General features: G+C 36.2%; 1 protein-coding gene across 1 annotated transcript; it reads right to left on the minus strand.

Moving 5' to 3' along the window:
• Positions 1–3,768: 3,768 nt before the first annotated feature.
• On the minus strand, positions 3,769–60,331 carry LOC140143514 (uncharacterized). The gene is given in 9 exon segments (XM_072165347.1): positions 3,769–4,013; positions 5,100–5,361; positions 6,095–6,219; positions 51,112–51,369; positions 53,988–54,249; positions 56,036–56,169; positions 57,109–57,225; positions 58,077–58,113; positions 60,251–60,331. Coding segments are annotated over 9 exon segments (1,521 nt in total).
• Positions 60,332–72,089: the final 11,758 nt, after the last annotated feature.

Consider the following 72,089-nt stretch of genomic DNA (forward strand, 5'->3'; position numbering starts at 1 on the left):
CAATTTAAGCATCCCGCTAGATTCTAAGACGTATAAGATGCGATCTTACACGCATAAGATGCAATCTTACACGTGTAAGATGCCATCTTACACGTGTAAGGTTACACGTATAATCTTGACACGTTTTTTGGTCCACTTGGCCATTCATAGAATAGTGTCGAGGTGCGTATATTAGTAGAGCGTAATACGCGATCGCTATCGCAGTACGTGTAACTAAACGTGATATTTTGAAACCATACCCCAAAATACACCAAATGGGACAAAAATATCAAAAAATATACTAGTTATCTTTTTTGTTCAAAATTACCGTAAATTTGTCCAATTCCGGAAAAAAAACGTTAACTGAAGAATATTGGTTTATTTGAATGAAAAAAAATTCCATCTCAAACCATTACAAAATTGCAACTCAAAGATATAAAAAAAGGCTGAGAATGCACCATAAATCTGCGGCAAACAGTCGTACCAACCTTTCTACGGGATATATAAAAGTTCACATTTGCAATTCTCTGGTGCTCCCGACTCCTTCGGGAAATTTCATGAGATTTCAAAGCCGCTGGATATAATTCACCCTTTCAGTAAATCCAAAAAAAAATATCGCTCTGATGAGGTATCATCGAAACGCGCAACTTTACTACACAATTTATTGATGCGTTCATCTTCATTATGCACATTGAACATTGTTGACTTGCACAGTATCTGCGCATCGATGATACGTCAGCAGAGGTACAATCGTACAGGCAAGTTTACACTTATCTATAATCTGAGACAGAATTAAAAATACCAGCTTGCGTCTGACGTCACTGTCAATCCAACTCCTTACTTAGTTAGTAGTAGGCATATCACCTCAAAAATAATCGCAGCAGAAACACGTTATTTAATGTTCCTACATTATTGAGCTTTATTAAAGCATCAAAAATCAAAAAACAGAATTGAAATCGGTCAATGCATTGTGATGTAGTGTCGATTTAAAGATGCTCGTAGATGGAATGAAATCCTGCCACAAATGGCTGTAATGACAAAATTGGCTTATTTCGAGATTTTGAAGGTATATTTGGACGCTTGCTTGAAAAAGCAGCGTTAATTTAAATATCACATGTTAAATGCCTATCTTTCCTGACTTCGTTACAGAAAACAAAATTAAAAAATCTATCATTGAATAATCATAATAAATTAACCAAATATACTATTTTAGCAATTTCGGCCAATCTGCAGACAAATTAAATCTCAAAAAATGACTAAGTTCAGCTAATTAATATGCAAAATTGATGCCAATAGAAAACCGTTCATGATATAAAGGTGCGGGTTTTTTTGCACACATATGTATACAACGTTCTTTCAATTGATAACAAAAAATACACAAAAAGTAATTAATTATGCAAATTAGGTAATTACAGCTAACTATATATTTATGATATTATTATGCAAATTAGGCATGAGTAATTTTAGGTTTTTTTCAATATTTAATGAACGTCTGTTCATTCATCATAATTTGTTTAAGTATGATCCTGTTATGAGGTTGAATAAATGAACTGCAGTTAATTATTTAAAAACAATACAAAAAAAATAAAAAGTTTGACATTTTGACGGTGTCTAGAATATAATTTTCATTTTTACTGTAAACATGGTATGTGTCACCATTACTCAAAGCCAAGTCCGAAAAGTAAAAATTAAAATTCAGTTGCAATGAGACTTTAAATTAACATTTTGTCATCTGGATTAACATGGGGGGACAATCGGTAAAGTGAACAGCAATTTTACTGTACCGCGTATACAAAAATAGTATGGCCTTGGACACACACAATGGCTTAGAGCTATTGTGGTTTGGAAAATTACTCCTAAAAAAACATTGATTAATGTTTTGCTTCAACTGGTTTTAGGGAAGTGTTTCATTTGTTGTCGACGGAATTAATTTACATGCTAAGAAAGATTAGTATTTCAGCTAAATGGTGGTAGTTCCTTTACTTCAATAGGCCTATATTTACTGATTTATGAGCGATCTTCAAAATCCTTAAAACAGGCAGTAGCTCTTAAACAAAACAATTTTTAATTTTTGAGGACCCGATGTTAGCCTCGGAAAGGCTTCACACATCACATATTAAACATTTAAACAATTTGGATAAATGAAGCATATAAAGAAATTCATTTATCGACATGGATGTTTTCTAAAATTGGCCAAATTTGAAGCGCGCCCTTTTCAATTCACTGTTATGCTTGCATGCACAGTGTAGCAGAATTATTGTGCAGCCACTGTGACATACCTATTAGTAGCGTATACAAGGAAAAAGGCAATTTTTCTAGGCATTGTTGACACGGTGCCTTCAGGAAGGAAACTTTTGTAATACCAAAACCGAAGGTTGAGACGGTTTGTATACTTGAAGGTGCAAAATTAACGATAATGTACGTTGTTCCTCGTTTCTAGGTGTGATTGCCTGGAGAAGTCACACGCAAACTTGTCTTTTTAATTCTTTCGATTACAAGAATCTAATCGCCAGCAACTCATGTCATTTCTTCCAAAAGTCTGGAGCACCAGATAATTAAAGCCCCAAAATAGCTCAAATTTCAATGCAATTAAAAACCTCTTCCTTATTTCTAATTTTGAGAACCAAAAATAGTGATGAACTTTTAAAACTTTGATAGATTTCGAAACTAATTTTCATGTAATGCTTTTATTATATACTTGTAAGGTGTATGTATGGAGAATTAAAGATTTAAGTGTAATTGTTTTCGTTCTAGAAGTGCAAGCGCAAAAAACTAACTTCCTTATTTTCATTTTTTAAAATAAAAAGTGCTTAATTATATTAAAGGTGCTTTAAGTGTTTTAATTAAATGACTTACGAACGTATGCGATGACTCAATATTAAAGCCGGGTCGAGATTTTTACTATTCGATGTCTAACATCTTCAACAAGTATTCGGTTTTAATCTCCTTTTAAGTCATTTTTATCTAGTTCTAACGAATGTTTTTGACGGCAAATGTACGAACGAATATGTGATAGCGAACACCATTCGCCAATAAATAGTATATGTGGCGAATAGATTATTCGTCAACAAAGTAAAAATCACTTGAAACAGATCGAATAAAAATACTTGTTTAAAGTTTATCGACTAGTTGACGTCGAATATGACTATGAATATGAGTCGACTGATTAACCAGCCCTTATTAAGGGATCTAAAATGAGCGTTTATTGCGTTTCGACAGTACTTTTTGTGGGACATGAGAGCACCTCAGACCTATCGAATTTCTTTCTGAATACGAAGCATGTCTTTCTGATATCAAATAATTTTCATTTTTTGAAAATCACAATATAATACAAATTTTATGACAAATTATAAAATATTTTGATATATAACAGTACTCGAAGTAAATTATATAAATCTAATGACATATTCTTAAAGTGTATGTAGCAGGGAGGAAAAGCCGACGGTCAATTGAAAATTTTGACCTTTCATATTGAAGATATGGATTTTTTTCAATAAGAAAGAAAGGTCAAAATTTTCAATTGATCGTCGGCTTTTCATCCCACTTACATACACTTTAAGTATAAATCATCAGATTTATAAAGTTTACTTCAAGTACTGTTAAATATCAAAATATCAATTTTAATGATTTGCCATAAAATGTGTATTAAATTGCAATTTCAAAAACCAAAATTATTTGATATCAGAATGACATTCTTCGTATTCAGAATGCAATTCGATATGTCTGATGTGCTCTAATGTCACACAATAAATACTGTCCAAACGTTCATACCCCAGCCCTTAAGCTATTTTACTGTATTGGGCGAATCTTCATTTCCGTGCGTTTCAGGGAGTAGGTGTATCCTTTCCATCTCTGCCAATTTACACCCTGAGCATTTTCAACGGATCCGTACACTCCGTTGAGGTTGGAGTGATGGCAAGCGTTATACCACCAAGCACCAATATAAAATTGAGCACAATGATAATGCGCGGATACATCATTATCCTGGTCCTTTGTTGAAAATGGTAGTTGATTATGATAATCCAAGTCATCACCTGAAGGTACAATATATAGAGTATTGATAATTAGTAAATATAAACGTAGAACCCAGAAATAGCGACACCGCCATGTTTGCGTGTCGCTCATAGTGTGCCTCTGGATTCGTTTCACTATGTGTCGCTATGCTATATTTCGCTATGCAACTGCATGCGCAAATCTTGGATGCGTTAAAACTGGAAGAAGCCAATTATAGTTCTCTTTCTGGATTTAGCCGAAAAACTCCAAAGATACACTATTTGCCTTCCATAAGCGTCAAACCGAAATGGCAGATTTATCATAAACTTACACAAGGTGTCTTATTATTTTATTAAACTCCAGATAGGAGAGTCTTCTGAATTCGACAGTAGAGTGTTCGAAGCTGGCGAGTTGCAGCTTTCCCTGGCCTCAAGGAAGAACATTATGATTAATTGATTAACTGATTGTGTGTCCCAGGTTAAAGAAGAAATAACACAAACAAACAACAAACAAGCGGGCATTATCCTAATCTCGAGGGACGTACATACCTGCGTATAAGTGCGATTTGTCCGTAGGCTTGAGACACAACTGCGTAAACCCACGGACGGTATTCTCAACTTGAGACAAGACATAGCATATCTTCCTTTTGTGTACGCTCGCGCTATTTTGCGCTATTTTCGGTGTGGTAGCGCATCCCGCACTTTAGACTCCCAGGGGGAGGGGGAGGAGGTGAGCCATTTAACACAACAACTCACTGTTAACAACGGACTCTTTAAAATAGCTTTAAACTGTAAATACTAGTACTTGTGCGCAATCAGCACAGTCAAGTTATTATGGAGGAATTTAGCGGAACTACTTTCCATGTCATGATGTGCCCTTTATATGGCTTGGTAATTATACGCCATTAAATTATTAAAATTTTCCCTCAATATTCTAATGTTTTTTTCGGTCAAAATCAATCTAATAAGTGTAATTGTCAGATTGATTGAGCAATTGTTTCACTAATTTATAGTGTGACCCGGATTGAATAATTGATAGTTTTATTAACTGCTCGATTAATTGATTAGTTGATTGATCTAGTGATCGATTGGTTAATATATTGATTGATTGATGATTAATTGATTTACCTGCGGTTCCATTATACCCAGTAACAGTCAACTTGTATTTGGCGTTTTCGTCTCCGATAAAGAACTGGTCGTAGTGAGCAAAGCGGATCTCTCCCTCGAAGTCTTCCATATCTACACGCAGCTCGTAGGAGCATTGGTTAGTTATTGTAAATAGGTTATCATTTCCGAGCCAAAACTCCGAGTCAGGGTTTCCAAATCCCTGCTTGTATGATACCCAGTCTCGGTAAAAGTCAACAGAACCGTCCTCCCGACGTTGAAAAACCTACGACGAAAACAAGCAGGTTTTAATAAGCTCCATACCAAGCAAGCACAAAATGTTCTATTCAAATGTCGGAACATATAAATGGGGTATAAGTATAAATCGTTTAAATAACATTCAAAACCATTTTTGCTGAAAACTTGCTGAAAAACATTCGAACATAATGTTATTTAAGGGATTTGTAATGGGCAGGAGCCTGGTTTGGATTCCAGAGGGAGTGTCCCTGCAAGAGACATAGCCATCAGAAAAGGAAAAGCTCAGATCGCGCGCCAAATAAGTTAGCAGTTCAGAAATTGATATATATATATTTCCCAGCCAAGCAACGAGTTACCACATCACTGTACTTCCATACCCCACGCCGTAAGTGTTGACAAAAAGCTAAAACCATTTTCATAATATGTTGTTGTAGTGGTTTTTGTTTCATATTAGAGATATAATAATGCTTTCATGACTTGTATATTACCCGACATTTAAATGTAACTAAAAAGTTTTAATAAAAACCAAAACGCATTTATAACACATTTTTTGCATTTGCTGGGTATTATTTTAATCTGATTGATACATTGGTTCGCCTCAAGTTTGTTATTAATTGATTAATTAAGTAATTAATTAATTAATTAATTTAAAAAATCATTAATTAATATATTATTAAATAATTAATTAATTGAATAATTAATTATTTAATTAATTAATTATGTATTGTTTTATAGCAATTTATTTATTTATCTTATCTTACTGTCCATCCCCCGTCTGCAGTATCCATGTCACAGTAAACTTGGATTGGCCCTTGGGATGCTGGGTAAATGTCGTATACACCACTCGCCGCGTTACCGGCTTGTTGAATGTCGAAGCAGTCTTGAGGTTGTACACCTGTTTGGATACGTACAAAAGTAACATATTAGAATCTACTGAAAAGTTTCATCTGTAGGATTGTTCGTAATAATTGTTTTATTATCTTTTGGATGCACTAGAAGGCTCTTTAACGTGTTGTGGGGTTTCATGGCAGTAGCGATCCGGTGTTTCCAGAAAATGCGTTGAAGCTTTTCTGAAAGTCCTTCAATGTATGGAATGACGACCATTCCTTTAGATGGCTCGTTGTCTGATTTTTTGGTTTTTGTGTCTTTCTTAGCTTTGTTTTTCATTTGTTGTTTGACCTTTTCAATTGTCCATTTTGGGTAGCCGCAGTTTGCAAGGGCTATTCTTATTCTTTCCTCCTCTTCCTTTTTGTCTTCGTCTTCAGTCACTATGTTGGGCGTTCTATCTAAGAGTGTTCTTATTACGCCGAGTTTTTTGTGTAGAGGATGTTGTGAGGTAAAGTTCAAATATTGGTCTGTGTGGGTCTTTTTACGGTAGACCAATAACTTGACTGTTCCATCTTGTTTTCGAACGATCAGGGTGTCAAGAAATGGTATCTTTCTATGGTCCTCCTCTTCATGGGTGAATTGTATGTTTCCGGTGGGGTCTATGGAATTGAGGTGTTCGGTTAGCTGCTCGGTTGTGCCCTTTTGGATGATTTCGAGGACATCGTCGACATAACGCCGCCATAATTTTGGTTTGCAATCTAGTGGTGCGCTGGCAATGGCCTTCTAATGCATCCAAACGATAAGCCTTCTAGTGCATCCAAAAGATAAGCGGGATCCCAACGAGACTTGTGAAATGGTATACAGAGTGGATTGCAAAGGATGTGACAAAATGTACGTGGGCGAAACAGGTAGAGCGTTTGCAACAAGACTTAAAGAACATCAAAAGGACGCCGAGAAGATAACAAGCAACAGAAATTACACAAGAGCAAAAAGAAAAGAATCATTGACAGAACAAAACAAGTCCGCCATTACTGACCACATTTCTCAAGAAAACCATGTTATCAACTGGGAGGGGGCGAAAATCATAGACAAGGACTCAAATCAGCACACCAGAAAGATCCGTGAAGCAATATGGATTCGCAGAGGGGGCGACAAAACCATTAGACTATGGGACATGGGAATTTATCTTTCACTTCCGTAGTCCACTCTTGGGCAGAACATAAAAACATAACAAATCAAGAGTAAATATATGTCTGAATTAATATCCAAAAAGTTCCCACGTTTTACTTTACTCATTTAGAGTTATTTGGGGTTAAAATGTGTTTTCGTGATTTTTTCCATTTTGCCCAAAATGTCAAATATTAAAATAGCTGTAACTTTAAAAATAAATTGAGTAGAAATTTCATTTCTATTGTAGATATTACATGTCATATGGATTTCCAACACTGGTGAATAAAAATGTCATAGCACAACTCTAAAATATAAAAAAATGGCAAAAACCATATTTTTGTGCTATTTTGGCCATTTTTGGCCTAAAAATGTAATTTTGCATGGGAAAAAAAAATATATATTTTTCTTGATTTAAAAATATATGTCATTATATCAACCTAGTTATTCTGAACAAAAAGTTCATGGTGAATGTCAGACCTATAGTTTTTTTTGATCTATGGCCTTTCAAATTCACATATGGACTAAAATAGCATGTTTTTGTCAATTTTTCCAATATTAGGCTGAAAATGGTACTTTTTGTAATTTTAACAAAATGTTCAGTGTTTGGAAAGGGGGAACTTCACATATATTATGGATATATTATAGTACTTTCATTTTAAGCTAGTTGTAGATCCACTGGTAGCTCGGTTTCCATGGCAGAAGCAGTTATATCGTCAATTTTACTACTTTCAATGCAGCAAAATCATTTTAGTCATCATTTTACTGCATTGAAAGTAGATAAAATTGCTGCTACCATACTAGTGGATCTTGAAATAGCTTAACATTAAAGTACAATTACATGTTCATATTATTAAGTGAAGTTCCCACTTTCCAAAAACTAACAAGTTGGTTAAAATGGCCATAAAGGACCATTTTTGGCGTAATATTGGAAATATTGAACAAAAACATGCTATTTTAGTCCATATATGAATTTGAAAGGTCCATAGATCAAAAACTATAGGTCACAGACATTCACCATCATTAACTGTTTTGTTCAGAATAACTAGGTTGACATAATGACATATTTTTAAATCAATAAAATTTATATTTATTTTTTCCCCATGCAAAAATTACATTTTTAGCTCAAAAATGGCCGAAATTTAGAGTTGTGCTGTGACATTTTTATTCACCAGTGTTAGACATCCATGTAATATGTAACATCTACAATAGAAATGAAATTTCTACTCAATTTATTTTGAAAGTTACAGCTATTTTAATATTTGACATTTTTGGGCAAAATGGAAAAAAATCACGAAAAACAAATTTTTAACCCCAAATAACTCCTAAATTACACAGTAACGTGCAACCTTTGAAAGTGGGAAATGTTATATTATTGATCAGTGATATAATAGCTATATTTTCATGTATAAACCATCCTCTACCCAGAAAGGGAGAACGAAAACTACTTTCTGAAGCACTTAGCAAGCCTTGTCACATGGTCTACATGAACAGAGACATTGGAATGTATTCTCTTGACCACGTATATGACTCACTGATTAAGCATACATCACATCGTAGGAACGAGACTACCAGTTCCCGCGGGAGATGCAGTGAGCCTGGAAAGCACCTGTGATCAAGATGGCATACCGGTACCCTGCTATCGAAAGCTAAAAAACGTGAGTTTTATTCTCTGGATTTGTCTATCAAAAATAAAATAAATATTAGAATCTAGATTTACAAATTCAATCCTAAATAATTTTATGACCAACACAATTTAAAAAAAATGTAGAAACTAAAAAAGCAGCCAATTTTGACCTATTTTCTTCTACTCCTTCCAAATATTACATGACACAACACTGTCGATTGCACAGATGCATTGCCTATAGGCAATGTTTAAAATATGTACATATAATCGGGGTCAATGGTCATTTAGGGGTCATTTCTGGTATGTAACCAAATACCTTTCGCAAGTTACAAAGTACAATGATGTCGCTTGCGCATATGCAAGTGTCTATAATAATTATAACAACTAAATTTCAAAAATGTCTCCTTTGGCCTCCATGGACCAGATCGTGTCACATACGAAACCGGGGTCAAATTTGCATTGCCTATATCCAGTGCCTAGCGTGTATACATAATCGGGGTTAAACATCAAATGTCAAAGGTCAAAGATCATTACAAAGCACGATGTCACCACAAATGCATCGGCTTTAGGCAGGGTCTATTATGTTCCAAACACAATTGGGGTCAAGAAAAGTTGAGGCTTCTTTCATAATATCGGGTAAAATACCTTTAAATTCTACTTCTGCCACTGATTTAATAGTACAATGATGTTACATTTTGGCTTTAACTTGTGTATACATACATGGATCAAAGATAGGCTTAATGGCTATATATAGCTGGGCTATTGGCTATGGCTAAGCCAGGGTCGCGCACTGTGTGCACAAAATAAGCTCTAGTTCTTTCGGACAAAATTTGCCATCTTAGCCATATAGATGACTCCATATATTTGGTGTGCCCTTTACGTTTGGAACATTTTGCGCGAATTATTTAACAATGAAGATCTGTGTACAAGATGTATAAAAATGTTGAAGTGCAACATGCATTGGTAGCTCTTTAATAATAGAATGGCGTGGTTTTGTTTTTGATATAAATGAAATAAACACAAAGAATATGGTATATGGTTTTATTTGATTATGAAGCTAACACAATATTGTTTTTACATGAATTACACAAATTACATGACGTCGCTTTGGCACATACATTGGGTTATTAATTGATGAGCATGCCGAAGATGGGAGGACGGTAGGCATACGTCGTGGTGTGGGAAGGAATGAAAACGAGGGGGGGCTCTATACTGAATCGTTCGTCGTCTACCAACTGCGTATGTTTATTGTGTGATGACTTGTCATCATCATAGACTAACTTATAAACCCTAATGAAAAGACGTAAAAATACCAAGAAATATATATTCTATGTCTTACAGGTTTCACCACAGGTGTCTCCACAGTAGCCATCAGCACATGTACAGGTAAAAGAATCTATTCCATCTTGACAACAGCCTCCATTTTGACATGGGTTAGGATTGCAATCGTTTATATCTGAAAATCAAGTATGGTTGACAATTAGTATCTAATTAAAAACTTTGAATGCATTCTTGTACATGTTTTTACATTTGTCTCCAGAGCAGCTAACAGTATAGATGCATTGTATGTTAGGGGGGGGGGGCACTCTCCCACAAATGGGCTTCCCTCCCGCGTCCGACAACGTCTAAAATGCACCCCAAATGACGTATCGCGGAAAATCAATTTGTACCCCTGTGTAGCCAGTAGTACAGGTGCCTTGCATGTTGGGGGAGGGGGTACTCGCCCAAATAGTGTTTCTCTCTAATGCCCAAAAACCTCTAAAATGCACCCTAAATGGCGTATCGCAGGCAAACAATTTTGTACCCCAAAATAGCGTAAAATCTAGCACCAAGACCTTAATACAGTCTATGTAATAAACTGCTGCATTAGGATCAACATAAATATAGTGCACGCCTGGATGCACGTTTGATATTTTCTGGAGAATAAATATTATGAACTGGTGTATATGGTACAGAAGTTAGATGCTTCTATTGAACAGAGTTGAAATTAGGCCATGTTGGGGCTAACTACGCCACATACAGGTCCTCTATGTACAACCAAGTATTTAGTTTTTTTGGGGTTTTGAGTTTTATTGTCCATTGGTTTTGATATGAGTAGCAAAAGCGTGTATGATAATCAAAATGCCCTAACTGATGATACATACCTCTGGTGGTAGTTCTCACGTTTTACCACATTTTTGTTCACATCGTCTAAACGAAACTTTCCCCAGTCATTGCGGTAATGGGGAAAATATGTGGCTTTCTTCTGATACCAAAATCTCAGTTTTGATATGAAATCTCGAGAATGAGGCTGTCGATATGGTCACACGCTTTAATATTGCCCCAGAGGATGACTTTAGTACTATCTAACAACCCACTGGGTTAAACATGCTCCTAGCCTAGCAGTGTGAGGAAACATGACACCGCTGCTCTATAACTGCATAGAAGTGCATGCTTATTAAATATGTGAATTATCCTTTATGCACACATCACTTTTGTTCTGAAATCGACCTAGTAATAATGACACGCACACAGTTTTAAAACAACATCTTTTGCACAGAACTCAATGGGATTTTAAAGCAAAGTGGCAGTTGAAACTCTGGTAATAACACTTTTACAGTGCATGATGGGAAGTCCATAATTCATCCTTTAATACATGTATTAAACTAGTCATTTTAGAGACAGATAAAGAAGTCTGTTAGGCAACAATTTTAGCTGTCAAAAAGATAAAGAAATCGGTTAGGCAATAATTTTAGCTGTCAAAAAGAATTGGAGACTGAAATGGTCCGTATGATAGACAATAACAACATTGACAAAGCATGACGTACGCACCTTGAACTCGGCATTCACATATGAGACCATCTACAATCTGTGTAAAAGAAACAAATCATAAAACATTAAGTTAAACTTTATCAGCGTTTGTTTCACTCTATGTCTTCAAACAAAAGTAGCATTTATTGCATTTAATTGTAAATTATTGTTTATACAACAGAAAACAAGCCCATTTTAGTAAAATAAAGCGAAGAACAATGCAATTTGCGATTTTTTTGTCAACATTTTTACCAAGGATTGTCTCCATGGAGGCGTTTAATAGTCAGTGCTGGAACTCGTGTACGGTCTATTATCGTTGCTGTTTTACGTGACACAGATATCAAAAATGTATTTGTTGTCATAGATTAAAAAGAACTTGATACATTTTGAGTTACATTGCTATGTTTTACTGCTCTAGGATGTACAGTTTTGGCAGGTTTGGATTTTTTGAAGTCATGCGTCCAATGCAGAAAATATATTTGTTTTGTGTGTCTGATTTTGACCATTCAACGATATTTCACTTTCTTCAATCGCAACAGTATCTTTTGAAAAATACATTTACATTTTTATTTCTCTAAACGTGATCAAAATAAGTTTATATGTCATACATCGTGGAATGCGGATATTTAGGCAAGCGAAGTTCACGTATATAACATGCTACTCTCTTTGATTTAAAGCCCTGAGGCAGACAAAATATACCCAAAAAGCTTTAGGAGGTGTAGCGCGGCTAAACATTAACCGTTATTGTGCAATTGGAGCACAGAGTTTCTAGATACTTTTTAAGTAGATACTTTATATACCAACCTGTTCGTTCGCTTTTTCAAACCCATATTTGGCACAGTTGGTTCGCGATAGCGATTGTTTTCCCTAAACTGCTAACCGCTTGCCAAATATAATGCTAAATTTAGACAAGCTATGATATGAGAGCTTTTATAAGCACGATAGTGATGTTTGGTATTGTTTAGAAATTGTGGAAAATGACCAAATGACACCTGTGCTTCAAAATACCCTGAATGATGCCATTATCTAGCTATTGTCATAGACAATAACATGTCATCTTTAAAAAAAGGAATACAGGGATAATGGTAGGATTGTTCAATGTTCCATTTTGGTTCTTTTCGAAAACAATATCGTTTATATTATACGTATACAGGGTGTATCAAAATGATTGGTACCGGGCTATGTGTCATTTTCAAAAATTAATCAAAAATATAAAATTGTTAATTAATATAGTTTTTGTACTATAAATAGAAAGAGGCATATGTTAACTTATTGATCTAATAATCTGAAGTTGATAGGTTGATGCATCTGGGAGCTATTGTCATTTAAACGAAGATCGACGTAATCATGGTTTTACTTACACAACACAAGATGAATAGGTTCACTGCTTGAACCATTTATTGCATATATGCTCTTCAATATCTCACCTCAGTCTACATAACATAAAATTGCTTTACACATGCTTTTAGAACGATAGTTCCTGAAGTTCCTGCCTTACGACTCTGGCAGTGTGAGGTGAAGCCCTATCTTGAAAGAACTTAACACCTGGGATGGATCCATTCTGTAACTGCAAGCCCATATCAAATTTTGAAACATTGCAAGTTATAGCATGTTTGCATGGGATACTCCTTGCGCTTGGCAACTGTCTTCTAAATCTTCTCTGCACTTCTCCATAGCTTCGTGTCAACCAGTCATTCTCAACTATGAATGCACACTGAAGTGTGGAATACTGTGGGGCCATTCCAATAACCTTTACCACTACCAGGTCTAAACTAAAATACACTGTCTACAGTCTATAGCCATTCTGCCACACCATCTACTTAGTAATCTCAATACTACAATTTAAATTACCGCCCTGGAAGGTGCAGGTGCAAGGTGTTGATACAAAACTTCTTTCACCCCACCCTAAATTATTCAAGTCAATAATATTACTCTCAATCAATAAATATTGATTATAACATTTATATATATTATGAATGAAGAAATAGGCAAGGAAAATATTAAACATTTCCATGATTTTCAACATATCATTCTCACAAGGTATTTGCAGTAAAGTAGAGCTTTGGAAATGGTGCGCTACTGATCCAGCGTTACGATGAAAAGTGTAAAAACACCTACTTTCCTTTAGAATCATGTAAGTTCTGAACAGAATGTGCTATCGTTATGATCTAAAATTCTTAGAGAAGATAAAACTACTATAATTACAAATATTTAAACAATTAATCCCAAACTGACACAAAAACTAGTAAAACAATTCGGCAAAAATGAGAAGTCTTCGGTACCAATCATTTTGATACACCCTGTATAGTCACATAATAGACACAACGTTGGCCCATATGACACCTGTTTTTTCAATCAAATAATATTATAAGGATTGAGCAATTCCAGTTGAAATCCATACCCCCCGATGGACGAAATCACCTTGATCTCCCACACAGGATGTGTAGTCTTCATGGAGTCACCCATTGAGGTAACCCCACTTGAAATTCACACTCCTTGTGTAAAGTCATGTCTTTAAGGCTGTGAATCATTACAAATAATTCTTCCACGGTTAGGGATAAGACCATAAGATTTTTCTTTCAAAGCAAATATTACTTGTCGGAACGTATGAACAATAAAAGAGAACAAATATAGAGACATTATCACTTAATTTGACATTTTTAGTAATACATGATTTGTTCGTGTTTATACAATTTTTACAATGGACTAATTTACTTGGGTGTGATAAGCCTTTCCTTCAAACACACATAAATCATCAAAAGTAACTCAGATTAATATAGGGATGGGCCATTTTGGGTCCATAATGAAAACAAAAATCATGTTATAAACTAACTTTTAGATTTTTCGCCAACAAATTAAATTTCAAAATACCACCAGTAGATTACAAGTTGTTGACAATGTAAAATACATTTGCAAGTACTGATGTATGCTTAGTTTTCATATTACTTGTTGGGATAGGGGTACCGAATGTTTTGACAGCGCACTTGCCAGTTAATACAAGTTCTCAAACCCTAAAACTCGTGTCCTACCACTATTCAATTTAAGAGCTAATGTTCTTCATAATTTCCGGAATATGAATTGTCTGGCAAGTCAAGTTCATGTATAGCCCTTACAATTTATTTTAGTGAAACCATGTAATATCTTTGTTTCATAGGCCTCGATGGATCAAAACAATTGCCGGAAATCATCCGTACTACTTCGATCGCAGAGTGTTTTGGTGGTGTTCTCAGTGCCGAATTGCACGTGCTAAAAAGGACGCGGGGCTAAATTATCAACCGTCATCGGGAAATTAGAGCTAAGAGTTGCTATAGGGTCCACAACTTATAAGGTCCCCCTAAATACTTCTTTTAATAAATCAAAAAATATTTGACGAAATGCAAACTTGTAAAAAGATATGTTTAGCCTTATTTGTTTTACACATATGGACCAACTTATAGCGTCACACGTCATTGCGTTCAATCAGAATGATTCATTATGTAAAAAAGAGACCGTTTTAAACAGCGTCAAAAGTTGCATCTGTGTCCATAGGAGTCAAGTCTCAAACAATACAGTAGACCAGGCATATTCATGTGTTTGTTAAAGAAAACCTGACTGCTATGGACTCAGATGCAACTTATAAAACAGCCTCTTTTCTTACTGAATTGCCAATGTCACTGAACGCAATGATGTGTGACGCTATAAATTGAACCACAGGGGTAAAACAAATAGGGCTAAACATAATTATCTGTTTACATTTTTACATTTCATAAAATATTTTTCGACTTTAAAAAGGATTAGGGGGAACTTATATGTTGTGGACCCTATAGATACATTTTGCATAAGCACAAAATGATGATATAAAATTATATTTTGCTGTACCGAATTATCGTCACAACATTCGTTCGCGGGATTAAAAAAAGGCTGCTAAACATAACTGCCATCGTGCAATTTGAGCACAGAGTTGCTAGATACTTTTAACTGATACTTTATGGTACCAACCTGTTCGTTCCGGTCTCACGTCCACTTACCGTTTCATTCTGAGCATTGATCAAAGGTATCAGGAACACGATTGACATCGGCAAAATGATGCAACACTTTTTCAAATCCATAGTTGGCATGGTGAGATCGGGAAAGTGGTTGTTTCTCCTAAACTGCTAACCACTTGGTAAATATGATGATTTACCATCTAAATACAGACAAGCTATGAGAGCTTTTATAGGCATGATGGTGAAGTTTGGTATTGTTTTAGAAATTGTTTACCGCGTGTGAAATGACCAAATGGCACAGATGTTTCAAAACCCCTTGAATGATACCATTATTCCTCTATTGTCCTTAGCAATACAATTTTGTCATTAAAAAGCAATATAAGGATAATGGATGCATTGTTCAATTTCCCATTGTGCAAGTAGGCCCAAATAAAGATCTATTCCAGTTGATTTAACTAAACCTGTTTTGCCTTAGACAATACATTTTTTATCTTTAAAAAAGCAATATAGAGGATTATGTATTGTTCAATGTCGCATTGTGCACGTGTGTTTAAACAAAGAACGATTGTAGTACATTTAAATAAACCTTCTAAAAACAATATGATTATTATACACTTCGTATAGGCACATAGACTTTACACAACGTTGGCCCATATGACACCTGTTTTTTCAATCAAATAATATTATAAGGATTGAGCAATTCTAGTTGAAACCCATATACCCCCCAATGGACGAAATTACCTTGATCTCCCACACAAATTTCAAATTAAGTCACCCATTCAGGTAACCCCACGTGAAATTCACATCACCTGGAAAGGTTTGGCTACAAAACGATTCTCTAAGTTAAAAACCATCTATGCACATATTCCACTTCGATACACCTGAGCACACAATTTCGTCCAAGCTGGCAGTGAATTGTCTCAACACAGTCTTTCATTACACTACACAGTTGAGTGCATAGCATCTTAGAGATGTGTGAGATTCTAGCTGGAAATAGGCCTATGTGATTGGTTTTTCTCAAAACCTCAAGTGTTCCCTTCATCCAATCATACTTTTTTTTAATATATCGAACGAAAGCTAACACTTCCCCCTAAAAACATCTTTTTTCATTAGGTCAATAGATAACGCAATTCAATGTTTATAGCAAGGCGAATGTAGTAAATCTATCTGTTGAAAATGACCTTTCCAAGCACGATTTTTGACCAAAATGTAGGGTTTAAAAGTCAAAACCTCAAGTGTTCCTTACAGTATTTTTCAAATTTTATGTCATCAAATGAAAGAGCATACTTGTATTGTCTATATACTAGCGTCATTAGAATGAGCAATGACCGGCTAAATCTCTTTAAATTGCAAATCTTGTGCAAATCTTTACTATTTTCGCATGTTTTGTCATACGGTTGTAAATTCAATGAACAATGAATTTGCTAAAGAGCGCTTACAAATTGATATGGATGGAAGATTAAGGTCATGTGTTCCATAGGGGTTATATGGATTAACTGGAATAGCCCAAAGGAAGCTTTAGTATGAAATCAGATGAATCATTACAAATTATTCTTCCAGGATTAGGGATAAGACCATAACATCTTTCTTTGGCCGCAAATATGACTTGTCGGAACAATAAAAGAGAACAAGTATAAAGAAAAACATAAATAAAATGGAAGCAAAAATAGCCCCAACTTGACGTTGATGTAAGCATCATGTCACACCAGTATTTTCTAATTGCCAAAGATGGCGCTTTCCACTTTTACAATTTTTTTTAGGCATGCTGTATATCATATTTTGCTGTAACGATTTATCGTCATAAAGGGTTTGTTACACTTGAACGGACTGGCTAAACGTACATCGCCGTATACAAAAAAAAAATTTACCCGGTGGCAAAATCACCACTCCAGCAGAAGATTCGGTGGGATTTTCGTTCGTTTCTCTATGCGTTTTGGCCGGTAATAACCCTGCAGGCGTCTTATGTCCGATCGTTCAACGTCCGGCAAATTACCGACGAATCCGTCCCATGTGGCACTAGCAGGGACGTCGATCCTATAGAAAAGTGGGGGAGTGTCTGAGAGGGCCCAATTGAAGGCCCAATTGAAGCCATTGTGGACCATTTTGGCGCTATTATCAGGTACAATTTTAGCTTGAAGGCCTAATTCAAGCCATTGAAATGTTGTCACTATTATTGTATAAATGATTGTTTTAAACATTAAGTGTTGGGTGTCCAAAGAGGAGGGAAAGGATGGCTTGTTTATCCATACGCAGGGGGTAATGGTTTTGGCAAAATGCATTAATCAAGGCCAATTGAAGCCATTTGGGGATCGGTTTTTACACTATTATTGTGTAAACTTAAGTTTGAAAATGTGTGAAATTTTTTCATTATTACTGTAATCATTGCTTTTTTTTTTATTTGTTTTATGTCGAGCATATCTAGCCATTAACAGGTGAAATCTATGAGATAACGCTTACAAAACTTCGGTCAGGAACAAGTGAGTGATCTGGTGAACGAAGGGGGTCACCGTAGATCGCTGGTCGGGGTATTGTTACAGGACAGGCAAGTGTAGCCGACAATCGGGTGTTACCCTGATCGAAACCGCATGTATAATTTTATTTGGAAAATGTGTGAAAACGAGGACCCAATTAAAGCGGTTTATTTAATTTGAAATGTTACACTGGTCACTGACACTTTAATGCCGGGGTAAGACTCACAATTGCAGGGAAAGAATGCATGGATTGATGTTAAAGTCCGTAATAAGTCCGTCTTAAATACTTTGGTGACAACATATCACGGGCCCTGCATATCGACGGGCCGGCAGTAATTTTCACAGGTTTTTTTCCCAAGGACCCACCTTTAAGCACTGCCTAAGATAATCACAGACTTATTCGTAGGCTTACTATTAACCTGGGCCTACCAATTATATTATACGTTCAATGTAATTTTTTTCTCTTCTCCTTTTTCTCCTTTTCTCTTCTGTTATTCTCCCTTTCTCTTCGCTTTTCTCTTCTTTCTCCTTTCCCCTTTCACCTTTTTTTTCTTCAGTCAATAAAACTGGGGACATTTGATATTGCGCCCCTCCCTTCAAAAGTACCCCCTCTCACCATGATCGACGCCCATGCTTACCAGTAATACATCCGGCGCCAGCACCAGCGAAACCAACAGAAGACCTGCAGCCTAAACGAAAGAATAGAGAGCTTGCGAAATGGAGTTACTTTAACTTTAACTTTAACGTCTAGAGGATTATAGAGGATTATAGAGGATTATGTATTCAAAACCACTCTGCCATTAAAGCCGCTTGAAGTTAAAGTTAACGCCAGAATCTATAGTGTGCCGTAAATTATGATGAAAATACGTCATAATTAGAACAATGGTTTGCATATTTCCTCATAGACTACATAATTACCACTTATGTATTGTCTAGTTAATAGACCAATTATTGGAAATCTAATTTGGTTTGGGTAAAAAACATGCCACATGATGCTAAAATTACTGATTGAATTAGATCAAAATAAATTTTGTTCCAAACGTCACACTTGATATATACATTTGTGTGTGCTCATGACGTACACCAAATCAGCTTGCGGAACCAAGTTTTTGGCTTAACTTCAACACCAAGGGGATTAAGTTCCAGTAAAATGGACTGATTTTACGCGACCCAGCAGTGTAGTGAACTTCTGCGAATTGCAGCTACTGTGAACATTTTTTACAACGTTGCGTGTCTTATAATTACACCTCTATATAACCAAATATGTTTGTACTGTTCAGGTATTTTATTTAATTAATTTTTTATTCATTTAGGCCTACATTATGTACCCCAATTCAGCAGAAAGCTGGTCTAACATGTGCCACGCTATTATACGCATATTATAGGCCTATGGGTATTATATGTCAACCAAATTATTCATTATTAAAAGAGGAGGCCTATTTGTTACAAAAATAAGAATGTCAGAAAAGGAGCATCCAGAAATATGTTGGTTGAAATTCAAAATTCTGGGAGTTTTTAAAGAACAAAATGAGGATCATTCGAGGAGTCCTTGCCCTCCTAACGCCACTGGGGAGTGGGAAAGTGAGAATAGATGAATAGATGGAGGGAGGGGATGATATGGAGAGGTGGTGATGGTGGTGGTGGTGGGGGGGGGGGGCTAGGGAGAGCAAACAGATAAAATGGGCTTGTGTCCTGATGGAAATATAAAATTGACAAAGCTGACGTTTACTGGAATAATAATTGAGCTTTTATTATAATAATCCGGGACAATAATATAGGCATATCACAAGAATATTTAATTGAAACATGTTTAGAAGTATAATATTAGCGTATAGCTCATAACGTAGGCCTAATTCCCATTGCATTGGTCATCGCCAGAGGATGATTTAAGCACTTCCCAGCAAGTCTTGCGGTTAGCACAGCTGTGTGAGTGAACATGACACCACTGCACGCCCACTGTATACACACGTGCATGGTGAAATTTGAATTTTGACAGATATATTTACAATAAAAACACCTTCATAAGGTTGGTCGATTTCACATTTTATGTTATCTACAGAAGGTGTGAATTATCCTTCATGCATACATCACTTTAGATCTGAAATCGACCAAGTAATAATGACACACGGGCAATTCTAAAACAACATCTTTTGCACAGAGTTCAATGGGATTTGAAAAGTAAAGTGGCAGTTGAAACTGTAGTGATAACACTTTTACAGTGCATGATGGGGCTTCCTTAAATCATCCTCTGGGTCATCGCCAAGAGATGTAATCCATGTTTATTCAAACTAACAGTGTTGTAGTCGAGTCCTCGTCATCCGTGTCCGAGTCCGAGTCCTTGGTGTCCGAGTCCAAGTCCGAGTCCGAGTCCCTGCCAATTTCTGATGTCCGAGTCCGAGTCCGAGTCCTCAATGTTCGAGTCCGAGTCCGAGTCCGAGTCCTTATGTATCAAATTCAAGGCCCGGGGTTTTCACCAATACTTTATCAACGTATAGCCTATACTTAACCAGAATTTTGGTTCTATATTATTTTCTTGTAGATACATCGGAGAACGATTTTATGATAGCTATATGACGTGACGTGTTGATTCAGCGCTCCGTAAAACCACATCAATTTTCATCATATTCATTATTTGTTCACCTCAATAACTGAGTTTGATCCAGCCATCTTGTTGCCGTCACACGTTGGTCTCAAAATGCCTCCGAAATCCAACAAATCTGTTAAATCCAAGACCAAACATGACCGTAAAACATCAGAGACTGAGGACTACAGGGAGCAGAATTCTGCACCCCTGGATACCATCAGTGACACTGAACATACCGACGGCGGCGAAAGCAACATTAAGGAGATCGTCCGTGATGCTCTTTCAAACAAAGTATCAATATCGGCACCACTGGTCAACAATATTGTGGATGGTATCCTTAAGTCACCTGCAGTATTTTCGTTGTTGGTTGCAGAGGTCACCAAAGCAGTTCATGAAACTCTAACCACCAAGGTTAAGCAAGAAATTTACGACTCCGTATCCATGGATACGGAAGTAAACAAGAATGAGATCGCATCCCTCAAAACAGAACTTAATGATCTCCAGCACATAAACGACAGTCTCCAATCCCAGCTAGATGAAGCTGAGCAGTACAGCAGAAGGAACTGTTTATTATTACATGGTGTTCCAGAAAAAGAAAAAGAAGACACAACACAATTGGCAGTTACGAACATTAACCAGCATCTCCATCTTGATCTTGATCTTGACGCTGAAAGACTGGACAGAACGCACCGTCTAGGTAAACATAAGCCAGGATCGAGCAAGCCAAGACCAATCATCATCAAATTTGTCTCTTACATAGACCGCGCCGCTGTTTACAAAGTCAAAAGTCAGCTCAAGGGTAAGAAATTGCTCATCACAGAGAGCCTCACTGCCCACCGCATGTCAATCTACAGACAAGCCCAGCAGATGGCAAAGGACGGCGTTGTAGTCGCAGCTTGGACACAAGATGGACGAATCTTAGTGCTGGACAATTCAAACAACAAGGTACTTATAAAATCTTCAAATGATCTTGATCGCATGCAATAAATTGTTAAGTAATTTCCATTTATTTCGCGTTCGCGGGACACCCGATTCAGACTCATTTATGAAATCACTCCAATGGTGATCATTTGAACATTTGCGCACTGACTCGCCATGTTTTATATTATACTGATATGTTTGTTTTGCTTGTGTAATCAGTAATGTTAACTTTACTGTAAGTTGCCATATTTACTTGAGGTATCACTATCATGTATCCCCTGTTGTATTCTTCATGTATGATCAATTGATCTGGCACCTTTTAAGGTCACCATGCATTCACTGTTTTATTTTTCTTGAATGAACCACCGTTGCTCTTTTGTTGCGAATTTGTCAACACATGATTATATTGGTTCATTCAATTGGATCTCTTCAATGATCATCTCCCCTAGTTCGCTCAAAGTTCCGCTTTGTCAGCTTTCTAATATTGTGTGTAATCAATATTTTTCAGATAATTCTGTCACTGATTGTTTTTGTGATGATGCTCCACTAGAAAGGCCCTTATTTTCTCGTTGCCTGAAACTTTCGTCTCAGTCTTCATGGACTGTTGCTCACCTTTCTGAGTAAGCTATTTTCTAGAATGCATCATCAAACAAACCTGGTGTGTAATGTACCATGCTTATCAAATGTAGGTTTCATGATTACATCATCTTTTGTTTATAGTTTCACATAAACTTCCCAGTACTTGCTTGATTTGGCATTCCCCCCCTTTTTGTGCACGCTCCTCTCTTTGCATTTCTTTCTTAAACAGGGCGTTAATTATTTCCAACTGATTAACAATGAGACACCATCTCATAGATTTGAGTTTTTATAATATTCTCACATTCTTGCCATCTCAAATAATTCTGTCATTGATTATTTATGTGATGATGCTCCACCAGAAAGGCCCCTTGTTTTTATTGCCTCGTGCGTTTTGTCATAATCTTCATGGTTTGTTGCTCACTTGCATAGAATATGCTTTTTCTGGAAGGCATCATCAAACTAATGTGGTGTTAAACATGTATATTAAATGTAATTTTCATGATTATGATGTTATAAAATATACATTGTATTTATTTTGCCATACCTGTTTGTATGATATCTTATGCATGCGTCTCGTATAAATTCGTATTCTTGGTATCTTATATTTTGCTAGTTTCACATAACAGTACTGCCCAGTGCTTGCTTGCTTTGGCATTCCTCCCCCTTTTTTGTGCTCGTCCCTCTCATTGCATTTCTTTCTAAAAACACGGCATAATTTCTAACTGGCATTTAATAATGAGACACCATCTCATAGATTTGAGTTTTTCATGATTATAATATTATCACATTCTTGCCATCTCAAATAATTTTGTCATTGATTATTTATGTGATGATGCTTCACCAGAAAGGCCCTTTGTTTTTATTGCCTCGTGCGTTTTGTCTTAGTTTTCATGGTTTGTTGCTCACTTGCTCAGAATAGGCTTTTTTTTCTGGAAGGCATCATCAAACAAACGTGGTGTTAATCATGTATATTAAATGTAATTTTCATGATTATGATGTTATAAATATATATCTTAATTTTTGAGTCGTGTATAATAAATGTAGTTTTCAGAATGCTGATTAATTAATACATTTTATATTACCATTTCTGATGGTACATACATGTACTTCATTAAGTTGCCTACTGTTTGGTTATATCTTATGCATGCCTCTGGTATAAATTCGTATTCTTATAATTATTTTCATGATTGTTCTCACATTATTGCCATTTTGAACAATTCTATCATTGATAGTTCACAATGTATGTGACGATGCTTCACCAGAAAGGCCCTTTGTTTATATTGCCTCGTGCGTTTTGTCATAGTCTTTATGGTTTGATGCTCACTTGCTCAGAACAGGCTTTTTTCTTGAAAGCATCATCTAACAATCGTGAAATATTTTAAAAACGTGTCATGTATATTAAATGTAATTTTCATGATTATGATGTTACAAAACATACATTTTATTTATTTTGCCATACTTGCTTTTTTTGCCATATCTGCATTACTAAGTTGTCTACTGTTTTAATGATATCTTATGCATGCCTCTCGTATAAATTCGTTTTCTTGGAACCTCATATTATGTTAGTTTCACATAACTTCCCAGTGCTTGCTTGCTTTTGGCAGCCCCCCCCCCTTTTGTGCACGTTCCTCTCTTTGCATTTCTTTCTAAAACAGGGTGCTATCTCCAACTGACATTTAACAATGAGATACCATCTCAAAGGTGTGATTTTTTTCATGATTATAATATCCTCACATTCTTACCATCTCAAATAATTCTGTCATTGATTGTTTATGTGATGATGCTTCACCAGAAACGCCCTTTTTTTTATTGTCTCGTGCGTTTTGCCTTAGTCTTCATGGTTTGTTGCTCACTTGCTCAGAATTGGCTTTTTCTGGAAGGCATCATCAAACAAACGTGGTGTTAAAAACATGTATATTAAATGTAATTTTCATGATTATGATGTTATAAAATATATACATCTATTTATTTTCCCATACCTGTTTGTATGATATCTTATGTAGGCCTATGCCTCTTGTATAAATTCTTATTCTTGGTATCTTATCTTTTGCTAGTTTCACATAACTGCCCAGTGCTTGCTTGCTTTTGCATTCTTCCCCTTTTTGTGCTAGTTCCTCTCATTGCATTTCTTTCTAAAACAGGGCATCATTTCCAAATGGCATTTAACAATGAGACACCATCTTATAGAGTTGAGTTTTCATGATTGTATAATATTCTTACATTCTTGCCATCTCAAATAATACTGTCATTGATTGTTTATGATGATGATCCACCAGAAAGGCCCTCTGCATTTGTTGCCACGTGTGTTTTGTCTTAGCCTTCATGGACTATTGCTCACTTTTTCAGAATAGGCTTTTCTGGGAGTCATCATCAAACAAATCTGGTGTATTATAATAAAAATGGGTCGTGAATACTATATGTACTTTTCATGATAATATTGATACCATAATATACATTTATATTGCCATTCTTGGTTGTACCTACATCATTATTTAGTTGCCTACTGTTTAATATGTTTAATGATACCTTTTTCTCGGTATCTCTTATTTATACAACGTAACTCTGTAATGATCCATGACTATAGACTATTGATCCATAGCTATAGTCTATTATTTTGTCGGTTTGTTGCTCGACTTGCTTCATCACACACTCAGTTGATCTCAAACAATATCTATTTTATCAATCATGCGTTTAGCGTCAATAATGATTCTTGTCTCACTATATATATTTTTATTGTATAATCGTGATTATCTGATGCTTGGGTTTCTTTTGCCTACATTGTGCTATTAACAACTTTCATGTTAATTTAATTTATATTGACATATCTGTTCAATTCTCATTCTTTGGTTTGACATTTTTTACATTGCGTGCTGCTCTGAATATAATTATTGCCATCTAAATAATATATATTGGAATTGCAAATAAGTGTCAACTATATAGTGTGATAATGCTTCACAAGAATAACACACTGCCTTTTCATAGGCCTCTGGTCTATAGGCCTTTGATCTCCTTGGTTTGTTGCTCATACTATTATTTTGGCCTCTCATTGGATGCATCATCACACATAGTTGGACTTGCAGCATATCTATGTCACCGAGCTCACATTTCAATGTGGTCAGCTTAGTTTATGATGAACTTGTGTACTTTATATTTCCTGCTCCCCTTGATTTCCTGTTGTTTCTTAATTTGATTTTCTAATAAAGGCATATTTCTCAAACACAGGATGTTTGTGGCAATGTGGAAATCTTTTCTCATCCCTGTTCCCCTCTCACATCTATATAGATGCTTGTATTGTAATTACCATCTTGCATTTTATGCATCTCATACTGTCCTGGACATCAAATCTGTTATTCACACCAATTCTCGTCATTATGTTATGTTGCCTCAGTTATGTAACATTGTATTGACTATGTGGCTTACGAGTTAGCTATCGTAAGATCTTTGAGCAATCGCTATTCCATCGTGTATTTGATACACATTGATGTGCTCAATTGTAATATTACTTAACTTTGTATAGCCTTGTTATACAAAGTTATACTTGTGTTATTACTTAATTAAGTAAGTTTATATTTTTTTCTACCTGATATATTTGTCTTGTATGTTTACATGTCCGATCCTACTTCTTTTAACTCTGAACTAGTCTCTGATCTTATTTTCCATCCCTTTTCCTTTAATAGCTCACTACACCCGTCTGATGGTTTGTCTGATGATGCTGATGTCACAAATGCTAATGAAGCTCGCTGTACCTACTATGATTCAAGTACTATCTCGAGTCACCAGCCTAGCATAAATGACTGTAATTTATCTCTCTTCCATTTAAATTCCAGTAGCCTTGCTAAACACTCAAATGATGTCATTGACTATCTTTCTGTTTTAAACAACCATTTTGACATCTATGGGTTCTCAGAAACCTGGTTTACTTCGGATGACAATTCTTTGCTTTGTGATTTTGGTGATTTCTCCGTTGAAAATTGTGTTAGAGAAAATCGTCGCGGCGGCGGAGTGTCATTATTTGTAAAGTCAAGCATCAATTATTCTATCAGACCTGATCTAGCCATCACCGCCGACGATTGTGACTCTCTATTCATTGAAACAACCCATAACTCCCAAAAGATCATCATTGGCGTTGTTTATAAGCCAGAGTATGTCATATTTGCTGATTTTATATCCTCTCTAACAAATACGCTCGCTCTTGTTTCTAGAGAGAAAAAGACTTGTTTTATTATGGGTGACTTCAATATTGATCTTCTTGTCCACGAGCACAATTCCAAGGTTTCTGAATTTCTTAATTTATTTTACTCACATGATTACATCCCTACCATCACTCGACCCACCCGCATTAAGACCAACAAAAACGGTCACACCTCTGCAACACTAATCGACAACATATTTACTAACGACATCACTAGTATCATCAACTCTGGTATTGTTGTCACGGATTTATCCGATCACTTCCCTGTATTCATCACTAAACAAACTGACAACAACAAGCCAATCAAAACTACATTAACTCACCAACAGCGTCAATTCCACACGAACAACATCAATGGTTTAAAAAGTGCGCTTTCTCTAGTTGATTGGCAGGTTGTTGAAAGTTCTACTAACCCAGATGATGCGTATAATATCTTAATTCATACATTCAATGACCTTCTTAATATTCATTGTCCGCTAAAAAATAAAATAATTTCTAAACGCAATACCCTAAAAACCTTGGGTAACTAAAGCACTTATTAAATCTATTAAAACCAAGGATAAACTTTACAAAACTTACACTTCAAAACCGAACTCGGAAAATAAAAATAAATACACTAATTATAGGAACTATTTAAACCAACTTCTTAGAATTAGTAAAAGAAATTATATTACAACTAAAATTGAAAATAATAAAAATGATACTAAAAAGATGTGGCAAACGCTCAATAACTTATTAGGCCGTAATAAAAAATCTAAACTTCCTGAAGTTTTCGTAGATAAAGATGGCACTAAATTAACCGATAATAAACAAATTGCTGATCAATTTAATTCATTCTTTGCTAACATAGGTATATCACTGGCTAATAAGATTCCTGATCCACCTCCTGAGTTTAAGCATGCGTTCTCTTCAAACAATATCCCTCATAGTCTATTCCTATCTCCTACATGTTCCGATGAGATCATTAAATTAACTTCTAAACTTAAAAACAGTCACAGTAGTGGTGATGACTGCGTCAGTAATAATCTTCTAAAACAAATCATTCCTTCCATCAGCACCATACTTGCACATATCTTTAATGTATCACTCTCCACTGGCATCATACCATCAACACTTAAAAAGCCAACGTTACCCCTATCTTCAAGTCTGGTGATAAACATGACTTTACCAACTATAGGCCCATCTCCATTCTTCCAACTATTTCCAAACTTCTGGAAAGAATTGTATACATCAGGATCCAAGATTTTATCACCCACAACAACATACTAACCAAACATCAGTTTGGTTTTAGACCAGGAAGGTCCACCAACATGGCAGTAAATGATCTCTACTGCAGGATTACTGACAATCTTGATCAGAAACTGCACACAATTGGAATCTTTTTGGATCTCAGCAAGGCCTTCGATACCATAAACCACACTATCCTTCTTGATAAACTTTATCATTATGGTATCCGGGGCCTTGCTAATGATTGATCCAAAACTATCTCTCTGGAAGAAGCCAAAAAGTGATGGTTAATGGTGTTTGCTCTCATTCTTCTGATGTTACCTGCGGTGTTCCCCAGGGATCAATTTTGGGCCCTCTTCTTTTCCTCCTCTACATTAATGACCTCCCCTGCACCACATCTATTCCACATTTTATATTGTTTGCTGATGACACCAACATCCTTTTTGCACACCATGACCCAAAATTACTTGAATTAACTATAAATAAGGAACTAAAGATAATATCTAACTGGTTCAAACTAAATAAATTGTCACTAAATATAAAGAAAACTAATTATATTGTATTTAAAAATAAACATAATAATAAACCTGATATTTCATATGATATAAAAATAGATAGCACACCAATTGAAAAAGTAAATACAACTAAATTCCTAGGCCTGCTTATAGATCACAACTTATCATGGAACTCCCACACACAACACATTTCAAAAATAGTTTCCAAATACAACGGTATCATTCGCAAGGTCCGGCAATTCATCCCCTCATCTTCACTTTTCACCCTCTATAACTCTCTTGTTCTTCCATACCTGTCTTACGGTGCTCTTGTGTGGGCTGACCAACAACACCAACTTACATTCGCTATTTCTTCTTCAAAAGAGAGTTATTAGAACTTGCACCTACTCCCTATGGCTTGCTCATACTGACCCTCTATTTTCCTCCCTTCGCACTCTAAAACTCTATGATATATACAAACTTCAACTTGGCTCTTTTATGTATCAATTTCATAATGGTCTTCTCCTCCAGATCTTCTACATGACAATTTCTTTAACGTAGATGTATCTGCTCATTCTTATAACACGAGACATGCCAATGAGTCATTCATCATCCATACTAACACTATTTTAGCTGGCAATACTTCTAAAACCAAAGGACCCCTTCTCTGGAACACTATTCCACTCAACATCAGACACTCTGTGTCCCATGTTGCTTTCAAAAGCAGGTTGAAAAAATCTATGGTCCTTGAGTATGAATCGGCGTAGCCGCTGCCTATACTCGAAGCCTTACGGTACTTGTATGGATTGCTAATTTTGCCTTATTCTGGTTCCTTTGTGTGCTTTAATTGTCATCCATTGTCTGCCCTCTTACAATAGTACTCACCGAGCTTCTTCACATTAGGCCCTATTACTGTTTCGTCGGAATCACCAGAAGCCTTCGACACTTCTTACGTCTTACGTCTATCTTACGTCTATCCTTGTCGGTAGGAACCTTCATCAGAAGTAACATCACCAACTTTGATAAGCGTGCTTGGGTGGACGCGCTGCATTAATTACTATCATTTCTCTAATTTAGTCCCCTTGCTTGTTCCATCTTGCTCTTGATTTAAGTAGTAGCTATGACCCTCACTATTCTCCTCTATCTCTTTCATTCCTCTCCCTCTTTCCTTCTCTTTCTCTCTCTCGCTCTCTTCTTCTTCTTCTTCTTCTTCTTCTTATCGGATAATGTGTGTGTTTGTCTGTCAACGAGGTCTCTGCACCCCACGCCCCGCGTTTAGCAGAGTCCTCGTCAATCATCTTTTCCTCCCATTTTCATTTTGCTCAACAACCTAATTCTAAAATAAAATCTCTGTCATCATGTATAGCCCTCTCACTGTAAAGTATGCTGAGATTGACTCATTAACATTATTATCCATTGTATCAATGGTCATTTATGTATTTTGTAAAATCTAATGTATCATACTTATGATTCTTATCATGCATTACTATGCATTATATTATGCATCCATTGTATCAACATGATCAACAAACATTTAAAATGTACTCTGCCATCACTATAACTAAGAGAATTAGAAATATTATTATTATACTATTTTATCATTATGTTATTACATTATTATATTATAATATTACTATATTATCATTACATTATTATGTTCTATTATGTTATATTATTAAAAACATTTTATATTTATTATCATGTATTACTATGTTATAGTTGATAGTATGTATTGTATTATTCACTGAGCATGTTTGTAGAGAGCCAGCTTATCCGTTGTAAGGCGCTTATCATCGTAGAAGTACTTCAAAATCAATTGCCATTGCAGTGTGGTATTTCCGTGATAAACTACTATAAGCACGCTCGTAATATCACTATGCATTTAAAGTGTATTTTGGTCAATCATACATAGTAATGCTATTCTAACTTAATTATATTGATTTAATTGTTACTGCCTAAATGTATTGATATTTATTTATACCAATGACTCTTGTTTACATTTAATTTTATTACTTTGTTGAGCTATTAGTATCACTTGTATATTGATGTTGATGATTGATGAAAATAAAATATGAATGAATGAATGAATGAATGAATGAATAATTTGCTAGTCCCACCTAGCATGCCTAGTATTGTTTTGGGGCTATGTAATATTTATGCGGAGCTCGGGGAGGGGTGAAATTGCAAAAAAAATGCTGATCCTTTCTCTGCCTGCCAAAAATCGCTTGCACCCCCCCACCCGGCCTACCAAAAATCTTTGCACCTCCTTTGCACATGCCATTTTTTGGGGATCCCAATTTACGAACTTTAAATGGTTTAGATAATTATGTTGCGAGCGCAGCGAGCAGGGAAATTTGCATTATGTAAGCGTTTCCGTACCGTTTTCTAAGCCTTTTTAGAGCGTGTTATTTGAAAGCCCCTTAGGTAGCATACCTTGGAAACAGAGTATAATCACACACTTACAGTAAATTATTAATTTATAGGCTTGTGTTTTAGAGAGGCAAAAGATGCAATAATACAATCAAAATATGATGTCACTACCAAACCCCAGGTGCCAAACGAAGAGGTGTTGGATCTGGCTGTAGGCCTATGCCGTATTATTCCGGGGGTGGGGGGGTCACTCACATGTAAAGGTGGTACGGGTATGTGCGGCCGTCAGGGGTCCCTTTATCAGGCTCTCTGGCAGTTCCTTAACACATTTGCATCATGCTCCAGTTCATTGAGCCTAACACTCTGAAAAGTGTAGTTCTTTAGCTCAAATTTGGAAACATTTTGAATTTGTTAGCTCCTTAAAGCCTATAATTTGGCCCAATTTTAGTTCACAGACCTCCACAAAAATGTTGAAATATCAGTTCATCAAGCCCCTATTGTCCCCAAATCAGTTCTTACAGTTCCCAAAGTTCGGCGCCGCACACCCCTACCAAAATTTAACGTGAGTGCCCCAGAGTATTATTATTTTTCATGTACTAGACCTGCGATTGACAAAGCAGTCATGTCAAAACAAATATGATTGAAATCCATTTCACCCATTAAAGATATAACTGAAAGCAATCTTGCTTTTTGGTTGTACTTTTATTTACAAACTGAATTTATTTGCATGTAAAATTACTTAAGTTAATCACGTGATCTGATCACTGATCAAGCATAAGAAGAAGTTTACAATGAACGAAAATAAAAGACCTAAAAATACCCTATTTTGCCGGACTCGAGGAGGACTCGAAGCCGAGTCCCCGAGTCCTTGGGGTCCGAGTCCGAGTCCGAGTCCAAGTCCTTAGCTTCCGAGTCCAAGTCCGAGTCCGATTCCTTGAAAAAAGGACTCGAGTCCGGACTTGAGTCCGAGTCCGAGTCCCGAGTCCTCCAACACTGCAAACTAAGCGCCTATTGTAATAAGTGTTACCAACAAACCACTTAATCAGCAAACAAAAGGGAGAAATTTGATGCAGTCGCTTTTACATACCCTTCTTTTGATCACCCATTGATACACTTCCCCTAGTTTAAACAACAAGACGCTGTTGGTACAGAAACCAATCTGACGTTCGCGTTGAAGTGAAGTTGAGCAAGAAATCGAATCGATATTTTTGAAGTTGCCGTTAAAGTTCCAGTAACTTCATTCCGCAAGCTCTCAAATAACTAACAAACTCGGGAACTATATAGAGGAAAATACGAACACACATCGGACAACTACCGAACATGTGTATTCGGCACACTCCGTTTCAAAAGCACAAAACCTGCCGGCGGACTTTACGAACATCACCTAACACAAAAGGCATTTGGCGGATGAAGGAAGGACATAAAAAGAACATAAAACGGAAATTGACGAACAACAACGGATTTACTAAAATACATCCATTTCTTGTATCAAGTTTTGTCCATGCACAAAACTTGCCAACGGACTTAACGAACATCACCTAACACGAAACGCATTTTCGCGGATGCTATAACAACTAAATTCAGACAAGCTATGAGAGGATGATGGTGATGTATGGTATTGTATTAGAAATTGCCTACCGTGTGGGAATTACCAAATGGCACTGGTGTTTCAAAATGCCTTTATCCTGCCATTGTCTTATATAATACAATTTTATTATTAAAAGCAATAGAGGGATGATGACATGGTTGTTCCATGCCAATTTTGCAAGTGGGTCTAAACAAAGAACGATTGTAGTTGATATAACTAAACCTTTGTAAAACAATTATCGTTATTATCTATAGACTTTGCACAACGTTGGCCCATATGACACCTGTTTTTACAATCAATTAGCACTACAAGGTTTTGATCATTATATTCCAGCTGAAATCTAAACACCTCCTATGGAGGACGTGACTTAAGGTTAGCAACTATTCTAAACTGTTGTGATTTGGTAGTTCTCATCATCTTGCGAATGGTAGCTTTGGCAAACATTTCATTGATCATTTCATAGCGAGTGTGTAGAAGATTTTAAATACCACAAATGAAGAGCTTGTTTCCAAAAGGCGCTAAATCCATATTAGTGAAATAGGAGAAAATCATCGTTTTTTAAATTAAAAGCCTTATTTATTCATTTATTTTTTGGTTTTAAATGTTAGTTCTCATGTCAGTAACTACAAAAACACCTATTTTTGAGATCCTGATTATAATGTTTAATTGTAAGTATTCTTTTATTAAACAGCTTGAAGTGGATTTAGCGCCTTTTGGAATCAAAATATCCAATAACCGTGGATTTAGCGCCTTTTGGAAACAAAATATTCAATGATATTCAAAATAATATTTATTATTAATGATATTTATTCACTAAAAGCTTGAAAATGTGAAAAAATTGTTACAACGAAAATTCTGTCAAATCATTCCATTTTGCACGTAAAGTGTCGTCTGTGCTTGCTCGGGTGTACTAGTGTGTGTACAAGTTGAAATTTTACAATTTTGTGATTTAAATTTTGATCAATAGTTGCCTTGTCAACAGGAGAATAGTCCTATGCAATTTTAGTCTTTAATTCCTTACTGAGCACGGTGATTGGTCGGAAGGATTTAGCGCCTTTTGGAAACAAACTGAAATGGATTTAGCGCCTTTTGGAAAAAAAGTCAAATTTCTGGCCCACCCTGTAATGGGATTGAGCTCCTTTTGTAAAAAATAGTTTGATTCCATGAAACTTATGATGTAACACTATACATTGGTACCAATAACTCAATTTTTTCAAATATACTAAGGTCTTGTGGTTCTTGAGTTATGTTGTAAAGAGGGCTGGAACAACAACACTTTTGTAAAACGTACATAGCTCATTAACAACAATAAATCAAGCAAGTTTATTTTTCTCATTTACTATTCGTTTAGATGATATATACTGTTCATTTTGATAAGGTATAATTATTATCACTTTGAACCGTTTTATTTTAACAAGAACCTATTCAGATTGGCAAGATCGCCAACTCATAATTTGACAAGATTACCCAATTAATTTTGACAAGATTCTGTTATATCCCCCTCGGACAAGACAAACTATTCAAATTTGATTTTCTTAGTTATTTTTGAGAAAACTCTATTTATTTTTTAAATGATAAGGCAATCTTGTCAAATTTGGGTTTCTCGTCATTGTGATAAGAATATCCGATTCATAAAATAAACAATTAGAAAAAGTGATCCGCCCAGTAATCGAACCCACAACCTCAGGTTTACAATGCCGGTGCTTTGACCACTCGGCCAAGGAATCTTCATGATTAAATTTGTGACTATTTATGCATTTTTCACAAAAAATAATAACACACTGGTAACACAAGTTATGTATATTATAGGTGCAGGAAATCCAGTTACTACACTGGAATTTCAGTGACTCAAGACAAGCGGTACGTTATTTATGATAAGAAAAGAGGTACCGCTAGAATGTACCTCATTTATTAACATATATAATGAACCACTTGTCTTGAATCACTGAAATTTCAGTGAAGTAATTGGACTCTTTTGTTACCAGGGTGTGATTATTTGTTGAGAAAAATGCAAATTTAGTCACAAAATTAATGTATTACCACCTTAAGGGATCACACCACTAAATCAAGTTCCTATTCTTTTATGTGTTAAGAGGTACCTAAGAAATCGTCATTTTCTCATGGTTAAAACATGCTAGGGCATTTAAAACACAATTATTATAAAAGATGTTTCGCAGTGGTACATTGAACATGATGCAAACCATACCAAAGCCTACAGCTCAGCGCTTCTATACTGTGACGTCATTTGGTTGGTGCATGGAACCAAAAAACCTTCCTAAAATGTCAGAATTGTAATTTTTATTATTATTTTATGCTTGGATGATAAGAAAAACATGCATAGAGCACAACTATTACCAAAAATGGGCACATCAGCCTTCGATCATTTCAAACCTTTTTCCATTAAAATGCACCAGGTATGGTCAGCGAATGGAAACAATGGTTGTTATTTCTTCAGTCAGATTTGAATAGATACTATTCATTTCTGAACTCGCTCGATCTGAGCTGGTCCTTTTCTGATGGCTGTGTCTCTTACAGGCACATTCCCTTTGGAATCCAAACTAGGTTCCCGCCCATTATACATCCCTTAACTCGGGAATCTTAAATGAGATTATGTACGGTTGTAAAGACTGCACAAAAAGTAATGCAACTGTTATAAATACGCCTATAGCGTCAGAACCAACAATTTTGTTCACAATATTTCAACATAGAAAGAAGGATGATTTATATACGCACATATTTTGATACCCCATTTGTCCAATTTTGTTCAATATTAACAACACAGCAGTGTTTTTAAAGAAAAATACCTGAATTTAAAAGTTGCAGCTATTTGTATTGATTTGTAATCAGCGCGAAGATATATGGACGGTTTACGTACCACAATGCTTGCGTAATTACCATTGATCGCTGTATTTTTCTTTGAAAGCACTACTGTGTTGTTAATATTGAACTACATTTGACAAATCGGGTATTAAAATGCGCGTAAATAAATCATCCTTCTTTCTATGTAGAAATATTGTGGAAACAATAATTAAGCTATAGCCGTATTTATAACAGCTGCGTTACTTTTTGTGCAGACTTTATTTATGATTGAATTGAACATTTATACGCAGTCCTAACAAGCGGCACGTGATTTTTTTCCTGGTACATGGTCAACATAAAAATGCATCACAATGCACACATTATGTACATGAGGCCAGATTCCGCTGTGTTAAGTTTTATAAGAAGGATGTATTACTATTATTTCCTCCTAAGAAAATAATCCACAACAAGGCGTTTGTTCATCGTACTGATTGATTACAGAACAAAGCGCATACACATGACATACCATATCTATCAGGTAATGGTTTTAAGATGGGCCTTTACTTCGGCTAACTTGGGAAAAATCAGCGCGGTGACTGGGTTGAGAAATTGCAAGCATCGAAAATGTGACCTCGTAATCCATAGAACGTGACTTGGCGTCTGACTGGAGGAGAGCATAATTCGTCGGCTGTATTCCATAGTGGCGTATAGTGGGGCGCCGCGAATAAACAACTTTTCGAGAAAATCGGGTTTGAAGAAATGCCAATTTAAAATTGAGTTGTGTAAATCATACATTCATTATATTTTGTAAATTGTGTGAAATTTCTGTAGTAAACTAAACAGATTTTATTGTTATATATTTCTCAAAAGAAATAAATACATAATAGTGCTGGCAAACTGAAAAGAAAAAGCACAAAACTATACGTCACTATGGAAAACACGCAAAACGCAAAACGCAATACCCTAACCTAACGTTAACCTTACGCCACCTCGGTCGCCGTGTAATTCCTATGGCGTTACTTTGTGTCGTTTGCATTCCGGTCCGATACGTCACTATGACATGTAGAGAGGTGTACGCCACTATGACATACAATGTTTTTAATTTTTACCGATATTTCATAATTATAAAATATGTATAAAAAGTGGCGTATGGTCGATACGCCACTATGGAAAACAAAAACAATTCACTTTGTCCCAGAAAAAAATTACCGGGCGAATAAATTTGGACGTAAGTCGAGAAATAGACATCAAAATGTGTGTGGCCCGTTTTATTGTACATCTTATAAGTTAATTTTACTGGAATTGGTTGACTGATTGCGAAGAAATGAGCGATTACACAACGCATGCGTCATTTCACTTCATTCCAAGTTTGAAAGAAAGATCATTCAACACAATGCGCACTATAGTGGTTAACACTGTTAATGGGCTTCATATTTTATTCGGTGAAATCCTTTTCGTTCTTTCTAAACAATCTGTTTCTTGCAAAACATTTAATAGGTTTTGTTCAAATTTGGAAACCTGCACGAAATTGAAAAAAAAAAAGCTTGCATGTAAGTTGATGCTCGGTACTTGTAAATATCTTTTTCGTTAATGTTGATATAAATGTTGTATAAAAAAATATTGCATAAAGAATTCCAGCCGGCTTAAAAATTTTCTCACACACATTAATGTCTTTGGAATATCTCCAATTAATTGTAATGCAAAGTTTAAATCTTTTAAAACTCCAACATTAATGTTGCATCAAAAATCACACGTTAAGCTGTAAGCACTTGATCATTGTCATTCGTGGCTCAAATGTCCTTTGCAAAGTTAAAATATAACACAACCTAAGAATTAAAATTGGAACCTTCCAATTGCAGAAATCAAAGTTTTCTCGGATAAACTGTTATTAATCTTCAGTGAAAGCATGAATAATATAACACCGTCTGATTATAAAATAGATAATGTGGACTAAGTTTAATGAGATACTCAAACTTTAGGAAGCGCTGAGTGAGCATGAAAAAAGCGCCTGTAAGTTGATTAAACTTGGAATGAACTGCATTGATGCGCGCATTATGTAATCGATAATTACTTCGCAACCAGTTAACTGAATCAATTAAAATTTTCACATGTGATGCACAATGAAATAGGCTATGCGCTACATTTTAAATATTTTGATTCTGAAGTCTATTTCTCGACTTGCGTTCAATTTTATTCACTCGGGAATTTTTTCTGGGACACCCTGTATATTAGTAAATCAGACACCAGGCAAATAACCGGGTATACCGTCCTCTATAGCTCAAAAATAAGTTATTTGATATGCTATTCTATGGCGCTATACTTTATAAATTATATTACTGAATCAGAGAGCACAGTCGACTAATCCTGTATACCGTCCTCTATAGCTAAACATACATACATACATACATACACATACATACATACGTAAATACGAAATATTATATAATGCTTTCCTCTGGAGCTCTACTTTATATATTAGTAAACCAGACAGCACAGTCCTGTATAGAGGTTGTGCAAATCATACCGTAAATATGGCGGACTTCTCAAATACATTCAACAAAAGCACGATTGTAATCTACCGCGACAGTTCATCTCACACACATAAAGCTGAATTTATACTCGGTCGCTTTTGCAGAAAAACGATTCTTATGTATGTTCAATGTTTACTTCCGTTTGCAGAGCGTCAAGCCGATCAATTGAGCTTAACAAATGCACTACGATCAAATACAGGGTTCAAAAGAAATAACTCTGGGACACCCTGTATAAAGTAGAGCTCCAGAGGAGAGCATATCTAATTCTGAGTAATATTTGAGCTATGATAGAGGACGATGTACAGGGTTTTTTCTGGTGTCTGATTACTCTGATTTACTAATATGTGATGCGATCAAGCAAAATCAGTCGGAATACCAGAAATATTGATTTTGAGATATAGCCAAACAAAGGCAATATTTCCTTTTCTTTCCAATTGTTTTGGAAACTCTGTTATTGGTAATATCTTTGGAACTGGTTTTTCAATTTTAATGGGGTTTTCTGCAAAATGCAGCTTTGTAAATGCTTTTAACTAAATATAAGAAACTGACAATTTAAAATATTGATGAATTTATGACTATTCTCACAACAAAAATGTTCACGTACGTGAGCTTTCGGCTTGCGGTCGCTAAGCCTTTTTGAAACTGATGTTATTGATCTTGATGAGTGTCACATGACGAGTTGTTGTCAACAACGTCATGTGACAGAATGTTCCGGTAGACGGGTTTAATTTAATATAAAATTTAATATTTCCGAGTTCCGACTGATTTCGCTTGATTGCATCACATATGTGACGTGGTGTATCGAAAGGAGACACTTTTGGGCAGGATCGTAAATGGAGAAATAGCAAAAAATCTGCCCGGGGTGATTTGTTCACAATTTGGGTTTGTTGCAAATTTGTGATGTTAAGGGATGAGCCTATAGGAATAACGACCAAACAAAGAAATTCTTGTTTATGCCGTAATATTGTAGTCTTTCAACCCTTTCACAACTTCAGCTGTGTAACTTACAAAAATTCCCGCTAAAAAGTGGTTCTTTTAATTTTAGAAAATACATTAATAATCGCATTGGACTTTTCGTACTGATCGTACTATAGTGACCACCAGCCTATAATGTTCTAATCACACTATAGACTGGGATTACATGTGACGTCATTGCCAGGCAATTGGTCTCTATTGTTCCTTGCCCGGAAATATGCCCACGCAGTCAGGGACCGTGCTTTTAAAACGCCCGCCAGATCACAATAAGGCCATTGAACTGTGTAGTGGCCATACGTACTCGTTGAAGTATAACGGTAGCACGTTCCCTTACCGACTCATTATTAATGTGTGGAAAGGGGTCAGGGACGGTATTCTGATAATTCTAATCCTTTCTTTTGAGGTCAATAGATAAAAGAAAGGCCTTGAACACAGGTGTGGAGTTGTAGATAATATTTAATCATCAAAGCTGCTGGCATAAGAAATTTCGAGGAGGCAGCGCTTATTATTTCTTGTAAACACAATCTAATGTGGTACTCACTACATGTAGAAGGCCAAGGGGGTCTGCAAATTAGTGCATGAAGCTAGTAAAGATATAGCTTCATGTTCAGTTTAATCAATTAAAATACTATGGCAGGATATAAAAAAAAATCGCGAGGCATTCTTTCTTGTTATGGACGACAAGTATTAATTTTTATATTATTATGACAAAATCCAGTCCCTTCTCAATTTAATAGGCTCCGAGATTAGACTTTCTTTTCCAAAAATAAATTATATGGCCTAGAGGACATGATATAGGCCTAATCTAAACCCATATTCGGTATCCAGAAACCTTCACAGTCCGAGCGGCGTTTGCACTCGCATCGCATTAAACTAGACAAAGTTCGCTAAACTGAGGCCTGCTTCAATTGCCAACCTTTATCGAGGGGCGATTTGAGGTTTCATAGTCATCTATTACCTATACCATTTTTCACCCCGATGTAGCAGTGATGTCAACGCGTTGTGAACAGCTGTTTCGCTCTCGCATCTATGTGGTGTCTTTAAGCGCGTGCGTATGTACACCAGCGCCATCGAACTCCAGCGATGATGCGCCTAATAAAATTCGTATAATGCCCCCAGCATACTTTCCTGCCGCTTGCCGCTGCGGCAAGCGGCAGAGCGTTTCAACCAATGACAAGCCTTGATCGTGTCCGATTGCCTGCAATGCGCGTGCGCCACGCCGCTCATTGCAAGCGGCAGGGTAGTATGAAACCAGCTCACCGTCACATCAGGGTGAAATGGTATTGAACAACGCAAACCAGCCAAATTTGCCATAAGTTTGAACAGCCATTAAAAAAACGTGAATATAGTGTCAGAAAGTCTTACACATCTTAGTATAACCTTGTCGTTAGTGTGATACTGAATGCAGCGCCATATTTGGAATATATTCGTACACGGTGTGGGCAAATAGTTGGTCAAATGTAGGCTAAGTAGGCCTAAATCATGAAAATCACTTAATCTAAATAATACCAACCAGTAACGGACATTGAGACAACGCTACTCGAGAAGTTTGAGGTAAGTAAAGCTTTTCCTTGTTATAAAAAACAGAAATGCATAGTCGCGCTAAAAGTCGATCGAAACAAGTTAAAAATCAACACAATGCCTAGATACACCTTTTTGCTATGAAATTTATTTTCTCGGTCAAATATAAAGCAAATTTTTTTTTCTTCAGTAATGTCAGTTAAAGACATAGTGCTTGGATATACATTTTTTTTAAATCCTGGTGTTAAAATTCAAGCATCGTATTTTGTCTTTTAGTGTGATATTATAGGCCTTTAGTTCGCCCGTGAGCTTTTTACGGAATTCATTTTTAGCGTCTCAAACTAATATAGTTTGCTAAAGAAAGATATTTCCCACCTCTGTAAAGCACATCGTGTGGGTCTATATATTATAGTTTTGTCAGAATTTCCGTTTTTATTTTACCCTTTTTCCCTTCGTGCTCCGAAAATGTCAAACTCAGTATTTTATCTCGAGAACAACCAGCAGAAATAATCGATATTTCAATTGTTGTCAACCAGGTCCCTTTTCCATTGAAAACCAGGATTGCCTGACCAGCGATTTGGTAGCCCAAATCCCCAATTCTGGTAAATGAAGTGAATTTTTGAAATTTGCTCCCGTGATAGCCTGCAATTTCAATTTATAGGGGCTGTGGATTCCATGATTATGAAAACCATTTTGTCTGTTTGTTTGTTTGTTTATTTACCTAGGATGAGGTCCTTGGGAAAATCCACTGTCCAAACCTAGAAAAATTCGCGTGTTATTAGAGGGGATTTTAATTTTCTGTCCCTCCTATCTCCAGGTGAATTTTGAATGACCCCCCCCATCGCGGGTTGGCATTTTCATTACACCCTTCAGACTTGCGTTCGGGTTTGTGTAGGCCTATTTGTCATAATTTAGCGCTATAGGACCTACTTTCTAAATGTAGGCTATAGCTATAGCCGTGCTATATAAATATTATACGGTACCGGTATGTAATATTATGTAGGCCTATGGGGGTGGGGTGGGTACTCAACACATTTTAACCATGACTTACAATGCAAGGCTCATTGTTGCCATAAATGATTTTTCCTTTAGGTCATTATAATAGGTTGTTATAAACTTCCATGTTTAACCTTGTATTGTTTTGGCTGCTTCATTATGACTTTCGGTGGGTTTAAGCAATTTCAAACAAACACAAACAAAAGGCACTATACCCAGTCACCTTCATGACAATTGAAACACTAGGTAATTTCTTTGCTATATTGAAGTTCTGGCAACACTGTATCCAGGCCGGGCACCCAGAGATATCGATCCACAATGCTAGTATTAGCCTAAGATTTCACGCGTGGATTTGAAAATTTTTCAGCTGGTAGTCAAAAATTATGGAATCAAAACGGAAATTCTGACAAAACTATGATATATCGCTCACGGTGATGTGCGTTAGAAAGTTGGGAAAAATCCTTCTTTAGCGAACTATATTACTTTGAAAAGCTAAAAGATTGATCCAAAAAAAGGCTCGCGTGCAGAGTTGAAGCCTATCAAAATCGAAAATCTTACACTAAATGACTGAATTTCACGACTAAGTTTAACACTAAGATTTGAAAAAAAAATACAGTATCAAGCATTACAGTTTTTCCTGACATTTACTGAAAAAATGAAAATTATTGCTTTTCATTTGGCCGAGAAAAAAATTTTACACTGAAAAGGTGTAACTCAAAATTTTGTTCATTTGAATACCAAATTCGATCGTTTGTATTGCCTTATTAAATGACTGAGTGAGCCTTGCAGAACAATAACAATCGGTAGTCCCGCGTCCTAACTGTAAACACGAACACTACAAATATTTTCTGACAATACATGGACGGGTAATTTCGAGAAATGTTCTAAAGGTAACAAGGATGTGCTGCTGGGATTTTAAAACCATACCCTAAAATATCTAATTTTTTTCAATCATTTCTATTCAAAATAACGGTAAATTTGTTCAATTCTGGAAAACTTTGCGATCTCAAACCATTGCAAAACTGCATCTCAAAGATATTGAAATGACTCAAAATGAACTATAATCTGCCACACATACCCGTACACCCATTTCCAGCAAAAATACAACGATTTACAGATAAGGTTTAAGTGACAGGTTATATAAAGGGTATAAAAACTTTTTAACAACATCTATAAAATATTTTTGAAAATGTGATGTAAAACATTCTAACAGAATGTTATTTAATTAGTGACAAAATATTTCGCAAAAATGTTTCCCCAAAATATTTTACAATAACGTTTTAAAATGTATTCATGATCTTTATATAACCCGACATTTAAATGTTATTAAAACGTTTTAAATAAACATTTTAAGAACATTCTTGTGTTTACTGTGTCATACTAAGAACCCCAGGGTAGATAAGGTTCACATTTCTCTATTGTAAACTTCTTGAATATTATTTCGTGTATACCCTGACCGAAATTTGACACAATTTTGACATATGTCAAAATTATGTCAAACAAAAACGATAAGAATTGGGACATTTATTTGACACAAATTTGACATAAATTTGACATATGTCAAATTTGTATAAAAAAATTTGACATATTTTTGACATAGTTCTATGTCAAAAGTGTGTCAAATCACATTTGTGTCAAAATCATGTCAAATATTATTTTGTGTCAAAATTATGTCAAACAGGATCATATTTGACATACTTTTGATATGTCAAATATGTGTCAAAATATATTTGATACATATTTGACATAGTACTTGGTTATGTTAAAATTGTATCAAATCGTGATCATATTTGACACACTGATGTGAATGCAGTGGTGGAGCTGCCGTCGAGGTGAGCCAGCACAGGGAATCCTTTTCTACCCTGTTGCCCAGGTGCATGCACAGCTTCCAGTCAGTGCCAAGTTATTGGAAATCCCACTTGAGGGCAAAAAATGCCACCAAATATTCAGATTTGTGCAAAATTGTGTCAAACAGGATCATATTTGACATACCCCGGTACTTTTGATATGTCAAATTTGTGTCAAAATAAATTTGATACATATTTGACATGTAGTTCTTGGTTATGTCAAAAGTATGCCAGAATGTGATCACATGGCTGCACCACAAAGGTGAGGGGCACGGAGGGGCTTAATTTTCCATTAAGCTTAAGTTTTGCCCAATGAAAACCAAAAATCACTGAAAATATTGATGAAAACATATTAATGACAGAATTGGATGCTTTACGCCCAATATTTATTGATATACTATTTACCCGACTACCTCTCAACCAATATTTTTAAACTTGTAGCTTGACCTGTAAAATATTTTGAGAGTAATTTAATACCAAATTCAAATACGGTATGCAAAAACAAACACATGTGACCTTAATACAGATTATTTCACATAAAGTTGTTGTGACCTTAATACAGATTATTTCACATAAAGTTGTTGATCGGTCGGAAAGAGCAATCTGACTTTTTTTGGGGCCAAATAGTGAGAAAAATAGTCTTAAGTTTGCCACTCATGTATTCTAAACAATAATTAGTACGACACATAATTAGTGCGAAGTTTTGACGGATCCATTTGAAATCATGAATCAGAAAAATGGTCTTTAAAGTTAAGTTTTATGTGCATGATCCAGATCTGCATGATCTTTAACAGTCCGAGTCAAAATTAGCAAGGTTCTTTCATCACATTCTTCTTTGCGTAAAATCTGAATTCTGAACTCCTCATTTTGCATAACTGATATGTACAGCATTTTCTTCTTGATGAGTCGCCATTGATGAGTTGCTATTCCTGCCGCAATCGGATCCCTTTTCAATAGCATCTGAAAGCAAATTGAACATAAAGTTACAAATTAAATAAGCTTACACATTTGGTAGTTTTCTGAAACAACTGAAAAAAATATTTGGTGTCATCAACAAGAAATTCAGGATCATCAAGAGTATATGGTTGGGCAGGTATTTCCACATTACTTTTTTAGAAATTAGAATCCATCAGGAAGAATCCATTACCTGGGATTTTTCTCTCCCAGATTGACCCAAAATACATTTTCGAAGCTCTCAAGCATGCCTAGTTCTCAAGTACCGTAACTATTTCTATTAAAGGTATGATAGGCAAACCTTAGTTAACACATTTGCTATACTCATGCAGCCAAATTGGTCCAAAAATACAATACAAATTTTACATACAGCACGGGTATACATAGAAAATTAAAAGAAAAGATTTTTCAAGGAAACCTGCATAAATATGTACGGTGCGTACGTTACCGTACCGTAATACTTCAATGAATAACAATGCAATAAATGTACTTATCTTACCATTGCTAATTAATATTTATCAGTCCATATGAAACAAGTTTGGTAAATTAGATAGTGTCATTCAGTTTACGCTTTCTCAGATTAGGTGTCCATTTTCTATCTTGCTCCATCACTTGCAAGACATTTTGATATAAATTAATTATAGGGGGGGCAAAGATTTTTGGCAGGCCAAAAGGGGGGGCAAGCATTTTTTGGCAGGTCGAAAGGGGGGGGGCAAGCAAATTTTGGCACAGATATTTTGGGCACCGTTTCTATATTACGCCCTAAAAAGGCGTAGGAAAACATTAAGAACACGTTCAAATATGCAAAATTTCCAGCACGCTGCGCTCGCATTATATGTTAAGACAATTTAAGGTTTTAAATTCATGGTCCCAAAAATCTTGTATGTGTATAAAGGGGGGGGGCAAAGCTTTTTTGGCACGTCCAAAGGGGGGGCGGAAGGTTTTTTGGAACGTCGAAAGGGGGGGCAAAGGTTTTTGGCACGGCCAAAGGGGGGCAAGCGATTTTGGCAGACCATTTTGAGAATTCACCCCCCCGGTACACATAATTATTGCACCACCCCTAACCTGAGAAAGCGTAAACTGAATGATACTACCTAATTTACCAAACTTGTATCATATATGGACTGATAAATAAAAAGCAATGGTAAAAGTACATTTATTACATTGTTATTCATAAGGCAGCCACAGTGATGTGCAGTATAACGTAATGAAAACTAAATAGCTGCCTGATTTATTTGTCATTAAGTTAAAAACACCTACCATGCACAAACTTCAAGCTTGTAGTGCGCGATGGACCCATTTTCCATGCAGAAATGGCTGTAAATAGAGAAACATGCACATGGCAGCTATTATTATAACGTCAAATATGTCTGAAAATAGCTGCCTTTGTGATTAGTTCGAATGGATTTGCATTTTATTGAGTATTGTCTGAGATTTGAAGTACTATAAAACTTTCACTAAAGGCAGCTATTAATGTGTGTGTATAACTGTATACATAATACAATAGCTGCCAGCCGGACTTTAGCTGCCGGTTGCCTCTGTCCGAACTTTAAGCTCACGTGGACCCCCTTCCCGACCTCCGATTGAATTTAAATTTGGAGGGGATGAGTTTCTAGTTATATGGTACAGTTTGAAACTAGGAGCAAAAAATATGGTTGAAATGAGGGGCACTTGATGCACCCTAACTGGTACAGACTACAGTGATACATGTAGTGATGTACTGTAGTCATGTGTATTTGTAGAAGTATAGGTAAGCTTAAAATACATTTTTTAATTTTCAAAAATGTTGACTGTATACTTACCATGTGCTTTATCCAGTACATACAGCATCCGATGATGCAGTTTAGTCTTAAATCGATTGGTACTCAGTAGCAGCATGAACAGCCAAAACTAAAATCTTACTCCATTGTCCCACCATGCTGCATGCATTCATGATTCACGTCACACTGCAGTGCAGTCATAAGATTCGTTTACTATATAATAGCTCAAGCCTGTCCACCGAATCACACATTGTATATAATGTTCATGACTAGATGATATTGATGCATTCCTCCGTTGGCATGACAGACTGGCTTTAAGCTTTTAAAACGAAAATTGAACCGTTAAAATTCAAATCCACCACCACAAGCTGCCATTTTCTTTTTCTTCTTCTGAATGGAAGTTCCTCCTTTATGTAGGAGCACCGAAACAAGAAATTCCCTTGGTTTAATGGTTAGCTGCATTAGCCCAGTGCATTAATGCCCTGTTAGTAATAGGGGCTGTCATTTTTTCCCGAATGGGGTGGGGTCGTGAAAATACTGGGGGGGTCATAATGTTTATGCCAAAATGGGAGGGGGTCATAATTTATTTACACCAAAAATAGGAGTTAATTAAAATATTTATCATGAAGAGCGCAAAATTTTGTCCATGTTCCGCTCCCTTTCCTGACACTTACTAGGCCTATAAATGTTTTTGCACGCTTCACCCCTTAGTTCAAACAATGGATTGAGTCTGCGTGGGCAGAAGGGGGGGGGGGGCATATAAATTTTCACCACGAGATTGTAAAAATTCTGATAGCACATCACTCAGCAAGACGGCTCTTAGGAATGATCCGTTTTTCATCTCGAGCTTATAGCTATAAACTAGTAATGCCATCCTTAAAAATTATGCAAATCATAATGAGTAGGCCTACTAGGCCAGCTCTTCCGATGATGCCTCAAAGCAACTTAATTCATGAGACTTCCTGGAGCTGGTCCCTACACGGTCCCTGCCTGACGGGGGAACTTTATAAGTGAAGGTATGTGCCTACTGGCATCACGAAGTAGGGGCCTATCGGTACAAAAAATATTGGGGGCAGGGTCATTGGGTATAGATATCAAATAAGGGGTTATTGGCTAGAAAATGTTGAAAAATTGAGCAAAATTCTATTTCATTGTTCAAAATTTTCCAAATTTCAATACAAATTTGCTGAAATAAGAGAATTTGAAAGTTGCTGCATTAGTTTTTGGCATTTTGGTGATACCATTCTAGAAAAAGGTGGTCATTGGGTAGGCAAAAGAGGGGTCATCGGGTATGACTTTTTCAAAAAAAGGGGTCATCGGGTATAGTAGACTTCAAAAGAGGGGCCAATTGACAGGCACATAATACTGTCACTTCTAAAGTTGAGTGCCCCCCGGCCTGGACACACCAGAAGCATACTGACCGGGGACAGGAGGAAGGGGGAACAAGTTTGCTCCATCTGGCTCGAAATACTGGGACAAAATTGCAATGACCAAAAATCGTAATTACTTTGATCTGGCTGCCTCAAAAATGGAGCAAAATCCTATTTCTTGTTCAAAATTTTCCAAATTTCAATGCAAATTTGCTGAAATAAGAGAATTTGAAAGTTGCTGCATTATGTTGTGGCATTTTAGTGATACCATTCTAGAAAAAGGGGGTCATTGGGTAGTCGCAACTAAAAAAGGGGTCATTGGGTAGCCGCACCTAAAAAGAGGGGTATGACTTTTTGAAAAAAGGAGTCATCGGGTATAGTCAACTTCAAAAGAGGGGCCTATTGACAGGCACATACTATCACTTCTAAAGTTGAGTGCCCCTGGCCTGACACACCAGAAGCATTGGGCACACACTGGGTCACATAATTTAATTTATACAAAAAACATTAAGAGTCCCACGTTACATCGCATGGTAAAAGTGAAAAGAACGATGTTTTAATATAAAATAATTCACTGACGTTTTGTACGAAACGTCAGTGAATTATTTTATATTAAAACATTGTTGAACAACACCTTTTGTTCAGTTTCTTTTCACATTATACAAAGCCTTATATCATGTCAGATCTTGATCTTATGTCTTGATAATGTAGTTTCAATAAACCATGATAAACAGTAAATATTCTATGCGGTCATTAAATTCATATTCTCTACTGATCATGATGTTTGATTCTAAAAATTCAATGATGCTAAAAAAAGATAAAACAATGTTTCATTTTACAATGTACATGCATTTGGTCAGTAAAATGTATAAGTTGGATTTGACACAATTTTGACACAATGAAATTATCAACAAAATGGCTAAGTAAAATTTGACACAAATTTGACACAATGAAATTATCATGAAAATGACTAAGTAAAATTTGACACCAATTTGACATACAAAAATTTTTTCTGAGTTGGATTTGACATAATTTTGACACACTGAAATTATCAGGAAAATGACTAAGTAAATTTTGACACAAATTTGACATACAAAAATTTTTAAAGTCAAATTTGACACAGATTTGACACAATTTTGACACAAATTTGACCCTCATACTTTTCATTTGAGAATCTAAGTTAAATTTGACATAGTTTTGACATACTTCAATTTTTTTTACACATATTTGATACAATCAAATATATGTCAAAATCTATTTGATTATAGTTTTGATATATCAAATTTGTATCAACATGCCATTTAACATATTTTTGATATACTTTTGATATATATTTGACATAAAAATTTCTGCGTGGGTATACCTGGTTCTAAATGTTTTATTCTTAAAGAAACGCACGTGCAACGCAAATGTTACATACAGTAGAGAGATTTATTCAACATTAAAAAAAAGAAGAAAAAAAGAAGCTTAACCCTTACAAAACCCGCATAATATCAACATAAAATATGATAATAATTGAAAATAATAAGTTATCACCTTAGTATGGTCCAGCCAACTCTGAACACCCACCATAAATTCCAGGTGCTGAAGACCCCATGAAGAAATTTCATGATATTTCAAAGCCGCTGAATATAATTCACCCTTTCAGTAAATCCCAAAAACATTGTCGCTCTGATGACGTATCATCCATGCGAACGTCTTTTATTGATACGTACATCTTCATTGCGCAATTTATTGATCCGTATATTTTTACTGCGCAATTTATCGACGCGTACATCTTTATTGGGCAATTTATTGATGCGCACTTCTTTACTGCGCAATAATGCGTACATCTTTATTGCGCACGTTGAACATTGTTAACTTGCGCAGTATCATCGATGATACGTCAGCAGGTATATAATCGCAAATAAAAGGCTTTCGGGATATACCGAAAAGGCGACTTTGACTTCCGTCCTATTTTCAAGGAACTAATTGGTGGTAACTCATAGAACTCCTCAAAAAGTCTAAAACACCAGAAAATTACAGCCATAACTAATTCACAATCCAGCGCAATTGAAAAAAAAAACCACCCCACCCCCCCAAAAAAAAACACCAAACAACAAGTTTCAGATAAAATGATAAAATAAATAATACCCCATAACACATCCTGCATTAAAGATTAAACTTTAAGATGAAAAAAAATGCACTCCAAGTCCCATTAGGTAAAAAATGCAACATTTTTGGGGTATATATGTCTCAAAACTATCGCTATGATCAACGGCTTCATCAAGACTATCTCAGGAATGTTTTTGAGTAAAAAAACGTACCTATGTAAAATATATCTTCTTAATGCCCATTAATCCAACAAAAATGTGTTATCATTACGTCGATTTTTGAATAAATGTTCGGGACTGTTGGTTGTTTTGACTAAATTCATCCTGTGATAAACTTGATACATTTACTAACCAGTTTATTTCATGGACTACACACGCACGGAAGCAGTATGTACGCCCAAGCCTGGGTCACAGAGGTTTTATATGACGTGCAATTGCTGTAGGTGGTGAGATATGGATAAATTTTCTCATCGTAGTGTGTGGGGGTGTGTGTGTCAATCATTATTTTCTCATTCAAACTGGTGAGAATTGCTAATCCCCAGTAAATTGAGCTCACCACAAACATTTTTTCTCATCCAAAATAATGAGAAAATTTACAGTCATGCGCGTTTTTTTTTGGTGGGGGGGGCTTTGGGGGCGCCAGCCCCCCGGGGTCAAAGAAGGGGGCGGCAAAAACGAAGGGGCGCGGAAGAAGGGGCGGCAAAAAGAAGGGCGGCAAAAAGAAGAAGGGGCGGCAAAAAGAATTCGTAAAGAAAAAAGGGCGAACAAATGTTTGAGGAAGGGGCGGCAAAATGTGATATTCTTCAGCCCAACGGGATAGGAGCGGCCACGGTACGCCCCTTTTGACTGTTTCTCAACTAAATATAGGTTTTCTCAGCCAAATCTTCATCTAGTGACATAATATGCTTAACTAGGATTATGAGTACAATATGATTTTTCCAGGAGTGAAAGTGCAAAAATATATCTTCCTTATTTTAGTTTTTGAAAAAAAAGTGCTATATATGTTTAGAAATATTTCTAAAACTGATTTTCAAATAATAATTATTATTAAAAGTACGTGCGTGTTTTAATTAAATGGTTTACGAACGTATGGAATGATTTAAATATTAAAGCCCGGTCTAGATTATTCGATATCAAGCACTATCAAGAAGTACTCGTTATTCAATCTGTTTTAATTCATTTTATATCTAGTTCTAACGAATGTTTGTCGACAACTTAAGTATGTACGAACCAGGTACGTATCCTTAATATTTATTTGTTGGAGGATACTTTTCTGAATGCAGACCTTTTTAAGAGAAGTCTTCATTCTGGCCAAAAACATACCTTACTCCCTCTACTTTTGATTTCTGGGGCCTCTCTTTTAGACAAATTTCATAAAAAGTTAATGACTTGAGTTACATTTATATCACATTGTGGCATTTTGGCCCAATTGCAATATTTTACAGACAAAACAGACCTTTTGCCCATTAACAGGGATGTGTCGCAACCCGCACCCCCTTGCTACAGGTCTTGTACGAACTAATAATGGTGGCGAATACCGTTCGCCAACAAATAATAAATAATTCGGTGGCATATATCAATTGTGGTTAAACCCATGTTATAACATTTCCATAAAAAATAGATTAGTATTTCTTTTCCACAAAATGTTAGCTTTTACCCTCAGATATGTCCCCTTTTATTTTAAACTGAACAACTGAGTTACAGCAAAGAAAATTGGAATTTACTATATACTAGCGCCGATGTCGTCAATGCGTGTCACTCCATTCGGTTGTGCTACGACACGATCCTTTATGTGTGTTGCCATGTACATGTACGTACCGTGTTATGAACATCGAGTTCGCGTTCGACTAATACTAAGTATTTCCATCGTAATAATAAAACGACGATTTTAACTAAACTATAGCACCTAGAGTCTTGTTTTTTGCAGGGTATGGTAGTTTAATAAAGTACATTTTAATTATGTTAAAAACAAAATTTTGAAAAATATTGAGGGCGTCTTCCTCAGCAAATGTTATAATATGGCTTTAACAAAGTAAGAAATGACTTAAAAGAGATTGTTTAGGCCTAATGAATACTTGTTGAGAGTTTTATCGAATATTCACGTCGAATATAAGTATGAATCGCTCGATGAATCGGCCCTTAAACTGTTGTTATTGGTCGGATCTTCATCTCCGTGAATGTCAGGGATTCTTCGAATGATGTCCACGGAAACCAATTTAAACCTTTAGCATATTGCGTATCTCCGTAGACTCCGTTGAGGTTTGATTGATGGCAAGCGGAATACCACCAAGCACCAGTGGCCGCTTCAGCACAATTGCCATTGTATGCGTCATTGTCCTGGTCTTTCGTTGTAAATGGGGATTGATTCTGAAATCCCAAGGCATCACCTGGTGGTACAAAGAGAGCATTTATGTAATAGTCAATATGGTAGACCCAAAGAGTAATTTTTTCACTATGCTGTTCGTATATCTGTGCTTGTTGAGAACATTTTTATACAGGCCTTATAATGGAAAATTTGCCTTAATTAACCCTAACAAGGAATTATGCTTTTTTGCTATCGGAAGGCAGAGAAGGAACGAACAAGGAGAGAAGATGTAGACATATTTCACTTGGCACCCCCGAATTGACCCTGGGACCACACGATCACCGACCTCATGACACGGGGCAATCGCTATAACCGGCCAGCGATTTGGTGGGCATAAGTGACTTAAGATTTTGTAAGATTTATAATTATTAGGGTTATAAACAAATATAAATCTTACAAGGAAGACCACTGCGCATGCATGCATTCCGCATGATGGCATTGCGCAATCACCCTAAGACACTTATGCCTACCAAATCGCCAGCCGGGCAAGCGACTCCCCCGTGGCATGATGAGGTTGGTGATCGTGTGCGTGGCACCCAATGGGTCCCAGGTTCAATTCCTGGGTGTGTCAAGTGAAATCTCCTTCTTCATCTTCTCTCCTTTTTTGTTCCTTCTCTGCCTTCCGATAGCAAAAAAAGCATGTTCCTTGTTAGGGTTAACGCTGTAAAGATAGGGCGTCTGGACCCTACTCTGCCATGTTCGGCCGAGTAACGGTACATGAACGCGAGCTTTCATTGTGTAAAGCTGAGTTTATACTGATGGTTTACTCATCATCAGACTGAATCAGTGTCGTTTACACCTGCATAAGTTATGTGTGTAATTTAAGTGAATGTTGACCGACAGAGAGTGTCAGATATATATATGCCTACGTGTCGCCTTTGAACATACCGCGGAATCATGGCATGTTGCCTATGGGGATCTACGCTAAGTATAAAGGAAACAACGTGAGCAAACTCAAAATAGCACAAATAGCGCGAGCGTACACAAAAGAAACTTCGCGCGTAAGATGAGCGATGTCGCCAGGTCTGAACGCTGTACCGGCGTCAGCTGAATTTAAGTACGCTTAGTGGGCACAGGAATGGAAAATTCCAATATGTGTTTATTAATCTACAGCAAATCATGCGCATGCTCAGCATGCAAATACTACGGCGATTTAGTTTTTTTGCAAAAGCGATTGAGTTTCAGCGATGCATTCAACTTTTGGACTGGATAGTTCAAGCATGTTCAACAAGTTTTTTAATGTAATTGCCCCTAGCCCTAGTAAAAGTAAGAACGGATACTATGGCCAGAGTTCCAGAGGGCTAACTATGCTTACGTGTCGTTCATGGGCGAAAAATGCTGAACCTAAGGATTATTTCGACATGCGCCCTACATAAGCTTCAAACCAAAAGATTTACCATAGAATTACACGAGTGCCCTTATTTTATTAAACTCCATATAGGAGAGTCTTATTTATTCGGCTGACGACTCACAGTAGAGTGTTCGAACATGGCGAGTGGCAATTTCGCATTATCTCGTGGGGCGTATACACACGCGCAGAAGTGCGATTTGTCCGTACGCTGGCGACGCAACTGCGTAAACGCACCAACGGTACACCCAAGTTGAGAAAAGACATTTATGTACGCTTAGGCCTCCTGTACTTATCGTGGACCCCATGCGGCAAGGAGGAGGGAGGTGGGCCGAGTTCCCCAACTCTTGATCACCAGGCAGAACAGACAGGGAACGATCAAAGTTACGAATGTGCATCTTCTTTGGACCATTTAACGCAATTGTGTGTGGTACCTCACTTTGAGGCCTGTACAAAATGTTCAAATTCTCAAGTTTTGAGGTAAATTACACTAGCCGTTTTGATATTAGAAGTAAAACGTATTTCAAAATGTGTGGTATACCACAATTGGGGATGAGGCTACCACTTTTTCATTCATAACATCTAAACAGAATATAATTCAGGTCTAACATTTCACTGAGATTATGATTTTCTTCTGATGCCAAAATCACTATTTTGATAGGGAAAGGTGGGGATGCTGTCGATCAGGTCACCCATCTTTAATAGGTAAATTGTAAATACTTGCGCGCAATCAGCACAGTAAAGTTATTTTTGGAGTAAGTAAGCTGGACGACTTTCTATGTGCCTTTAGGGAGCGATCGTTATTTACGACAGGGGGATGGGCATTTTGAGGGGGGGACCCGAATTTTTTGGGGGTCTTGAGGGGAACGCGAATTTATTGTTGAACCATGAGGGGGGATTGTTAAGTTTTAAATGGAGAAATTCGGGAAAACAAGGGGGGAATCCAAACATTTTGAGCGGACGCGAGGGGGAACGCGAATTTTGTTGTCGATATTTTTTCCAAACGCCCATCCCCCTGCCGTAAATAATGATCGGTCCCTTAAATACGGACTGGCGTGCCCAGTGCGCTTTTGCCAAAGCCATAATGCGAGCCAGTTTGTGTTACTTGATCGGTAAAAATCTAATAGGTATAATTGTCAGATTGATTGAGCAATTGTTTCATTAATTATTGATTGTCTGACCCGAGTTGCTCGATCAATAGATCTATTTATTGTTCGACAAATTGATCGGTTGATTGATCTATTTATCGATGAGTTATAGCATATTGATTAATTGATGATTGATTGATTTACTTGCGGTTCCATCATGCCCAGCAACAATCAACTTGTATTTGGCGTTTTCGTCTCCGATAAGGAACTGGTCGTAGTGAGCAAAGCGGCTCTCTCCATCAAAGTCTTTCATGTCTATACGCAGCTCGTACGAGCCTTGGTTAGTTATTGCAAATATGTTATCATTTCCGAGCCAAAACTCTGAGTCAGGGTTTCCGAATCCCTGCTTGTATGATGCCCAGTCTCGATAAAAGTCAACGGAACCGTCCTCCCGACGTTGAAAAACCTATAAATAGAACAGGCATGTTTAAATTAGCTCAATATTAAGCAAACACACATAATTCTTAAAATAATGTTTAAATGTCGGATTACCTAAACGGTATTATTGGTATAAAACTGTTTTAAAACATTCAAAAACATTCATTATTTGAATACTTGCTGCAAAACATTCGAACATAACTTTGTTGATAAAATAGTTTGCAAACATGTTTGCTAAAACATACATTTTACAATAACATTTTTGCATCATTTTTAAAATGTTTTAACAATGTTTTCATGACCTGCATATAACCCTACATTTAAATGCTATCAGAATGTTTTGACAAAAACCATGGTGGCAAGGATAATTCACTGAGGAGAGTGCATTAGGCAAGATAATCGCACGAGACCGTAGACTTATGGTATTTAGCTTGAGAGCCGTTAGCTAATGCTACAAATCCACCAAGTGTGATTATCTTGCAAATGAACTTCTGCGAAGTAATTATCCAGCATAAACCTTTGGAGTGATTCAGATATAATAAAACAATGGGCAATTAATTGCTGCATTTATATTTTAGTTTCAAAATTTCAGAAATAAATATCTGAAATTAAAACGCTGTCAGTTCAGTGACTTGTTAGGAAAACCAACCATTGCATAAAGTTAACTACCACTCGGTGAGTGCCATTTTGTACACTACTGTATACCAATGGTATTGATATTATCGATTGCCCTTTCAACTATATGACGCAACGCTTAAATGAAGCCATTGAAAAAAAACTATTACCAATAAACGCATGTATACACACATGTATGCAATGAAGATGAAAAAAGACACTATAATATCAATTTATTATAGGCCTACACTCCTGTAACTTTCAAATCTACATTGCATAATAACGCACGACAGTGGAATCTTACAATTTGAATAGTTTGAAATAACCACTGTGACAATAAGCATGGTCATGGTGATCGATATTAGGCGCTACCATTTGTGTGTCTCTTTGTATATATTTAGAATTAATTTCATTTGTAAAATGATGACTAATTTTGTAGTTATGGTGTCCTGTCGTTTATATAGCCATATTTTGAACTGTTTCATTAATAGAAGCGCGATTATTATCCTGATTTGGTTCATCAAATCAATTAATATATATTTTTATATTAGCACCAAACAGAACAAAACTTATGATTGTGTATGACTTTTATGTAATTTATGATGCACATTCTGCGCCTTAAAAAAATAAACCAATACCAGAATTTTAACACCACAAAAAGTATTCGTACTTTTTTAATGGTATATATATATATATATATATATATCGAACAGACAAGTTGTTACTTTTTATGTGAAAGTAGTATTTCTAGTATTTGTGCGAATACTTACTACCCCCCCCCCTCGAGTCTCCCCTGCAAGTATTGTCTAAAATATATTGTTTTGTAAAATATAACGCACGGGAGAGAATATTACATAACGGTGAATAGAAATGGGCACTAGAATTATCACTTATTATGCTTCTATTTGTCAGGTAGCGCCATAAGCATTTTTCTGTGACGCACAATGCGGGGGAGAGCAAAGTGCAATCTGGGAGGAGCAAATTGAAATCTAGGAGTGTTTTTTTTTGGTTTTTGGTTGTTTTTTGGCTATTGGGCAAACGCTGACGGCGTTGGTAGATGTAGCGACTGTGATTTGTGTTGTTCCCAATTTTGTTTGAGTTCATAGCGAGTTGACTCTGATGAGGGCACACCAGTAAATAGGAACCTCCTATACACGGACGGAAAAATCAGTGTTTAAAAAAGTGAGAAAATTACTTACTGTCCATCCCCCGTCCTCAGTATCCATGTCACAGTAAACATGGATTGGTCCTTGGGATGCTGGGTAAATGTCGTATACACCACTCACTACGTTACCGGCTTGTTTAATGTCGAAGCAATCTAGATGTTGCACACCTGTTTGGATACGTACAAAAGTAACATATTAAGATTCTAGATATCTAGATTCTCATTCTTTTAAAATTAAAAACACTTTCATACTTCTCATACACTTTCATAGTATCGGGTAAAAAACCTTTAAATTCTACTTCTGCCACTAATTCAATAGTATAATGATGTTACACATACATCTTGGCTTTAGTTTGTGTACACACACTTGGATCAAAGGTAGGCTAAATGGGATAAATAGTTAGGCTATTGGCTATGGCTAAGCCATGGTCCCGCACTGTGTGCGTAAATAAGCTCTAGTTCTTGTGTGACCAGGGCCGTTCCTAGGAATTTTGCCACCCTAGGCAAAGCCTCTCCCTGTTGCCCCACCAAAACATACCAAAAAGTGTTAAGGCGGGTCAGTTGTGACCTATTTTCTGCCCACGACCGTTTTCCTTCTTTTTATTTTTCCTCCCTTTTCTTTCTCCATTCCCGTTTTTCTTTTTTCGCCCCCTTTTGTTTCCGCCCTAGGCGACCGCTTTACCTGGCCTAATGGTCGGAACGGCCCTTGGTGCGCCCTTTACATTTTGGAACATGCATTGGCAGCTCTTTAATAATAGAATGGCGGGGTTTTGTTTTTGATATAAATAAAACAAATACAAAGAATGTGGTATATGGCTTTATTTTATTATGAAGCTAATATTGTTTTTTACATGAATTACACAAATTACATGACGTCGCTTTGGCACATGCATTGTATTATTAATTACTGAGAATGCTGAAGATTGGAGGATGGTGGATGTACGTCGTGGTGTGGGAAGGGATGAAAAACGGAGGGTTCTAGACTGAATCGTTCGTCGTCTACCAACTGCGCATGTTTATTGTGTGATGACTTGACATTATCATAGACTAACTTATAAACCCTATGAAAAGACGTAAAATACCAAAAATATTTATTCTATGCCTTACAGGTCTCATCACAGGTGTCTCCACAGTAGCCATCAGCACATGTACAGGTAAAAGAATCTATTCCATCTTGACAACAGCCTCCATTTTGACATGGGTTAGGATTGCAATCGTTTATATCTGAAAATCAAGTAAGGTTGACAATTAGCATCTAATCAAAAACTTTGAATGCATTCTTGTGCATTTTGTTCACATAAAAATTATGTCTCCAGTGTAGCTAACAGTATAGATATCTTGCATGCTCGGGGCGTACCCTCCAACAAAAGTGCTACCAGGTCCGACAACGTCTAAAATGCTGACGTATCGCGAACAATCAATGTTGTACCCTGTGTAGCCAGTAGTATAGATGTCTTGCATGTGGGGGTACTCTCTCACAATAGCGTTTCCCTCAAGTCTATGTAATAAAGTACTGTATTAGGATCAACACTATGGTGTACGCCCGGATGCATCTTTGATATTTTCTGCGGAATAAATATTATAATAGGCCATGTGTGTGGCTAACTACGCAACACATAGGTCCTCTATGTACAACCAAGACAGTATTGATTTTTTGTTTGTTGAGATTTTGAGTTTTATTATCCATTGGTTTTGGTATGTGTAGTAAAAATGTGTATAATAATCAAAATGCCCTAATTAATGGTACATACTTCCGGCGGTGGTTTTGTTCACACCTTCTAAACGAAAATTTTCCCAGGCATAAAATTTTACTGTGGTAATGCGAAAAATATGAGCTTTCTTCTGAGATCAAAATCACAGTTTTGATGATGAAATCTGGAGGATGAGGCTATCGATCTGGTCACGTGCTTTAATATGCACAAACTACATGTAGTAAATTAGTCATTTCAGAGGCAGATAAAGAATTCTGTCAGGCAATAATTTAAGCAATCTAGAAGTTTGATCTGGAACCTGAAATTGTCCGTATGATAAAAAACAAACAAAAACATAGCATTGACACAGCATGACGTACGCACCTTGAACTCGGCATTCACATAAGAGACCATCTAGAGTCTGTGTAAAGAGAAAATCATAAAACATTAACTTTATCAGCGTAAAATCACTCTATGTCTTCAAACAAAAGTTTCATTGAAATTAGCCTGGCATTTAATTGCTAAGTATTGTTTATACAACAGAAAACAAACCCATTTTTGTAAAATAAATGCGAAGAACAATGCAATTTGCTATTTTTTGTGTCAACATTTTTACAAAGGATTATCTCAATGGAGGCGTTGCTGGAATTCGTTGCTATTTTACGTGACACATATATGTGAAAAAACCCTGAATATTACGTTCAAACACCACAATGATAACATTATTTGTTCGTATGGCAAGCCAAATTTGGGCGATAACAAAATATATTTTGTCATAGATTGAAAATTCTTGGTACATTTTGAGTTACATTGCTATGTTTTACAGCTCTAGGATGTACAGATTTGGATTTTTGAAGTCATGCGTCCAATGCAGAAAATATATTTGTTTTGTGTGTCTGATTTTGTCCATTCAACGATATTTCACTATTTTCTCTTGAAAAATATATTTACATTTTTATTTCTCTGAACGTGATCAAAATCAATCGTCATACATCGTGGAATGCGGATATTTAGGCAAGTGAAGTTCACGTATAGACCTTCAACTTTTATTTAAGCTATAACATGCTACTCTCTTTGATTTAAAGCCCACAAAATACACCCAAAAAGCTTCAGGTGGTGTAGTGCGGCTACACATTAACCGTCATTGTGCAAGTCTCAGAAATGTCCCACAAATGACACAAAGTAGATCCGTGCAACTCCAACCCTCCAACTTCGTTGTCCATGATACAAAATATGGCGCTATACTTCTAGGGTTAACATAATGTTTCCATGTAGGCCTATTTACTTTGGATACGGGCGTTTAAGCTGAATTTATACTCGATCGCCGGAACGATTGCGACGCACCACTTTTGAAAAGCAATGGACAATCGCCAAATTTTGCAATACATCGCCCGTTGCTTTTGCATTTAAACTTATTAGACGATCATATTCTAAACGCCACAAAGTACATTTTTAGAACATCGATTGCTGTGAATAATTATTGCTTTGAATTAATTCATCACCACGAGTTAATAGTCGAGGAAGGTGTATTAATTAGCAACATAATAAATCCAGTGGGTTGGAAAGGATTGGTTGAATCATTCCCGTGTCAAGCGATATCGTTCAGAAGTTGAGAATTCTTCAACTTACAAAAGCGACGTCGTTTTTGCCTCAGCGATTTTATCGATTGATCGGCTTGACGCTCTGAAAACGGAAGTAAACACCCATCATGCGTGAGAATCGCTTTTCTGCAAAAGCGACCGAGTATAAAGTCAGCTTTAGACGGCGACCTTGAAATGCTATACATGTTCTCACAGGCGGTGGTGGAAGCGATATCGCAATTTTGACGTCGCCATTGGATTAACACATAATCATGAAATCTTCACAAACAATTCTAAATTTGTTATGTGGTGTCTAAAACCGTTGGGGTACGACAATGTACCACACTGTACGTATGTTATTTTTCAATTTATAAATGCTAACCGTGCATTTTGAATGGGGCTGTCAGCCTTGTATTTTCGCCAGCCTTCAACGTCAAGTGTCGCGTGACCTATGCCGCCTGTGTTCTCAAACCTGAAAACTCGTGACATGCCATTATTCAATTTAAGGGCCAACATTCGTCATAACTTCTTGAATACGAATTGTCTGACAAGACAAATTCATATGTAGCCCTTAAAGTTTCATTTAAGCTAACACTCTCTTTGATCTATAGCCCTCGGTTGATTTTTCACAATTCATCCGCATTACTTGCGGAGTGATTTGATGATGTATTTTCCTGTCGAATCGCACGTGAAAAAAGGCGGATAAACATTAACCGTCATCGTGCAAATTGGAGCACAGATACTATATAATTTTTAGCATGAACACAAAATGATATCATAAATTATATTTCCCTGTAACGAATTATCGTCACAACGTTATAACACCAACCTGTTCGTTCCCGATTTAAAAAAAGAAAAAAAAGAAGAAGAAACAAGAGGAGGCTTATTTCATCGGGCAATTGGATAGTAATTGCTAGATACTTTTTAACTAGATACGTTATGAGCACCAACCTGTTAGTCCACGGTCTCACTACTTACCGTTGTATTCTGAGCATTGATTAAAGGTATCAGGAACAAGATTGACATCGACAAAATAGTGCAACATTCTTTCAGATCCATATTTGGTATGGTTGGTTCGTGAGAACGTTTTTTCTGCTGGATTGCTGTTAACTGCTTGGTAAATGTGATGCTTTACCAACTAAATTCAGACAATCTATGAGAACTTTTATAAGCACGATCGTGATGTTTGGTATTGTTTAAGATATTGTTTACCGCGTGGGAAATAACCAAATGGCACCGGTGTTTCAAAATGCCTTGAATGGTACCATTATCTTAGATGATACAATATAGGGTTAATTGTAGCATTGTTCAATGTCCCATTGTACAAGTGTGCCTGAACAATGAACGATTGTAATTAATTTAACTAAACCATTTTTGTTGTAGACAATACATTTTAATCGTTAAAAAGCAATAGGAATAATGATAATGGTAGGATTGTTCAATGTCCCATTGCACAATTGTGTCTAAGCAATGAGCGATGGTTGCTACTTTAACTAAACCCTCTTTGTAAACAATATCGTTATTAAATATAGTCATAATAGAACTTAGGCCCATATGACACCTGTTTTTGCAATCAAATAAAAAATTACCTTAATTTCCCACACAGTTTCATTTCAGATGGAGAAAATTCACACACCATGTTTGGAAGATTAAGGGCATGTCTTCCATAGGGGTTTTATAAATTACATCTTTAATAGCCCACTTAAGGGGGCACTACACCCCTGCCAGTGCCCAATGTTGTGCCTATTTTTGCATTTTCCTCAAAAACTATAGCGCCTTGATGACAAATAAGATATGTATATTATAGGGGCAAGGACTACAACTACTGCACTGGAAATTTTATTTCAGCACAGACAACAGTTATGGAGTTACAGTCAAAAATGAGGGGAAACCAATATTTGATCAATAAAGCAATAACTACTTGCCTTGAGTTGCTGAATTTTCAGTGCAGTAGTTGTAGTCCTTGCCCCTATAATATACATATCTTACTTGTCACCAATGCGCTATAATTTTGAGAAAAATGTAAAAATAGGCTCAAAATTAGCCAGGGGTGTAGTACCCCTTAATACTATGCAATCAGATGAATCATTGCATTTTTTCACCTGAAATGTTATTTGTCGAAACATATAAATAATTAAGCAGAAATCAAATAGTATAGGTTTTCCTGGTCAATTTCGCAACTTGTGAGTTCGATTTAATAAAAGTGTCATTCTTTTTCGCGCCAGATTGAATGATCGCAACGAATCCCGATTTATTGTTTGCATTTTGAGCAATCGATTTCATTTTAGTTAAATCAAATTAATGTATGATTTAAAAAAAATACCTTAATCTCCCACACAGTGTGTGTAGATTACAGATGGAGGAAATTCACACTACATGTGTGTAAGATTAAGGGCATGTCTTCCAAAGAACTGGAATAAGCCACCTATGCAATCAGATTGTGAATAATGATTAATTGTTCTGAAGCTTTTTGCGGATTATATTTATAACGATTGCGTAACTCTTTGTGGAAACTCTATAATGTCTTCAAAAAAATTGGTTTATTGCCATTGGCGTGACATTTAATTGTTAAGTAGAGGAGACCGGGACAAAGTGGAACACGGGGCAAAGCGGAACACCCCCATTTATTTTGTATTATGCTGCCCTCAATCGCCAAGCTTATGTAATAAGATCATCGCACGCATGCAGCATAATTTGTGACCGGAGGTGATCGAGTGTCTCAGGTATGTGTGCTTTTTACAGGAAATGTCTGTTTTTCATATGTAAAAATATTTGAAACCGTGATTATCGTCACGACATCATAACGCCAACAAGTTTGTTCGCGGTCTCAATACTTACCGTTTATTTTTGAGCATTCAGCATGTTCAGTAACGGTACCAGGAACAAGATTGACATCAACAAAATGACTAAACACTTTCTTAAACCCATATCTGGGGTTTGTTCGCGGTCTCAACACTTACCGTTTATTTCTGAGCATTCAGCATGTTCAGTAACGGTACCAGGAGACAAGATTGACATCGACAAAATGATAAAACACTTTCTCAAACCATATCTGATCGTTTCTCCCAAACCAACTTTTTATGCTGGACTGCTATCAACCGCTTGGCAGTGGCGGCATTCGTATTTTTTCGGATGGAGGTGTGGGTGGGGATGGGGTGACAAAGCTAATTTCGGGGGGGGGGGAATCGATCAATTTTGAGCAAAAGTGCCGCAAAAAGAGGGAAAATTACGCAATTGTGTGGGGTTTGTAACAAAAGTGTGTGTGCGGGGGGGGCAAATACCCACCCCCCCCCCGTAGCGCCGCAACCGCCGCTTGGTAAATATGATGCTTTAACAATTTAATTCAGACAAGCTTTGAGAAACTTTTTAAAGACAATCGTGATGTTGGGTATTGTTTAAGAAATTATTTACCGCGTGGGAAATGACCAAATGGCACCGGTGTTTCAAAATCCCTTGAATGATACCATTATCCCGCTATTGTCTTAGATGATACAATATAGGGATAATGGTAGCATTATTCAATATCCCATTGTACAAGTGTTGTTTGAACAAAGAACGATTATAGTTAATCTAACCTAAACCATTTGTGTCGTAGACAATACATTTTAACCGTTAAAAGCAATAATAGGGATAATGGTAGGATTGTTCAATGTCCCATTGTGCGATTGTGTCTTAGCAAAGAACGATTGTAGCTAGTTTAACTAAACCCTCTTTGTAAACAATATCGTTATTATATGTAGTCATAATAGAATTTGGACAACGCTGACCCTTATGACACCTGTTTTTGCAATCAAATAATATTTCAAATGGAGGAAATTCGCACTCCATATCACTAGACACAAAATTTTGGATGAGAAAACGGACATTTTGGTGAGAAACGGCCAAAATGGAAAGATTTTACTTTCTCATTCTTTTGGATGAGAAAATAATAATGTTTGTTTTGAGCTCAGCGTGGATTACCAAAATAAAACAATAATTAGATATCCAAAGCTAAAGCTAAATACGGCACCTCCGCCTAATGTGATGCAATAATAGCAAAGTGCCAGAGGAGACCAAACAGGCTGCATCAAAATGATTGGTACCCATCGGAATTCATTGATAATTGACAAGTCTGACACATCAAATTCAATATAAGATCAAAAATAATTGTATAACAAGTCATAAACATACATTCTGGACATTCCAAGAGAATCCAATGGTTCATTTGGAAGACGCGGGCTTTTCAATAAACCTCGAAATTGATGGGTACCAATAATTTTGATACAGCTTTTATCTTATAATTTTATGTCAAACCTCAAATGATGGGTACCAATCATTTTGATACAGCTTTTATCTTATAATTTTATGTCAAACCTCAAATGATGGGTACCAATCATTTTGATACAGCTTGTATCTTATAATTTTGTATCATGTTTGAGGTATAGAGGCAGATATACAGGGGTAATTGGTTGTTGTTTGATGCGATAATATATAAAGTAGAGCGCCAGAGAAGAGCATATCTAATAATTATATGTCATGTTTGAGCTATAGAGGGCGGTATACAGAGTAAGTTTATTGTTGTTTGATGCAATGAAAGTAGAGCGCCAGATAAGATCATATCTAATAATGCTGTGTTGTTTTTAGCTATAGAGGACGGTATACAGGGTTAGTTAACTGGTGTATGGTGATGCATCGATTATTGCCTACGGTAAAGCGCCAGGGGAGAGTATATCTAATAATATTATGTGTCAAGCTTGAGCTATAGAGGAAGATATCAGGGTTAGTTTATTAGATTCATTAATTTATATTTATTAGATTCATGGTTAGATTCATTGAAGTAGAGGTACGGGCTAAACACTAAAAGTCACGAATTTGGTTAGTTTGCTCGCAACAAAGTGACACCAGCTGGCGAGCGGCACAGCATGTGTGATGCCGGGGGGGGGGCACTCCAACTTTGGAGGTGACACGTATGTAGGGCTGTTGAGACACCCTTTTTCAGCATCGCTGTCACCCAAAGACCCGATATTTTTTTACGAACATAAAAAAATTATGCTCAGTCACCCGAAGACCCCCTATTTTTCCATTTGATCTGTCACCCAAAGACCCTTACAAGTTCAATTTGAACAGCAACTTTCATTTATCAATGATTTTGTTACTTATTTTGAAAAAACAAAGAAATGTGAAGCCATTTAGAACTAGCAATTCAATTTTCGAGGTTTCTGTGGCGCTGTTTCGGTTCTCACCCAAAGATTCCATTTAAAAAAAAGTCATGTTCTCACCCAATGACCTCATATTTTTTATATTTTACTCTCACGGATTGCCAAAAATCATGCTCTCACCCATTGACCCCATATTTTTTACATTTTGCTCTCACCGAATGGCCCTTAGTGCGAAAGTGCCAGTCCTACACCTATATCCATTTCAAAGTGAAGTGCCCCCCCCCCGGGTGTAATGTTTGATTTTACGTGCATTAAATGTTGAAGTTCCGTGTATAGAATTAAAACCTTCATATGACCCATTGACCTGGTAATTTAATTGGAAAATAAATAAATGATTTTATAACTGGTTAATTCTTTAATGATTGAAAATATTATTAGTAAAATTATTGATGTACAGTGTGGGCCAAAAACAACTTGACCCAATTTCAGAGGGTGATTGCTCGAATTGTAGAAGAGCTATTCATAATATTGTTACATATTCTAAATGTATATATTTCTAAAAGTATGTGATGAAGAAATGAAAGCAAAAGAAGCTAAATTAACAAAATGGTGCTAGTTTTACGTCCGAGTGTCAAAAATCACTTTGTCCACACGTAATTCAATGGCATGTGTCCGATTGCTAAGAGTACGGCATACATGTGCGTTAGGCAAACATGTAATTGAATATATGAATACAAAACCCACCCAAGTCCATACGTTGGCCAAATTGAGTTAAGCATGGGAAAGTGTTGCTATACATAGGCCTGTCATATGTATGAAAGAACAACTCAAATTCATCATCTGTGTCTATTGAGCATGTGAGAAATAGCATGTATGAAAGAACCACCCAATTCCGTGATTTGAGTCTTGTACACATTGATTGAAATCCAGTATGTATAAAAGTCCACTTGTAACACATTCATTGCTGGAGAGTGACTTTTGAAAAAAAAATGGGTTTAATAAAGGAACGTGTGTGGTTTATATTACATGGCAGAATACTTATCAACATTATACATACCTATGTGCTTTATTTTGTATTATCTTACTAGTGGTAATCTCATTCCAACGTTGTTGTCTTTGTATATGATTCAAAAAACCACCCACGTCCAAAATTTAAAATGAACCCTACAAAGTCCATGAAATGCTAATCGTCATACTTTATACAGTTTAATCCACTCATTTGCACGTAAAACTTACCGTATTGACCAGGTAAATCTAACTTAAGGAATTAAAATGATACACAGGTTTTTCTCTCAAAATCACTTCCCATGGACTTGGGTGGGTTTTATATTCATGTATTCAATTGGTAAACACGTTTGGTTTGTCTTTGAAAAGTGATGATTGTTTTACATGCATGAAAGAAATACAATCGATTTTAACCCCCATTTACTTCCCATGTACTCGAACTTCACTCCTGTCATTGACCAACAATTAGCATACAAATTACAAAGGTTTTATCTGGCGCAATTTTTGAATTCTAAATAGGCCTTCGTGCATTTTGTGACTGCGTGGCTTATTTCTAAATAGGTTTGCAAGGTGTCAAGATAAGGCAATTCACAACACAAGAGATGACTTTTATGGCAGAGGTATACTTAATTAAAAACAGAAAGCTTTTCGGTAGTGCAGCGTCAATTTCGGATTCGTTTCCCGAACGTAAGATCCCACCGAAACCTACAATAACTCTACATACGAACAACTTTCACAACCTCGGGAGTGTGATGAATATATGCAAAACACGGAGCGGACGTCCAAGAATGGTTGTTCAGCTGCAAATATTGCAGCGGTTCAAAGGGAACTTGCAGCTAACCCCAGAGTCAGTTGTTGACGCAACAATTTGCCGAACATACCACGAACGCAATAAGTTCAATAACTTCAATAACTTCGAACTTTCTTGTAGACATTTCGCAATGGCAAAAAAAAGGTCTGAGGTTACAATTGCTTTGCGCATATTTGAAGAGAATTGTGTTATCTTTGCTGCGTGAAAGCTGCATATCATGACAAAATATCATAGCTTGACATTTAAATTGTTCATGTTTGATTTATTTGATTGTGCAAATTTGTGCGTATACTGAGTGGTTCTCATTCTTTATCGAACTCGCCATTGCAAGTGATGCGACGCGACAGCTAGTAGGCCTTCGCGTGGACAAAGTTAATTTTGACTCTTTGATTTAAAACTAGCGTCACATTTTTAATTTAATATTTTTTTGGATAGTTTTTTCACCAAATACTCTAAAGAAGCTGTTCTTTACGAATATGTGAAAACGATTTGCAGCAGACTTTTTAATTTTGAGATATGAACCTTTTAAATTGGGTAAAGTTGTTTTTGGCCCACTCTGTATAAACATCGATTTTGTCTTTTAAACAGGAAAAGTCGACGGCAAAGATATAAACATCTCAAAAAAAGTAACTAACCCCCCTTAAATAATGGTCATTATTCAAAAAAAGGGGCTATTGTATTGTAAATCTGTAAAATGCGTTGGAAGCAGAATTTATTTCTGCGCATTTTGACACCTCATTTGATACGATAGCCTAGAAAACAATAAAACACCGGTCAATTTAATGTAGTGAGGTCCATATTTGAAAGTTGCACTTACATACAAATTTTAACAATACAAAAACACTCAGATATCATTACACAGATTTCCTTCCATTACACTGAATGCAAAAGCAATAGAATTTACTGCAACTTTCAAATCTTGGGCTATATTGATTTAAATGTACGCTGTGACGTCAATATTTAGTCAATTGCTACAAATGAGGTGCCAAAATGTGCAGAAATAAATTCTGCTTTCAACGCATTTTACAGATTTGTAATACAATCACCCGTCTTGGAATAATGGGGGGTTAGTTACTTTTTTTGAGATGTTTATATAAACGGACGTTACAAACAATTCACATATTTTTAGTTTATTTCACAAGCTTTTGGACTTACATAGTCCTTCAGCAGGTCTACCTGAAACAATACATACACAAAATACACAAAATAATATACCAATCCTAAGAATTAAATATACATGCATGATATAATCCAGATACAATAATAATTGAAAATAAAAAGGGACTAAAATGACCTGAAAATCTTAAAAATCACTGGAAACCTCTGGCTACATAATGTTTATGTAGATATCGTGAACTTTAAATTTCGTTCTGGTATACCAGAACAAATTACAACATATTGTCTATATGGCGCAGTGCAATACTCATAATCATGCATAACTGGCAAACGCAAACTCAACTGAAAGTTTTGGAATCGGATTATTTTCGTGGATATCTATTGAAAAATGTCCTAAAACGATGATGCTAGGATCACGAAATACTCCTTTAAAGACCCATTCAGTGATCCCAGCGCAAGTGTAAAAAAATTAAAATTGTTTATAAATTGCTTGAAACTGAAGGATAAGTCATTCAAATTGTTGCGACTGCAGAAGTTGAAGCCCCATTCAAATACATGTAGCTAATTTAGATACTGTCAGTATATAAATTTAAGATTTAAACAGGGAAAGGCTTTCGGCTAGACCACTCGCAGGCTATGTTAGCACATCTAAGACAATGACAAAGGTACCAAAATCTGAACTTTGATGATTTTTAGCCTTTCTTGAATTTTCAGTGCAAAATACCTTCAAAACGTTTTACCGTGTTTCAAATACGGTCGAGCCAGACACGGGCTTACACAGAAATTCATTTGAACACATAAAGCTGTAGAACATAATTGAAAACTCACTCAACTGGTAAATTGGGTAGATATAGGATTTTTTGGTAAAATTTATGTATTAGATACAGGGTGAAAAACAGAACATTATCAGAAATAATGGGCGTGTTGTTCAGTACTGGTAAAATGTTTGGTTTGGGTTTGACATCCGAAAGGCGAAAACTCAAACCAACTTTTAGGTGTAAATTTAGGACATGTGTAAACATTACAAATATGCCAAACATTTTTTAGAAGATCGTACATTATGGTTTTAGTGCATTTGTCCCGCAACTACATCTTTAGAGTTCATAGTCACAATTTTTTATACATCCAAGTTCAACACACACACACACCGGTCCACCCGCCACCGAAGAACAGATGATGCACGTAATATTACATAATAGTTTTGTTAACTCCGAACAGAACGTCACTATTTTTTGACACTTTATCATTTATTAATGTTTCTAACAAAACATTACGTAATTTTCAATCCACGACCTTTACAATACCAACATTTATCACATTAATATACACACATATTTTGCAGCTATTTTTTTAACTTACTTTTTCTTTTGTTTATTGATTTTTTTTTGATAATTTTTATTCTATAAACTGTATATTTGTGTGCAAATTGAGGGCGCTATGTACATTTTAAATTTAAATTAGCCCAATAATATGAGTTATTTCTTTCATTTTATGATGAAAAGTAGTTTGAAAATAATTTCTTTTCTATGAGTTACATATTTTTATGATGTTTAATGCCATTATACAAGTGTCTACCCCTTGTAAAGATGCAAACAAGATTTAAGATAAATAGAGCCAGCAATGTTTAACTTTGTTTAAATTAATGCAGTTCTACATGCCATCAAACAAGCGGAGCGTCTGGACCATGCGCCTTAAAAAAATAACTACTTTGTATCTGATTTTGACAATTTAGCTTTGAGAAGGCTTCTGATTCTGTGGTTAAACCCGAATGCCATGAAGATAAATATCCCCTGCACGGAGTTGATAATGACGAATATCCAGGAGTAAGCTTTTACGTCTGTCGCACCTTCGATGAAGCCTAGTGCCCATGTGAACCCCATCACACTGGATATCTGTAAAGTAATGCTTAAAATGTTACATGTCCGGACTAAAGCCAATCATACGCCACCGACACCATCACCACCGTAAACATGGTAAATTCACTGGATACAATTAAAAACACCATCACCACCACCACCAACCCATCATCATCATCGTCATCATCATCATCATCATCATCATCAAGAACAACAACAACAACAACAGAGAGCTTGCGATTTCCAAACGCCCATGTATCAATCCCATGAGCGATTTTGAATTGATGCACGACCGGGCGTATGATACGTACGCTTGAAAATCGGAGCTCTCTAAAAACAACAACAACTACAACAACAACAACAACGACAACAACAACAAGGGATAAAATCAAAACTCGCACCGGCGCACAGTGGGCCAGGGCGGAATCAAAGTGTGCCAAAATTCAAATTTGGTGAATGTGGAATTTCCAAACTTTTTCAGTTGTTTGAGAAAGAAAACATTCTGAAGTATATTATTTGGCCCATAATTTATGTTTCGATGGATTTCATAAGTGTCGTTTAGTCATGAATTTGCCCCAAAAGTGTTATATTTTCTCTTAAAATGGTAAAAGTGTGAATTTTGAAAACAACTAATGTAACGTTAGTAAATGAGAAACTGTTGTCTTATCATTGTGCATATGTCATACCTAATAGTAGTCAAACCAGATCATTCAAACCAAAATATAAATAATTGTATTAATCAGGAGTAATGAGGGGGCTAATTTGGTGAAATACGGTAAAAATATGCATTTTTGGGAAAAAAATAGAAATTTAGTTTGGATTCCTGTCGATTCCTGTTCAAAAAATAATGTTATCATTTGTAGACAAGTCTTAGAACTATGTTGATGGCAATGGTTTTTGCAAATATTTGCCAGCCTGCATTCCAGGGCCCATACAATGTACCCTATTTGCTCACATTTCAGATGATTTTGATGGATCAGTACGGCGTACGGGTTTATCATGTCATGTGCATAGCGCCCTCATATTGCTTAAATACCCTGGGGATTTTGCGGTTTTCACTACAACTCTGCTCTAAGAAATAGCATTTAAGGTCTCAATATTTTAAAACATCATTGATCGAGATAAAACAAAATCATGGAATCTTTATCAAAACTTTTTTTATGCTGCTTATGCAGCAGGCTCACTTTCAGATATAAATTTATCATACCATGTTTGTATGGATGCTTTGCACATTCATCATAGAATTGAACTTCCAGATAACATAGCTTAACATTTTGAAAGGTATTAAAAGACAGTAAAAAGCATTCTTTATCATTTACGTGAACGATGGAATACTGTAGACACTATGTGGATCATTTCACACTCAAAATAAAGACTGGCTTAACCGGAAACTGACATTTGATGAAGAACTCCAATGCAGCAGCTGAACTTTCAGCTGCAGAGGTTCGTAGCACTTCTCATTCTGAAGGAACTTCATCAGCACACCTCCTAGGAGGGCCGAGACGTCCATCGAATATGTGAGAGGTACTGTCGATCGTTCAAAGAAAAGGAAGGCACATGATCTTTTAGAAGAAAAAGAGCCTGATATACGCAGCATCACAAGGCATATGCTAACTATACATTTGGATTAGTTTTAATCATGATAATGGTATATATCATAAAACAATTCATGAAAGTAGCTCAGTTTCACAGTTCATATGAAAAACCCTAAGCTCTGCGCTGAAATTAAGGACATGTGATAAAGTTGTGGTCGTTTTGGTCGGAAAAATAATTGTTTTTAAAATTATGAATATCAGGGGATTAGAGTAGGCCTATTCTAACCTCATTAGCCTTTTGATTGAAACGTACATTCATATATTACATGCACATTCTATTCTGCTTTGAACATCCATATAAATTAGAGAATTTATGAAAGAAACTCAAGACACAAGAACCCCATGGTCTGCTAATTTTAAACGTGACATCTATAATTTGGTATTACGTCTAGGCCTACTTGAAAAATTCACATTCGCCTATATAGCGAACGACCAAATCACGTGTCTGTAATGGAGAATTGCAATTTGAATCAAATTATTTAGTGTCGTTTGTGATGACGTTGAAGTTGTAACATCCGGGTGGGGGATCTTCCATTGACATGGTATACGTATTATGTGCTTGCCTTTTGGGGTGCTTTTTTGCCAATTTTGGTAAAGCGATTGGTGGGTTTTCACCATAGACGAAAACGCCCAGTATTATTGGGTATTTTGATAAACATATTGGTAAAAGCACCCAATTTGAGCAAAATCGGTTGCTTTTTCAAGGAAATTGGTATATTGATAGGTTGCAAATTAGGGCCAAAATTACGTTTAAGACAATGGCAACGTTTTGGAGTCCGGCAGGAAGATAAGAATCACCTACAAATTTTTCCCCCACCCCCCGGGCCCACCCCCAACATTTAGTCTGGTTGGTTGTTTGTTTGCTTATATTAAACAATTACAATGTCTGCATTTTATTGATGTCATACGTATTAGAAAATGCCGTCAGTGAATTTTGCAATCCGTATAACCTTGAATATGCTATTTGATTATACTTTTCCAATCGGACATTTGAATCACTGTTGTAAGAGTAATTAACCAATCACGGCTCGTTATTTTAATGACGTCATATGCCTTGGAAAATGGCTCTATTGGATTCCGCAGTCCTTAAAACCCCCGATTTGAAAGTTTTTATAATACTTCTTACACAGGCATTTGAATTATTGAGGGAGGAATAATTGACCAATCATATATCAGCATATTAATGACGTCATACGCTTTCCAAAATGTCATCATTGAATTTTGCTCCCCTTGGAACCCCTATTTTGCTTTTTCAATTAAAATTTTAACATGTATCATTTGAAATACTGTTGTAAA

This window comes from Amphiura filiformis, chromosome 2, assembly GCF_039555335.1.
Source record: "Amphiura filiformis chromosome 2, Afil_fr2py, whole genome shotgun sequence".
In the NCBI taxonomy this organism is placed as follows: domain Eukaryota; kingdom Metazoa; phylum Echinodermata; class Ophiuroidea; order Amphilepidida; family Amphiuridae; genus Amphiura; species Amphiura filiformis.